Genomic DNA, 72,089 nt, shown 5'->3' on the forward strand with positions numbered 1-72,089 from the left:
ATGGTGTCAAATAACCTGATCTCACTTGCCTCACCTTGGGCTCGCAACTCGTCCTTGTTTTGTCTTAGCTGATGAGCCTGTGATTGCATCACGACACAATCTGAAAACCCCAGGATGGTCTGTTTGTAATTTCTCTGTGGCTGAATTTTTTACTAGCTGCACGACTATGGTAGACATTGGCCGGTATTTTACGACCTCACTTGGGTGAGGCTAGTAAAATCCCACCTGAGGCCAACGGAGAATTCTGTCCTGCGAGCCTCGCCCGCCCCGGAATCAGGGTGGACGTGCTGGTAAAATTTCAGCCATCATAACCATCATGATCCTGCTGTACCATTCCCTGGAATGAATTGAATGCCTGCAATGGGTTGGGTTTCAACCACACCGACCACTACGACCCCCACCTTCAAGCTACTCCCCATGCTTACTTTTACTAAAGGGCTTTCCTTCATTTTTCCGTGAACGCTGCAAATATCTTCTCCTGCAATATCCCTTCTGGGCAACAAATATTTCTATCCCACAACATTAGGGATTGACTCGCACCGGGATTGGGAGGCCAAGAAAGTAAAACAAATAATTAAAAGCACATTAGCTGCTGAAACACTGGCATTGGTAAGAGCACTGGTTAGATAGGAACATCTCGCCAAGGCCATCCCCACACCCCCACTTCTTGCCTTCAAACAACCACGCAACCTCAAACAGAGGCTATTTACACACTCTTTCCCAGACTCATCATCCACCAAGTCCTTCTCTTTGGTGAATACTGACGCAAAGTACTCATTTAATACCTCGCCCATTTCCTCTGGCTCTACGCATTGATTCCCTCCCTTGTCCTTGAGTGGTCCAACCCTCTCCCTGGCTACCTTCTTGCTCTTTATACATGTCTAAAAAGCCTTGGGATTTTCCTTAATCCTGCTGGCCAATGCTTTCTCATGACCCCTTTTAGCCCTCCTTACTCCTTGCTTAAGTTTCTTTCTACTTTCCTTGTATTTCACACTTGCTTCGTGTGTTCCCAGCCTCCTAGCTTTGACAAATGCTTCCTTTTTCTCTTTGACTAGGCTCACAATATCTCTCGTTATCCAAGGTTCCCAAAACTTGCCATACTTATGCTTTATCCTTTATCCTTACAGGAATGTGCCGGTCCTGAATCCCTATCAACTTACACTTGAAAGCCTCCTACATGCCAAATGTTGATTTGCCCTCAAACATCTGCCCTCAATCTACATTCTTCAGTTCCTGCCTAATATTGTTGTAATTAGCCTTCCCCCTCACCTTGACTTGAGGACTACACTTATCTTTATCCATCAGTACCTTAAAGCTTACTGAATTGTGGTCACTGTTCCCAAACTGCTCCCCTACTGAAACATCGACCATGCTCATTCCCCAATACCAGGTCCAGTATGGCCCCTTCCCTAGTTGGACTATCTACATACTGTTTCAAGAAGCCCTCCTCGATGCTCCTTACAAACTCTGCCCCATCCATGCCCCTGGCACTAAGTGAGTCCCAGTCAATATAGGAGAAGTTAAAATCTTCCACCACAATAACCCTGTTACTTTTACACCTTACCAAAATCTGCCTTCATATCTGTCCCTCTATTTCCTGCTGGCTGTTGGGTGGCCTATAGTAAATCCCAACATTGTGACTACACCCTTCCTATTCCTGAGCTCTACCCATATTGCCTCACTGTATGAGCCCGCCGAGGTATCCTCCCACAGTACAGCTGTGATATTCTCCTTAACCAGTAGTGCAACTCCCCCACCCCTTTTACATCCCCCTCTATCCTGCCTGAAACATCTGTATCCTGGAATGTTAAGTTGCCAATCTTGTCCTTCCCTTAACCAAGTCTCTGTATTGGCAACAACATCATAGTTCCTAGTACAAATCCAAGCTCTAAGTTCATCTGCCTTATCTGTTACACTTCTGGCATTGACACAAATGCACTTCAGTCCACCAGACCTTCTTTGATTAGCAATCTCGCCCTGCCTGCTCTTTCTCTGAGTCTTACTGGTCCTACTCTCTGGTTCCCCTTTCAGCTAATTCACCTTTGCTTTGGTTCCCACCCCCCTGCCACGTGCTAGTGAGTAATCCTGAGATTACAACCCTAGAGGTCCTGCTTTTTAACTTTATACCTAACTCCCTAAACTGCTGCTGCAGGACTTCATCACTCTTCCTATCTATGTCGTTAGTCCCAATATGTACCACGACCTCTGGCTGTTCACCCTCTCCCTTCTGAATGCTTTCTGCCCGTTCAGAGATATCCTGGACCCTGGCACCAGGGAGGCAACATACCATCCTGGAGTCTCTTTCACATCCACAGAAGCACCTATCTGCACCCCTAACTATCGAGTCCCCTATAACTATTGCTCTAGTCCTCTTTGTCCCTCCCTGCTTAACAACAGAGCCAGCCGTGGTGCCACTGCTCTGGCTGCTGCTGTTATCCCCTGATAGGCCATCTCCCCCAACAGTATCCTAAACAGTATACTTGTTAGAGAGGGGGATGACCACAGGGGATCCCTGCACTGACTGCCTGCCCCTTCTAGTGGTCACCCATCTATCTGCCTGCATCTTGGCTGTGACCACATCTCTAATGCTCCTATCTATGATGCTTTTCGCCATCTTTATGCTCTTAAGTGCATCCAGCTGCTGCTCCAACCTATCCATGCGGTCTGTAAGGAGCTGCAATTGGATGCACTTCCTGCAGACGTAGTCGTCCGAGACGCTGGAAGCGTCACGGATCTCCCACATCTCACAAGTGCAACATTTAAACCCACTGACCGACATTTCGAGCACCAATTAAATTATTTAAGAAAATTTATAAAACTCTTACCTTCACCTTTACCTTCTCACAGTGGCCTTTTTTTTTGGTCAACAGAGGAGGGAGGGAGGGAAACGCTAATGTAGTGTTTTGGGCTTACCGCTCCTTGACACCAGATCTTCCGCTTCCCACTTCTTGGTAGATGATGTAGGTCCGACTTCTCTCAGAATGCCTCAGTGAAGTCCCTCAGCCGCCTTTACCAGATGCTGTCACTCCTGTTTAACACTGGAGGTGTTCTTCCGCTTCCCACTTCTTGGTAGATGTTGCTGGTACGACTTCTCCCAGAATGCACCAGTGAAGTCCCTCAGCCGCCTCTACTGGATGCCACTACTGGATAGACTGGGACTTTTTTCTCTGGAGCATTGGGGTGAGGGGTGATCTTGTAGAGGTCGATAAAATAATGAGGAGCATAAATCAGCTAGATAGTCAATATCTTTTCCCAAAAGTAGGGAAGTCTAAATCTAGAGGGCATAGGTTTAAGATGAGAGGGGAGAGATATAAAAGGGTCCAGAGGGGCAATTTTGTTCACACAGAGGGTGGTGAGTGGTAGGTTGCCAGAGGTAGTAGTAGAGGCGGGTACAATTTTGTCTTTTAAAAAGCATTTAGACAATTACATGGGTAAGATGGTATAGAGGGATATGGGCCAAATGCGGGACTAGCTTAGGAGTTTAAAAAAAAAGGCGGCATGGACAAGTTGGGCCGAAGAGCCTGTTTCCATGCTGTAAACCTCTATAACTCTATGATCCTAAAAGGATGGCTGCTACAAGTCACATGACAACAGGGTTGGTCTGTTCTAGCAGCTACAGTAAGAAGTTTAACAACACCAGGTTAAAGTCCAACAGGTTTATTTGGTAGCAAAAGCCACAAGTTTTCGGAGCCTTAAGCTCCTTCTTCAGGTGAGTGGGAATTCTGTTCACAAACAGGGCATATAAAGACACAAACTCAATTTACAGAATAATAGTTGGAATGATTGGAATGGTTGGAGTCTGCCCACTGCCCAATATTCTGTAAATTGAGTTAGTGTCTTTATATGCCCTCTTTGTGATCAGAATTCCCACTCACCTGAAGAAGGAGCTTAAGGCTCCGAAAGCTTGTGGCTTTTGCTACCAAATAAACCTGTTGGACTTTAACCTGGTGTTGTTAAACCTCTTACTGTGTTTACCCCAGTCCAACGCTGGCATCTCCACATCATGACTAGCAGCTACCATCAGGAGTTATGGAAACAAAAGAATTCTTCACTCAGCCTTTGGAATCTCACATCTTATTGTACAGACCCTTTGTAATCAACAAAAGCAGGGGAAGTGCAGAAGAACAGGCACTCCCAAACAGAATCATCACCAAAGCGAGATCAAAACTCATACTGGAACAGATGCTATTACCACTTTGTTTCTGTCCTAAGGAGGAATAATGGACAGAAGAATAGAAACTGATTGTTACAACATGTCACATGACCCAAGCCTGGTCTTTTTGGACAGTTTTCACATTATGTCTTTTGCCTCACAAGCAGTCTGCTGTTTAACATTCAACTGATGAACCTCCACGCAGAACAAAAGCCTGTTCCTTAGCCTGCCTCTGCTGGAAGATTTCCTATCATTACTTACAGAACCAACCCAGTGTCTGCATGCCTATTTGTTCTTGTCATATCATCAACTGTATTGTGAATTCTACAACTCCAGTCAGTCTTCAGATCCATGGAAAATATAAGAAGAATTTTGAACCTATGGGGGTTGGATTTCTTTTCATGTCGCAGAAACCCAACAATTATAATTCTATTGAGGCATTGTCTGAGTGGAACATGCTGTGAGGACAAATATTGAATTTAATTGCAATTTTTGTAATATTTAATTTGTAATGTACTTTTACAAATTTTATGAATAAAGTATATTTCTGGGCAAAAGAAGAATGAAAGAGAAGAGTTTAATGGGAATTAAAATGTTATCCTAACTAAAATTGCATGAATGTGCAGTTCAATCTTTTTTCCATGATAATGGGATTGTTGGATACATGGGCTTCAGCCTAAATTGTATATCGAGGATAGAACATCAATATTTTACTGAATTTCACATCCTTTACCAGTGGACCACGTCATTTGACTGTTGAACCCTTCTGTTAGACTTATTGAGTGTAAGATTCTCTGAACAGCTGATTAGATGTCGGCAATGGGATCATTCGGTTATTCGGATAACTATAGTTTAGAAAGACTAAGACTGGAATTTTACTGCCCCGTCCGCCTAGAATGGGGGCGGATGAGGCTCGCAGAATAGAATTCTCTGTTGGCTTTGACGGGATTTTGCAAGCCTCGCCTGAGCGAGGTCACAGAATCTCACCCACAGTGCTCATTTTAAGTATTTACACCGGCTCTTACATGAGGCCAATCCAGGAAGTAGTGATAACATTCTTAAAAACTAATTATTGGGCATTTCTCTCTGCAAGCCGGGCCTTATCATCATCATGGATACCACCATCACACATGAGAACACCACCCACCAGGTACACGGTTCATACTGATGTGACTCGGCCAACGTTGTCGACCTTATATGCTACAGGAAAGGATGTCCCGAGTGTGGTACATCGGCGAGACCATGCAGACAACGGATGAACGGACACCGCGCGACAATTGCCAGGCAGGAGTGTTCCCTTCCAGCTGAGGAACACTTCAGCAATCAAGGGCATTCAACCTCCGATCTTTGGGTGAGCATTCTCCAAGGCAGTCTTCAAGACACACGACAACACAGAATTGCCGAGCAGAAACTGATAGCCAAGTTTCGCATGCGTGAAGACAGTTTCAACTCGGATCTTGGGTTCATATCACACTACATATAACCCCCACCATTGATTATTTCTCTCTCCACTCACACTATCTGTATCTGTAAAGACTTGATGAGCTGAAAAAACTCAAATTCTAACCATTATCTTGCCATTGTGTCTCTGTCCATTTATGCTGTGAAACCACCTCGCCACTCACCTGATGAAGGAACAGTGCTCCAAAAGCTCATGATTCCAAATAAACCAAATGTTGGACTTTAACCTGGTATTATGAGACTTCTTTGTGTACCCACCCCAGTCCAATGCCAGCATCTCCACATCTTGAATGTCAGTAGCAGGTTTGACAGCCAATTCACCAGCCTCCTGCCATTCACCTGGTCTCCCAGCAGGAATGGTACCTAATCAGAGGATGTGTAATGTAACCAGAAGAGGTGGCTGTTGCCGTGAATGCTCCAAGGCATTCACCAAGGAGTGTAGCTGGATTTCTGGACACAGATGAGTGGGCTGGGATGGCAGTCAAGGGGAGGAGATTTCTGGTGAGGGAAGAGAGGGGAGTCGGCAGCATGGGCAGATCATCCTAGATTATGAAGCTGTCTGGTGAATCTGTACCTCATATACTTCATGAATGCAAGTTGCTTTTGTTCTTATTTAAATAAGGCATCTTAATCACAGTTTAATTTTGCACACCATAATTTTAATGAAAATATGTAATGGTACCTTTCTGTGATACAATTATTCTAAAGCAATTGAATACAACCACTCCTCAAAAATTGAACACCCACAATGCAAAGTTCATTAATCAATTATATAATATAATATAATATAATCTAATCAATAAAATGTAATTTCTATCAAGTTACTGAACAGGTTACTTAGGAAAGGTGGTTGTAATTTACTCCGTTCATATGATCTCTTGCTTTTACTGATTTCAAGGATAAAATTGGCTTGGGGACAAAATCTTGCCAACCAGTTGAATTAGTGGATTCAAGTTTTTTAGACCTTAATGTGCTGCCATTGGCCTTTATAAATCTCTCAAATATGATAACTCTTTTTTCCCAATTCATGGAGTAAACCTGTGGCAACTACTCACAAACGAGTTGCCACTGGCCAACTTCTGATAATAAGTTCACCCTGGGCCACATGACATAATTGAAACTGTGGGCTGGATTTTCCCATCCTGACTGGGAGGGGTGGGTGATGGGGCGGAGGGGGCGGGGGCGGGGGGGGTTGCGCGGCAAAGTGCGTTAATCCCATTCTGAAGCGCTTTCAAATTGCTTTAAAAGTGAGTTCAAGATTCCTGGCGCCGGCCACATACAGCAGCATGGAATAAAATGCACATCGAGAGCCTATATGCAGGTATCCTGACTGCATTAGTGGTCATTTCAGACCTTCCACAATTCTGTTGGAGTTGGGCCCATGGTGAAAATCCAGCCCTGTGTTTCTCATTAAGCCAGTATATCTGTTCATCTTATAATCTCTCCATGAGGCCTTGGTGTTTGTTGTGAGAGTTGGCCTGGAGTTTTACAGACTTTGTATAGAAAGAGGGTAAAGCAAAATCCCAATACAACCCTTTGTATGAAATATTTATGTTTTAGCTGAAGAGGAGATATAAAACCTTATTTTTTCACTAGAACTGTTACCATTCTTTTGAGGAGGTCTGTACATTACCAAAATGTATTAAATCTGTATTGTTTGTCTCCATCATGATGGCAGCACTTCATCAGGAATTGGAAGCCCACGAACACCAGCCAATGCATTTTTAATCATTTTCTCCAGCATTTTATAATTGGTTTCAGCAGTAGCAGTTCCAGCATGGGGAGTCAGGATGACATTTGGTAAGTGCAGTAAAGGATGACTCCTTTAAAAAAGCACATGAAGTTTATCATCAAATATCTGCTGGGTTTCTATAATTCCATTAACTTTTCAGATGATCATTTCTGGTAATTTGAAGTAGTGAATATGACAACATACCTTGGAAGTGGTTCTGGATCAGTTACATCCAGAGCTGCTGCACGAATAACCCCATTCTGAAGCGCTTTCACCAAAGCATCCTGATCAATTACTCCACCTTGGGACATGAATAAAACGCATTCTCGATTAGTTTGGACTCTACGTTCTACTGAAGGTAAAACATAGACTGTAAATCTGTTAAACCTTGCCCGCAAACTGGCAGTTATATATCTTTGAACAAAAATTGTTCTGTAGTTGTGCTAACCCAATTACAATCATGAAGGTGTATCACGAAATAGATGTCTGTCGATTGGGAAAATGTCTTGCATCTCGTCCACATCCTTAACATCAAATTTCTTCAAGGATGCTACAACTCAAAAACCTTTTAATTCTGTAGGGCAAAAATAAATAATTGGTCCAGGTAACCACTATCTCCTGAGATCTTCTTGCATTCGTGTCCATGATATCTTTTTATACTTGACACAGCAGATTGGTTTAATATCTTACATGAAACATGGCACCTATACCCAAGTCTTGATGTCTGACTTGAGCTTGAAACCTTTCATATATTCCAATGATTTGATCTTGCCTTCCCACATAATGTATAATTATAATGTGTTTTATTCTTCCCTGCTCTCTTTGTTAACAATATGCTGCCCATTGGTGAAATCATTGGATCAGATATGCTGATATCATCCAATTATACCTTTCCAATTTATCTTTTGATTCCCAGATTATTACTTGTTTCTTCAAATTGTTGTTCTACATGAACTCTTGGATGAATCAACAGTACTTACAACTCAATTTAGCTGAAACTGAATTCATTTTCTTTGGTTCATGCTAACGTGTGTGTCTCTTCTCTTGAGTTCATTGAAGTTCCTGATTGCTGTTCAGGCTAATTCATGTTTGAACAGAGGGAAATATGATAGGATGAGGGATGAATTGGCTAAGGTAGACTGGGAGAGCAGGCTGGCAGGTAGGATAGCTGAGGAACAGTGGAGGATTTTTAAGGAGATCCTTTTCAGTTCTCAGCAAAAATATATTCCAGCAAAAAACAAGGATTGTAAGAAAAGGGAGAACCAGCCGTGGATAACGAAGGAAATAAAGGAGAGTATTAAAATAAAAACAGCTGCGTACAGAGTGGCCAAAAATAGTGGAGAAACAAGTGATTGGGAAAAATTTAAGAAACAACAAAGAGAGACTAAGAAAGCGATAAAGAAAGGAAGGATAGACTATGAAGCTAGGCTAGCAATTAATATAAAAAATGATAGTAAAAGTTTTTATAAATATATAAAAAGGAATAGAGTGGCTAGAGTGAATGTTGGACCCTTGGAGGACGAGAGGGGGGAGTTAATAGTGGGAAATGAGGATATGGCTGAGTCTTTAAATACGTTTTTTGTGTCGGTCTTCACGGTGGAGGACACAAATAGTTTGCCAAATATTAACGATAGAGGGTTGGCAGCAGGAGAAATACTTAATACAATTAATGTTACCAGAGAGGCAGTGCTGGGTAGACTAATGGGACTGAAGGTGGACATGTCCCCGGGTCCGGATGGAATGCATCCCAGGGTATTGAAAGAAATGTCAGAGGTAATAGTGGATGCGTTAGTGATTATTTATCAAAACTCGTTGCATTCTGGGGTAGTGCCGGTTGATTGGAAAACGGCTAATGTTACGCCGCTGTTTAAAAAAGGAAGGAGACAAAAGGCGGGTAACTATAGGCCGGTCAGCTTAACGTCTGTAGTAGGGAAAATGCTGGAATCCATTATTAAAGAGGAGATAGCAGGGCATCTGGATAGAAATGGTTCGATCAATCAGACGCAGCATGGATTCATGAGGGGAAAGTCGTGCTTGACGAACATGTTGGATTTTTATGAAGATGTGACTAGGGCGGTTGATGGAGGAGAACCGGTGGATGCGGTGTTTTTGGATTTCCAAAAGGCGTTTGATAAGGTGCCCCATAAAAGGCTGCTGAAGAAGATTAGGGCACACGGAGTTGGGGGTAGTGTGTTAAAGTGGATTGGGGACTGGCTATCCGACAGGAAGCAAAGAGTCGGAATAAATGGGTGTTTTTCCGGTTGGAGGAAGGTAACTAGTGGCGTGCCGCAGGGATCGGTACTCGGGCCGCAACTGTTTACCATTTATATAGATGATCTGGAGGAGGGGACGGAGTGTAGGGTAACGAAGTTTGCAGACGACACAAAGATAAGTGGAAAAGTGAATCGTGTGGAGGACGGAGAAGATCTGCAGAGAGATTTGGACAGGCTGAGTGAGTGGGCGAGGATATGGCAAATGGAGTATAACGTTGAGAAATGCGAGGTTATACACTTTGGAGGAAATAATAACAAATGGGATTACTATCTCAATGGAAACAAATTAAAACATGCTACCGTGCAAAGGGACCTGGGGGTCCTTGTGCATGAGACGCAAAAGCCCAGTCTGCAGGTACAACAGGTGATCAAGAAGGCAAATGGGATGTTGGCCTATATTGCGAGGGGGATAGAATATAAAAGCAGGGATGTCTTGATGCACCTGTACAGGGCATTGGTGAGGCCGCAGCTGGAATACTGTGTGCAGTATTGGTCCCCTTATATGAGGAAGGATATATTGGCATTGGAGGGAGTGCAGAGAAGGTTCACCAGGTTGATACCGGAGATGAGGGGTTTGGATTATGAGGAGAGGCTGAGGAGATTGGGTTTGTACTCGTTGGAGTTTAGAAGGATGAGGGGGGATCTTATGGAGACTTATAAGATAATGCGGGGGCTGGATAGGGTGGAGGCGGAGAGATTCTTTCCACTTAGTAAGGAAGTTAAAACGAGAGGACACAGCCTCAAAATAAAGGGGGGTCGGTTTAAGACAGAGTTGAGGAGGAACTTCTTCTCCCAGAGGGTGGTGAATCTCTGGAATTCTCTGCCCACTGAGGTGGTGGAGGCTACCTCGCTGAATATGTTTAAAACGCGGATGGATGGATTCCTGATCGGTAAGGGAATTAAGGGTTATGGGGATCAGGCGGGTAAGTGGTACTGATCCACGTCAGATCAGCCATGATCTTATTGAATGGCGGGGCAGGCTCGAGGGGCTAGATGGCCTACTCCTGCTCCTATTTCTTATGTTCTTATATAGTGTAGAATCGTAATCATGAGCTCAGATTCTTTGCATTTTTTCTGTCACCAAAATAATTTCTTCACTTTCTTCTCCACTGTTTTGCCTCTAGTCCATGCCTTTACCACCACACAATTTGAATTTTAATTGTCCTCCAAGCTAGCCTTCCATCTTCTTTAAATTATAACTCATGAAGAATGCTGAAACAGTCAGCATCCTTAACCAATCGGCTCGGTGGCACAGTGGTTAGCACTGCTGCTTCACAGCACCAAGGACCCGGGTTCGATTTCTGGCTTGGGTCACTGTCTGTGTGGAGTTTGCATGTTCTGTCCGTGTCTGCGTGGGTTTCCTCCGGGTGCTCCGGTTTCCTCCCACAGTCTGAAAGAAATGCTGGTTAGGTGCATTGGCCATGCTAAATTCTCCCTCTGTGTACTGAAACAGGCACCGGACTAGGGGATTTTCACAGTAGCTTCACTGCAGTGTTTTTGTAAGCCTACTTGTGACATAAATAAATAAATCTTTCATCAGCTCACTTCTTACAAAGCTCTGCTGTGCTTCTTTGAATCAATTTCAAAATCCTTACTCTTATTGTAAAAAACCATTACATCCTCATCACCAAAACCCTCTTCATCCCTGTCTCTACTTGAACTTTTTGTTCCTCCAGTACTTCTCTATTCCTTGTCCCCTTCATGGTCAAAATGCTCTTTCAGGCACCATGCCATGTCTCTGGAACACCCTCCAAAGTTCAGAGTCACAGAACTGTTACAGTGCAAAAGGAGGCTATTCGGCCCAGCATGTCTGCACTGGCTCTTCGAATGAGCAGCTCGCTTAGTTCCATTCCACTACCTTCTCCCATAACCTGCACATTTTTCTTTTTCAGATAAAAGTCTAATTCTCTTGAATGCTTCAATTGAGCCTGTCTCTACCACACCCACAGGCAAAGTATTCCTGATCTTCGCCACAGGCTGCATGAAAAGGTTTTTTAAAAACTATTTCTGGTTTTACTAATTACTTTAAATTGGTGCCCTCTCGTTCTCAATCCTTTCATGAGTGGGAGCATTTTATCCCTATCTACCCTGTCCAGATCCATCATAATTTTGTACATCTCTATCACGTTTGCCTTAGTTGCTTTCAAATATTTTCCACAAACTTTTCTATGCACTACTCCTTTGGTCTCACCACATAATCCAATTCTGATCTGTTCTCTTATCTTTGTGAAATACATGACTTTAGTACACACAACTGATTGAGTACATTTTATGCAAAACATTTATTATCACTCCATATCACTTTTGTGCAGCACTTCAGGCAATGCTCCTTGGTCATTCTAACTTAATCAAGTTGATGTTAGGGGCTGTTACGATGGTTTTCTTGTTGTATTTAAAACCCATTGTTCCCCTCAAGTAGCCAAAGTAACAGAGTGGTGTCAAGAGGATCTTTACTATAGCTAACTGCAAGACCCTGAATGTCTAGTCAGGGCATTCAGAGTGAAAAATTCAGAAATACAAAGGCAATTAAAGACTTAGCTTTGATTACAAGTAATTAGCATATACCCAATAACAGAATAGGAGTTATCGCTTTCCAATCATAGTGATGGTTACATCATGCATCCAATTAAAACTTGTGCATGTTATATCATCAAGAAATGATAGCTCTATCTCTGGCCAATGGTATCTCAACCTCCTTTTCCATTGTTTCTTGTTCTAATGGGCAGACACGAACTACAGTTACACATCATTTGAATAGATAGTCCTTGAGCCTTATCTGGGTTTACTTTAATCAAAATCTGTCATTTGCACATAGCTTTCCCTGTGTGACTGAGGTTCAGCTTGCAGCTTATATGATTTTTAAACGTGTGATTTTTAACCCTTTCACCTGACCTCACCAGCCTTCCATCTTTGCAATGGCTGCATTTGATCGTGGAGGAATACATTAAAAACAACTGAAAAGCTCCAGGTTAGAGCTCATGATACTTATCTTAAGGACATTGAACAACAAATGTCTGCACTTAAAACTGTAACTTCTATTGTGGCAAAAAAGTTTGAGGAAAAGCATGAACTAATCCAGTAAAATTTCAAAACTATAACAACTCAAGACTTTGTCTCATGAAAGGTCACAGATTTTATAGTTTAAAATTGATTTATTAGTGCCACAAGTAGGCTTACATTAACACTGCAATGAAGTTACTGTGAAAATCCCCTAGTCGCCACGCTCCGGCCGGCATCTGTTCGGGTACACTGGGGAAAATTCAACTGGGCCAATGCACCTAACCAGCACATCTTTTGGACTGTGGGAGGAAAGTTGAGCACCCGCCGGAAACCCACGCAAACACATGGAGAATGTGCAGACTCCGCACAGTGACCCAAGCCAGGAATCGAACCTGGGTCCCTGGTGCTGTGAGGCAGCAGTGTTAACTACCGTGCATGTGGGCATGGGGTCAGCTTCCACACACACGCTGACTATATCCAGTCATATCTCTCCATTATTTTTCTTAATTCCTCCAAATTGTCCACTGCCACTGGTTGTCCTGTATTTAGACTTGGATAAGTGACAATTTCCTCCTTTTCAACAATGGGAAGACTGAAACTATCGCCTTAAGCTCCAACTATCAATTCCATATTTTTGCCACGGTTTCTGGTTGAACTAGATTGTTCATAACATTTCCAGCCTATTTGATCCTATCCTGAACTCCTGATTCCATATCCTATCCATTTTCCACCTTGTATCTTCGCTTGCGGCACGGTAGCACAGTGGTTAGCACTGCTGCTTCACAGCTCCAGGGTCCTGAGTTCGATTCCCGGCTCGGGTCACTGTCTGTGTGGAGTTTGCACATTCTCCTCGTGTCTGCGTGGGTTTCCTCCGGGTGCTCCGGTTTCCTCCCACAATCCAAAGATGTGTGGGATAGGTTGATTGGCCAGGTTAAAAATTGCCCCTTAGAGTCCTGGGATGTGTAGGTTAGAGGGATTAGCGGGTAAAATATGTGGGGGTGGGGCCTGGGTGGGATTGTGGTCGGTGCAGACTCGATGGGCCGAATGGCCTCCTTCTGCACTGTAGGGTTTCTATGTTTCTATGTTTTGCCTCTACCTCAGCCCATCTTCTGCTGAAACATTTACGCAGATCTTTGTTACCTCCAGACTCAACTATCCCAGTGTTTTGTGGATGGCTTCCAATTCTCCACTCTCCTTAAACTTCATCTAAAATACTGCAGTCTCTTCTATCCTGAACCAAGTCCTACTCACCCATCGTCCCTATCCTTGCTATCTTACACTGGCTCCCAGTCCATTCTTATCCTCCATAAGAATCCATAAGAATCTCTACAGTACAGAAGGAGGCCATTTGGCCCATCGAGCCTGCACCAACCACAATCCCACCCAGGCCCTATTTCCGTAACCCACATATTTAACCTGCTAATCCCGCTGAATTTAGCACGGTGAATCCACCCAACCCACACATCTTTGGAGTGTGGGAGGAAACCGGAGCACCTGGAGGAAACCCACGCAGACACGGGGATAATGCGCAAACTCCACACAGACAGTGACCCGAGGCCAGAATCGAATCTGAATCTCTGGCGTTGTGAGACAGCAGTGCTAATCACTGTGCCAGCGTGCCGCCCTTTCACTGCTTTGCCTTGCAAGGTAAATTGTGTAAACAGTTTTGCAGACGACAGCTAATGTTATAAAGTAAGCATTAACATGATGTTTTCCTACCTCGGGAGATATTGATGAGTATGGCATTGGGTTTCATTAGACTAAGCTCTCTTTCCCCAATCAACTTGTAGGTTTGTGGCGTGAGATTTAAGACCACCATCACAAAGTCTGACTGCTGGAGGAGATCATCAATCTTCGCACAGTAACAGGCTCCGACCAGTCTCTCCTCTTCCTCAGCCCTAAAGACAGATCAGGCAAGTGTGGCAATTAATATAAAGGAACTGAATTTTGAATACCTCCTAGACATTTTGGTTACTTTTTAATGACAATAGACCTGGCCGGGGGGGGGGGGCGGGGGGGTTCAAATGGACATTAAGTTGAAGTTACCTCCAAATTCAGATCACCTGTTGCTTATTGACAATTTCCCTTGTCCCTTTGTCAACATATAAAATCATTGGAGTGCAGTAGTGTTAAATTGAATATATTTGGGGTAACTGTGTGCAGCTCTGGTCCCCATATTACAAAAACGATATTGAAACAATGAAGGAAATGTAGTAAAGATGTCCAAAATCCAGGTAGCAAGAAATGAGAGGATACAATTTTATGGCAGGATAGGAGGTTTTATAAAGTTTATTTATTTATTAGTCACAAGTAAGGCTTACATTAACACTGTAATGAAGTTACTCTGAAATTCCCCTAGTCGCCACACTCCAGCGGCCTGTTCGGGTCAATGCACCTAACCAGCACAACTTTCAGACTGTGGGAGGAAACCGGAGCACCCACGCGGACATAGGGAGAACATGCAGACTCCACACAGACATTGACCCTTGAGACTATTTTGAAAGGAGATATGATAAGGGTCTTTCGAATTAGGAATGCGATCGATGTGCAGAAAGTGTTCTCAATTGTGGGTGAGTCCAGAACAAGAATGTGTAGATGTAAAGCATTTATTAATAGATCAAATAAAGAATTTAGGATGAATTCTTCATGCAAAGGCTGAGTGTGTGGAACTCACTGTCATGTAGTGGTTGAGCACAAGAGATATGCCGGTGTGCAAGGAAATAATTAGATTGGGAAGAGGTTCAGATGAAATATAACCACTGGCATGGGCCATCTGGGAAGAATAGTTAGTTACTATATGTTGATTCTATCTAATTGTATGACGTGGTACAATTTTAAAGAGGATGCAAGAACAGAGAGACCTTTGGGGTGTATGTACTCAAACCATTGAAGGTGGCAGGAAAAATTGAGAAGGTTGTTCAAAATGCTTTAGATTCTCAGCTTTTTCAATAGAGGCACTAAATACAAAAACAAGATGTTGTGTTAAACATTTACGAAAACTTCAGACCTCAGCTGGGAAATTGTGTTCAATTCTGGGCACCACAGTTTAGGCCTTAAACAAGGTGCAGAAAGGATTTACTAGAATGCAATACCAACTTCAATTTTGTGGAGAGACTGGAGAAACTGAGTTTGTTCTGCTTCGAAGAGAAGGTTAAATTGACATTCGATAAATGTGCTCAAAATTGTGGAGGGTTTTGATACATTAGGAGAAACTGTTCAATGGCAGAAAGGTCAGTAATGAAGTGGACAATGATCAGAGGTGATTGGCAAACAAATTAGAGGTGAAAGGAAGAAGAAAATTACGCAGTGAGATGTTGTGATCTCGAATGCATTGCCTGAAAGGGTAGTAGAAACAGATTCAACAGTAACTTTCAAAAGGGAAACGGATAGATATTAGAAGGGAAAGAATTTAAAGGCTATGAGGAAAGAGCTGGGACTAATTTGGTAATTCCTTCGAAGAGCTGGATGTGCTTCATGTCTTCTTTTTGTGCAGTGTAATTCTATGAGTTGCGTCTAAAGATATCAGCCTCTTCAAAAAAAAGGAAACAAATAACCAGGAACTGCCACAGAGGAGTAAAATAAACACTTTCAGTTTTTTAATTTGAATAATAATGTACTGAGGAAAATGAAGTACCAATTTCTCTAATTTAAAATGGAATAATTTAAGGAATGTTTTAAGAAGTTCATGTTCCTTGTACGGTTAAATATAGTATTAGTGATGAAGTTTTATTATTGAATGATGAAGTATGAAGTTGGAACTGAATAATTTTTAGGTTGAACAGCTTTTGACATTTTTCAATAGATCTTTTAATTTGTACTTTATCCCTCTGGTACTGCAATCTCGTCTTCACTGAGGGCAAGCCTTATGCTGATGTTTCATATTTATCCACTAAAACTCTTTGCTGCTTAGCTTGTTGCACCACTTCAGCCAAGTGACAATCTATGTCATCCTGGTTCAGTGACTCTGATTCAGAAGGTTATGTGTTCCAGCCCCACTCTCACATCTGTGCAGTTGTGACCTTATGCTGCATTGGCAGGCGCTGTGTTTCATACTGACATACAAAACCATTAAATCTACCTGTTCAGGTGGTGTAAAAGATTCCCCATTTGAAGAACAGACTGTTGATGCCCTGGCCAGCATTGCTCCTTCAACCAACAACTAACCAAATACCAAATTCATTGGTCATTTATTTAATTTGTTGTCCATGGCAGTTTGCTGTATTCAATTCACATGACATAGTTGTTGAAATAAAAACGTTGACTATTTTTATCATAATACAGCAGCTATAATACAGTTAGAATGGCCTGAGGATGTAATGAGGTGTTATATAAATGCAAATCATCTTCATTTGCGTATTAATTATTTAACACATATCCCCAATGAATTCCCTGGCCCAGTGACCCAAAAATATCTCAGTTATTATTTTGTTGTGATCTGTTATAGTTATTTCTTGTTGGCAACTATTTCAGAAGTTGGATGTCGTGAAAAGCAACTTGAACAACTCATGGAAAATTGTCAAGAATTGCAGTGTATGGTTTCCATCCTTTGAAAATCATCTCCTTAATGCAAGGATCAAAGGTATCACTTTTACCCAATATAAAACAAACTGAACAAAGAGAGTCAGGCATTAAATTGAAATAGATAAATTAGCACAGCAGAAAGTACAACAATACAATAGTTATGGTAATGTAGATATTATGATGCTTCACTAGCAGTCCATAGATTATGGGTTAGTATTTCCACTTTTATGCAATTGTCAATCTGGCTGTAAATAGCAATCAAACTGTACTTGTTTTCTGAACTGATTTTATGAATGGGATTTTCTGCCCGTTCATGCGGGATATTATGGTCCCGTATACGTTGCACGCCTGATTTTGCAGGGTTTCGCAGCGGCAAGGGGTACATCCAACGGGAAACCCTGTTGACAACGATGGGACCAGAAGATCCTGCTGCCAGCCACTGGCATGCTGCCCTCCACCATTGCAGAACACAGGACAGAGAGGGAGGAAAATCCCACCCTATGTTTTGATTTTCCACTCAAACTTATTAACTTGGTAAAATTTATTAGTATTACTTAAGGTTTAAATGGTAACATTAGTGGTTGGTGAGTTGTGGCATTAATTAAAATAAATACTTTAATTAATTAAAACAGAATAAGGTTGTTTTGCAACTGTACTATGTGGGAGCTGATGGACACCAGTGTGATTCATGGCAACCAAATCTGCAGTCAGCGCCTGCAACTTGAGGAATTTTAGCTCGGAGCTGATGTGCTCGAGGCTGAGCTATGGTCACTGTGATGCATCGGGGAGGGAGAGAGTTATCTTTGCCCAAGGGGGCAATCATGCCCCTTAGACTAGGGTCATCTGATTTAGTTCATAGTCAGGTACAGGAGGGTTTGACTTCGATGAGGCAGGTAAGAAGTGGAGGAGCTTCCTTCTTTGCAATTATCCAACAGATTTATGGTCCTTGCAGCTTGTATGGATAAGAGGGGGTCAGTGAATGAGTAAGCTGACCATGGCACCATGGGATAATTCAAGTGGGATGAGTAAGTAGCAAAGTAGTGGTGTATTTTGACATTCAGAAAATTTTTGATAAAGTCCCGCGTAAGAGGTTAGTGTGCAATATTAAAGCACATGGGATTGGGAGTAATATCTTGGTATGGATTGAGAATTATTTCCAGACAGGAAACAGAGAGTAGGAATAAATTGGTCTTTTTGAAGTGGCAGAGGATGATAGTGGGGTCCCGGAGGAATCAATGCTTGGGCCCCAACTATTCACAATATACATCAATGAATTGAACGAGGGAATCAAATGTAATATTTCCAAGTTTGCTGAAGACACAAAACTTGATGGTGGAGCAGTAAGGGCTGAATAGAGGGCCAGTGATAGGTGGAGGCTAGGGAAAGATTGACAAGATGTCATAGAGAGAAATACAAAGTGAATGTAAATAGCGGTGATCATGGCTAAGAAGATAGTGGCACATTAAGAAATCAGAATGTGTTGATGGTAGAACAGAGGTAAACAGTGTGACAAAGGACAACATTGAACAGATAACAGATGGCCCCAGTGGGGTAGGGGGAGGGGAGGAGAGACAGTGGTAAGGGAAAAAAAGATTGAAACCTGGATTTAAAAAAGCGATGAAAAAATGGATCAATGGAAGAAATGAAAATAAATGGATAGAAATTTTAAAAATAGGGCGAATGTGGAGGAGAGAGTTCAGTCTGAAGTTGTTGAATTCAATGTTAAGTCCAGAAGGCTGTAATGCGCCTAATTGGAAGATGAGGTGCTGTTCCTCCAGTTTGCATCGGGCGTCACTGAAACATTGCAGCAGGCCAAGGATGGACATGTGGACATGAGAGCAGAATGGTGTGTTGGAATGACAAGTGACTGGAAGATCTGGGTCCTGCTTGTGGATGGACTGAAGGTGTTCTGCAAAGCAAGCATGCAGGTATAGCAAGCAGTTGGGAAGGCAACAAGGAGTAAGGATATCTTACTGCAGCTGTACAGGGCCTTGGTGAGACCACACTTGGAGTACTGTATGCAACTTTGGTCTCCTTCTGTAGAAAGGAAATACTTGCCATACAGGAAGTGCAGCAAAAGTTCACCAGACTGATTCCTGGGATGGCAGGATTGTATTATGAGGATAGATTGTGTCAACTGGGATTGTACTCAGGAAAAGTGGAATTTAGAAGAATGAGAGAGGATCTAATTGAAACGTATAAGATTCTGACAGCTGGACAGACTGAATGTAGGGATGTTGTTTCCTCTGGCTGGGGGGCTCTAGAACTATGGGTCACAATCACAGGATAGGGGGTAGACCATTAGGACTGGGATCCAGGATGTCGCTGGGCGAGTCCCAGAAATCCTGAGGTGGGAAGGAGAGGAGCCGGAGGTAGCGGTACATATTGGTACCGCTGATGTGGGTAAGAAGGGGGAAGGGAACATGAAAAAAGAGTATAGGGAATTAGGGAGACAGCTGAGAAGGAGGAAAGCAAAGGTAGTAATCTCGGGATTGCTGCCTGTGCCACGGGAAGGTGAGGAAAGGAATGGAGTGAGGTGAAGGATGAATGTGTGGCTGAGGGAATGGTGCAGGGGGCAGGGATTCAGGTTCCTGGACCATTGGGACCTCTTTAGGGGCAGGTGTGACCTGTATACTAAAAACGGGTGGCACTTGAATCACAGGGGGACCAATATCCTGGCAGGACGGTTGGCTAAAGCTACTGGAGAGAGTTTAAACTCGATAGGTTGGGGGGAGGGGATCAAAGTGACGTGACTGAGAGTGAGGAAGGTAGCTCGCAAACAGAGAAGGGTTATAGGCAGTACAAGAGGGCAGGTGGACTGGGAACAGAGGAGGGGAGAGGTCAGACCATGGGATTGAGATGTGTCTACTCTAATGCCAGGAGTATAGTGAATAAACAACTAGCTAAAGGAGGAGAGGGCTTGGGAGATGTTAGTAGCGCTTCAACAAACCGGGTCCAGATAAAGGCTGGCATAAAGACACTTTGCCTGAATGCACGAAGCATTCGAAACAAAGTAAATGAGTTGATGGCACAAATCCATACAAATGAATATGATCTAGTGTCCATCACAGAAACGTGGTTGCAGGGTGACCGGGACTGGGAACTGAATATACAGGGTTATCAGGCATTTAGGAAGGATAGACAGGTAGAAAAAGGAGGTGGGGTAGCTTTGTTAATAAAGGATAATATCAGCACAGTAGTGAGAGACGACATAGGCTCTAAGGAGCAAAACATGGAATCGTTGTGGGTGGAGATAAGGAATAGTAGGGGGAGAAAGACACTGGTAGGCGTGGTCTATAGGCCCCCAAATAATAACTTAGAGGTGGGGAGGGCTATAAACAAGCAAATAATGGATGCGTGCAAAAGTGGAACGGCAATAATCATGGGGGATTTTAACCTACATATTGATTGGTCGACTCAAATTGGATGTGGAGGGCTTGAGGAAGAGTTCTTGGAATGCTGTCGGGATTGTTTCATTGAACAGTATGTTACAGAACCTACGAGAGAGCGAGCTATCTTGGATCTGGTTCTGTGCAATGAGACAGGTAGGATTAAGGATCTTCTTGTGAAGGATCCTCTTGGGATGAGTGATCATAATATGGTGGAATTTCTGATACAGATGGAGGGTGAGAAAGTAGGGTCCCAAACCAGTGTCCTCTGCTTGAACAGAGGGGAGTACGATAGGATGAGGGTGGAATTGGCTAATGTAGACTGGGCGAGCAGACTGGTAGGTAGGACAGCTGAGGAACAGTGGAGGATTTTTAAGGAGATTTTTTAAAGTACTCAGCAAAAATATATTCCGGTGATAAAGAAGGACTGTAAGAAAAAGGATAACCGGACGTGGATAACGAAAGAAATAAAGGAGAGTATTAAAATAAAATCAGATGCGTACAGAGTGGCCAAAAATAGTGGAGAATTAGTGGATTGGGAAAATATTTTTAAAAAAACAAAGAACGACTAAGAAAGCGATTAAGAAAGGAAAGATAGATTATGAAACTAAACTAGCTCAAAATATAAAAAATGATAGTAAAAGTTTTTACAAGTATATAAAAAGGAATAGAGTGGCGAGAGTGAATGTTGGACCCTTGGAAGATGAGAGGGGGGATTTAATAGTTGAAAACGAGGAAATGGCTGAGACTTTAAATAAGTTCTTTGTGTCGGTCTTCACGGTGGAAGACACAAATAGTTTGCCGAATATTAGAGATCGAGAGTTGGTGGGAGGGGAAGTCCTTAATACAATTACTGTTACTAAGGAGGTGGTGCTTGGTAGACTAATAGGACTGAAGGTAGACAAGTCCCCGGGCCCGGATGGAATGCATCCCAGGGTACTGAAAGAAATGGCTGAGATAATAGCAGATGTGTTAGTAGTAATTTATCAAAATTCGCTGGACTCTGGGGTAGTGCCGACTGACTGGAAAACAGCTACTGTTACGCCGCTGTTTAAAAAAGGAAGTAGACAAAAGGCGGGTAACTACAGGCCGGTTAGCTTAACGTCCGTAGTTGGGAAGATGCTAGAGTCCATTATTAAAGAGGAAATAACAGAGCACCTGAATAAGAATGGTTCGATCAAGCAGACGCAGCATGGATTCATGAAGGGAAAGTCGTGTTTGACGAATCTACTGGACTTTTATGAAGATGTCACTAGTGCGGTTGACAGAGGGGAACCGGTGGATGTGGTGTTTTTAGATTTCCAGAAGGCGTTCGATAAGGTGCCTCACAAAAGGTTGCTGCAGAAGATTGGGGTACACGGAGTTAGGGGTAAGGTGTTGGCGTGGATTGGGGATTGGCTATCTAACAGGAAGCAGAGAGTTGGGATAAATGGGTGCTTTTCTGGTTGGCAGTTGGTGACCAGTGGCGTGCCGCAGGGATCGGTGCTGGGGCCTCAATTGTTTACCATTTACATAGATGATCTGGAGGAGGGGACTGAATGTAGGGTATTCAAGTTTGCTGATGACACGAAGGTGAGTGGGAAAGCGAATTGCGTGGAGGACGCGGAAAGTCTGCAAAGAGATTTGGATAGGCTGAGCGAGTGGGCGAGGATCTGGCAGATGGAATATAACGTTAGCAACTGTGAGGTTATCCACTTTGGAAGAAATAATAGTAAATTGGAATATTATTTAAATGGAGAAAAATTACATCGTGCGACTGTGCAGAGGGACCTGGGGGTCCTTGTGCACGAATCGCAAAAACTCAGTCTGCAGGTGCAGCAGGTGATCAAGAAGGCGAATGGAATGTTGGCCTTTATCGCGAGGGGGATAGAATATAAAAGCAGGGAGGTCTTGCTGCAACTGTACAAGGCACTGGTGAGGCCGCAACTGGAGTACTGTGTGCAGTTTTGGTCCCCTTATTTGCGAAAGGATATATTGGCCTTGGAGGGAGTGCAGAGAAGGTTCACCAGGTTGATACCGGAGATGAGGGGTGTAGCTTATGAGGAGAGATTAAACAGATTGGGTCTGTACTCGTTGGAGTTTAGAAGGGTGAGGGGTGATCTTATAGAGACATATAAGATAATGAAGGGGCTGGATAGGGTAGAGGTGGAGAGATTCTTTCCACTTAGAAGGGAAACCAGAACTAGAAGGCACAGCCTCAAAATAAGGCGGGGCCGGTTCAGAACAGAGTTGAGGGGGAACTTCTTCTCTCAGAGGGTAGTGAATCTCTGGAATTCTCTGCCCATTGAAGTGGTGGAGGCTTCCTCGTTGACTATGTTTAAATCACGGGTAGATAGTTTTCTGATCGATATGGGAATTAGGGGTTATGGGGAGCAGGCGGGTAAGTGGAACTGATTCGCTTCAGATCAGCCATGATCTTGTTGAATGGCGGGGCAGGCTCGAAGGGCCAGATGGCCTACTCCTGCTCCTATTTCTTATGTTCTTATGTTCTTATGACTGAAATGAGGAGAAACTGCTCCAATCAGCGTGGCGAATCTGTGGAATTCTCGAACACAGAAGGCTATGGAGGCCAAGTTACTGAATATATTTAAGAAGGAAATAGATAGATTTCTTGGCTCTAGAGGTGTCAAAGGGTATGGGGAGAGCATGGGAGTATGTTATTGAGATGGAGGATCAGCCATGATCATATTGCAGGCGCAAGGAGTTAAATGGCCTACTCCTATTTTATGACAATCGGCAATGTTTTCATGGTCACTTTTAATTCCAGATTTTTATTGAATTCAAATTTCACCATCTGCCATGGTGGGATTTGAACCCGGGTGACCAGGGCATTACCATCAGTCTCTGGATTACTAGTCCAATGACAATACCACTATCTCATCACCTCTTCTCTATGTATGTTTATTATTATAGAAATAAAGACTTGGTGGCAGAGGGGGGCGGGGGGGGGGGGGGGGGGAGTGTAGATAAAAAGTAAAGGGTTAACTCTATTGATAACTATTGAGCATGTGCATAAGCAACTATACCACTGTGATGTTACTCACTGAGAGGAGATGCATATGAAACAGTCAGAGAGTAGTCCAGCTATGTCTTGGTCTTATTTAACCTTTGTAAATAATTAGCAGGCAACTAAATGTTTTTGAACAAAAGACCATTGCCTCCAACAAGATGTCTTCGCGAGGAAGAAGCCAATAAATCCTGAGATAAACCCACAGTGACAAACATTCAACCCTCTCCTGTCCAGGGTGCAGATGAAGAGCTGAGTGCAGGGACTAAAATTGTGCCGTTATGCCAATGTGTGTCTCAATACACTCTGTTACCACATTTTGTCTGTGTTCCTCAATACATTGTGAGAAAATACTCCTTTCATGGGATCTCCCACAAACCTTACCTCCTGTTCCTGTTATGGTACAGAATTTTCATATCAAATCCTTTGGCTCTTTGAGCAACTTTGTATCCAATCCGTCCCATTCCAACGATTCCAAGAGTGGCCCCAGTCACTTCTACTCCAAACCAGTTCAAAGGATAACTTTTAGTAGCCGAGGAAGTTGCAATCTCATGACCTAAAATTTAAAAAGCAAACTGTTTCAACCTTTTAGCAAAATTATTTACTGAAGTTGAAAAAAGGTAAAAACCTTCATGCCCAATCAATTGGCCTGCCTGCCTCAGAACCTGCCCCCTAGAGAGGGCATTAAATTCCACCCATAGTGTTCATGAAGCAGAATCTATCAATTATTTTCAAAAAGAGCTAGAAAGAGCTCGAGAAAAGCCAGAGAATGTGATTAGTCTGTGAATAACCTATTTATGTGCTGTAAGATTCTATGATTCCAACCTGCACATTTTATATTTATTAAATCATGCCCTAACCTTGGTACTAAACCACAAAAGTATTCTGAAAGTCAGCTGTTATCCGTTTTGCACATTTTCATTTTCCATCCTGTTATAAAACAGAGGTTGACCCCCCCCCACCCTCCGAGAACTAACACCTAACCACTCAATAAGGAGTACCTCGCCCTATAATCCATAAAAGTGAGTGTGAAATGGTATGATCTGCTCTTCAGCAACTTCTGGCGGTTAAATCAAAATAACTCCCTGACACGCTCTCAAAAATCAACAAGTAACAATTTATTTATCTAAGAGTGAACAAGTTAACTAAAACTATTAACAAACTGAATAAAACACGATTCTAATGGAATGCTGTTCCAATAAATACATTTCCCACTCATTAACAAGAAAAATAGAATTTTAGTCACTCTCTAAATTACAACCAGGTTTTGTGTCTTCTTGAATATTCTGAGCCTTCTCTGTTGATTCTTCTTTGGTACCTTTGCTATCTAGATGATGCTTTGAGCTAAGAGCTGTGGCAGGTGGCAGTCGCTCTCTGCCTTTTGTCCCACTGCCCTCTTCTTTTTATACCTGTGATGACATATCAATATCCCCCACAATAGGATTGGTCCTAGGTTGGCAAAACCATCAGATTTAAATTTAATAGGTTCCTGGTATTTAAGTGTCTAATTCAAATTGATTGGCTGAATTCAAAAAATTCAAAAGCCTGAAAGCCTGTTGCCTTGGTAACACTGCTGCTTGGACTTTCTATACAAATGTTTCAGTCTGGGGCTCTATACGTACTTGCATTTTTTGTAACCCTAAGCACAAAAAAAGGACCACCTTTTAAAGGGACCATGCAGTGCTTTCTCTCTAGCATTTTACAAACACCAATCTACAATTACTCTACTCAACTTCGCAACAATCCCCATCTTACCTTCCAGTATATTCCTGGCAGATGCCAGCATTAAAGCCATGCCCATTTCAGCCGTAGCATTGTCCACCACATGGGGAGTGTTGGCCACCTTCACTCCAAAACTATAGATCAAAGGTAGATTGAAATGGTCCACACCAACTCCATGGTTTACAAGAATCTTCAACTGAGGTAGCGATTTTAGAAGCTTTTCATCTATTGTGGGAGAACATTCCCATTCAATAATAGCCTGGATTTTATTAGCAAGCTCCTTTTCGTTTTTGAGGAATTCTTCATAGCAGATGACGTTGAAATGTTTCTTGATGATTTCTGCAAAGCTTTCTGGGATACCTTCTGTTTCACTAATTGCAGAGACTAAAACATGAGCCCGTTCACTCATTGTCTGTGGGGGAGGGGAAAAGAAAGACAACAATATTCTGTAAATGGTTTGTATATTATGTTGCTAGATATTCTTCTCTCCTTTTTCCTATCACTTCTGATGCATCATGCATACACCACCAGGCTTGACTCACCCATCATGCAGAAACTCCCTAGCCTCAGAACAAGGAGCAAAATTTGAAACTTGAACATTTGGTTAGCTCCCCAACACATTCCCACACCTCCAAGGACTCTTGTCGGAGGCAGTGTCGATATCACAGATGATATCCACCTGGCAATATTAGGTAGTCAATTAGGCCAATTAAGGGACCAATGCGGGCAGGTTGCTAAACACTATAACTGTCAGAAGCCCCATTCCCACACCCTCCACTCCCACCCCTCACCCACCGAGGTGGCAGGCTGGAGGACCATCAGGGTCTCCCCTCACTGGCCCCATGAATGCATCACTAAGAACACAGCCTCGGCCATAACTCTTCCTGTTTTTTGGGGGGGGAGGGGTGGTCTGTCCTTTTTATGGCCCTCAGAGCTGCAGATTTTGTAATTTTTCAACTATTATTCAGGTTTGTGAGATCGCCTCCACTTCGAGGCACCCTCCTACTCTTTACCTGCCTCAGCCGCACCCACCTCTGCTGGTGGGGCTTGAGTTTGTAGTGTGCTGTAGGTGCTCCTATTGGGTTTCCCACCTGAGGAACCTGTTCTTAATTGGATGGTGTATGTGAAGATGGCTCTGATTTGGCTGCCTCATGGAAGATTCCAATTTTCAGTCGAGCTCTGACCCATGCAGGACTGGGACAAAGAAATGGTCTCCACACGTTGAAAGGTTCTGCCCAAAATGTGTCACTTTGTGACCAATCTGTTGAATATGTGACCTGTGGAACGTGTGTCAATTAAGGGGCAATCTTTCCTTGTGCTCAAACAAATCTTTCTTGTTCTAGACACTTTGGAAGGATAGTTGTTATGTTAATTGATGAGTAATCCAGTGGCATAGAATAAGAACAAAGAAAAGTCCAGTGCAGGAACAGGCACATCGGCTCTCCAAGCCTGCACCAATCATGATGCCTGCCTAAACTAAAAGCTTATGCACTTACAGAGTCTGTATCCTTCCATTCCCATGTTCTTTGCTGTACTGTTCTATGTTCTATGATCTTTCCCATGATGTGCTGCTTGGCTAGCATCAGATTTAACTAACTAAACCTGCAAAGTAAAACTACCTTTACTCTCATCTTTATCTTACCCTTTATTTCACTGCTTTGTTACTTCATTTGTATTTCTGTTTGGTGTATTTATGTTTTCTCCTTTATAACTTTGTACAAGGTGGGGGAAGAAAGAAGAAAATGATTCACAAAACCAGGAGGAGGTGTTAATACAGATTGCAACTAGATTATGTAAGAGGTGATTGTAGGTGCAGAATCTAGAACGAAATGTAGATTTGTACAAATTGAATCATGATTGTGTTGATGTAAGTCTCAGTGACATCCCCATTCAGACAAGGGAGTGTTCTAGACACTTTGGAAGGAGAGTTGTTATGTTAATGGATGAGTAATCCAGTGGCATAGAATAAGAATAAAGAACAAAGAAAAGTCCAGCGCAGGAACAGGCACATCGGCTCTCCAAGCCTGCACCAATCATGATGCCTGCCTAAACTAAAAGCTTATGCACTTACAGAGTCTGTACCCTTCCATTCCCATCCTATTCATGTATTTGTCTAGTTGCCTCTTAAATGACGCTACTGGTTGTATGAGGAACAGTTGAGGACTCTGGGTCTGTACTCGTTGGTGTTTAGAAGGATGAGGGGGGGACCTTATTGAAACTTACAGGATACTGCAAGGCCTGGATAGAGTGGACGTGGAGAGGATGCTTCCACTAGTAGGAAAAACTAGAGCTAGAGGGCACAACCTCAGGCTAAAGGGACGATCCTTTAAAACAGAGATGAGGAGGAATTTCTTCAGCCAGAGAGTGCTGAATCTGTGGAACTCTTTGCCGCAGAAGGCTGTGGAGGCCAGGTCATTGAGTGTCTTTAAGACTGAGATAGATAGGTTCTTGATTAATATGGGGATCAGGGATTGTGGGGAAAAGGCAGGAGAATGGGGATGAGAAAAATATCAGTCAAGATTGAATGGTGGAGCAGACTCGATGGGCCAAATGGTCTAATTATGCTCCTATGTCTTACGGTCCTATAGTACCGACTCCCACCACCTCGCCAGGCAGTGCGTTCCAGACATTCACCACCTTCTGCGTAAAAAATGTGCCTCGCACATCTCCTCTAAACTTTTCCCCACGTACCTTAGACCTATGTCCCCTAGTACTTGACTTTTCTATCTTAGGACAGAGAATCTGACTATCCACCCTCATTTACATGCCACCCTATCTTGTAGACCTCTATCAGGTCACCCCTCAACCAGTGAGAACAAACCGAGTTTATCCAACCTCTCCTCATAGCTAATACCCTCCAGACCAGGCAAGATCCTGGTAAACCTCTTCTGTACCCTCTCCAAAGCATCCACATCCTTCTGGTAGTGTGGCGACAAGAATTGTATACAATATTCTACATTAGGCCTAACTAAGGTTCTGTCCAGCTGCAGCATTACCTGCCAATTTTTATACTCAATGCCCCAACCGATGAAGGCAAGCATGCCGTCTGCTTTCGACTACTTTATCCACCTGCGTTGCCACTTTCAGTGACCGGTGGACATGTACACCCAGATCTCTCCACCTGTCAATACTCCTAAGGATTCTACCATTTACTGTATAATTCCTAAATGCATTAGACCTTCCAAAATGCATTATCTCACACTTGTCCAGATTAAACTCCATTTGCCATTTCTCTGCCCAAGTCTCCAACTGGTCTATATCTTGCTGTATCCTCTGACAATCCTCTTCACTATCCACAACTCCACCAATTTTTGTGTCATCTGTGAACTTACTCATCAGACCAGCTACATTTTCCTCCAAATCATTTATATATACTACGAACAACAGAACTGATCCCTGTGGAACACCGCTAGTCACAACCTTCCATTCAAAAAAGCACCCCTCTACTGCTACCCTCTGTCTTCTATGGCCAAGCCAGTTCTATATGCCAGCTCTCCTCTGATCCCGTGTGACTTCACCCATCGTACCAGTCTACCATGAGGTACCTTATCAAAGGCTTTACTGAAGTCCATGTATACAACATCCACTGCCTTTCCCTCATCTATGATCTTTGTCACTTCCTCGAAAAACCCGATCAAGTTAGTGAAGCACAACCTCCCCTTCACAAAACCATGCTGTCTATCACTAATAAGTCCATTTGTTTCCAAATGTGAGTAAATCCTGTCCTTAAGAATATTTTCCAATAATTTCCCTACCACTGACATAAGGCTCACCGGTCTATAATTTCCTGGATTATCCTTGGAACAAAATTGGCTATCCTCCAGTCCTCTGGAACTTCACCTGTAAACAATGAGGATACAAAGATTTCTGTCAAGGCTCCAGCAATTTCCACCCTTGCCTCCCTCAGTATTCTGGGTAGATCCCATCAGGCCCTGGGGACTTATCTACTTTAATGCTTTTTAAGACGCCCAATACCTCCTCCTTTTTGATATCGATGTGACCCAGAATATATACACGCCCTGAACTAGGCTCCTCATCCATCCTCTCTTTGGTGAATAATGAGGCAAAGTACTCATTTAGTGTCTCGCCCATTTCCTCGCCCAATAATAATCTAAAGGAGGTGAGTTCAAATTCCACAATTATTCTAAAAGTAAGAGCCATAAATATAAGAGAGACTCTAATAATTGCAATAAGAAAAAGATGAATGGAGACTTGCCATAAACTAGGTTTATGGTGGAAGATTGAGAAGAAACATAGAAACCCTACAGTGCAGAAGGAGGCCATTCGGCCCATCGAGTCTGCACCGACCACAATCCCACCCAGGCCCTACCCCCACATATTTTTACCCGCTAATCCCTCTAACCTACGCATCCCAGGACTCTAAGGGACAATTTTTACCTGGCCAATCAACCTAACCCGCACATCTTTGGACTGTGGGAGGAAACCGGAGCGCCCGGAGGAAACCCACGCAGACACGAGGAGAATGTGCAAACTCCACACAGACAGTGACCCGAGCCGGGAATCGAACCCGGGACCCTGGAGCTGTGAAGCAGCAGTGCTAACCACTGTGCTACCGTGCCGCCCAGCATCAGCAGAATTTCATGGTCATCATTTGTCATGACCTCAGAAGGTCATTGATGAAAATGAGAAACGGTGCAAGTACTCTGCTGCCTTGGGGGACTTCTATGTAGGCTGCCTTTTTATTATTCATTTGTGGGTCATCGGCGTCACTGACTGACCAGCATTTATTGCCCATCCTTAGTTGCCCTTGAGAAGGTGTTGCTAGGCCATTTCAGAGGGCAGTTAGTTGAGAGTCAACCACATTGCTGTGGCTCTGAAATCAAATGTAGGCCAGATCAGAGAGAGACAGCAGATTTCCTTCCCTTAAGGACATTAGTGAACCAGATGGGGTTTTCCAACAATCAACAATGGTTTCATGGTTATCAGTAGATTCTTAATTCCAGATATTTTTTATTGTATTCAAATTCCACCATCTGCTGTGGCGGGATTCGAAGATGGATCCCCAGAACATTAGCTGAGTTTCTGGATTACTAGTCTAGCAATATTACTAATAGGCCATCACCTCATACTAATCATTTATTATTTTCTAAAGAGATAATGTATCAGATGAGTGATTCACTAGAAATGGCCCAAGAGGCAAAATCATCCACTACTTTTCCAACTACGTTTTGCGATATTGTAAATTCTCCCACTGGGAATGTCATATTATAAACCATGTTTTTTCCTGAGCAACTGACACAATTGTAACTCACCTGCTGACTCGCAAAGCCTCTCCACCATCTACAAGGCACAAGTCAGGAGTGTAATGGAATATTCTCCACTTGCCTGGATAAGTGCAGCTCCAACAACACTCCCAGAAGCTTAACATCATCCAGGACAAACAGTGGGAGCTGTGTGTACCATCTACAAGATGCACAGCAGGAACTCAGACAGCACCTGCCAAACCCACAATCACCACCATCTAGAAGGACAAGAGCAGCAGATACCTGGAAACGCCACGTCCAAGTCACACACCATCCTGCCTTGGATATATATCGCCGTTCCTTCACTGTCGCTGGATCAAAATCCTGGAATTCCCTCCCTAACAACACTGTGGGTGTACCTGTACCCCAGGGACTACAGCGATTCAAGAAAGCAGCTCACCACTATCTTTTCAGGGGCAACTAGGGCAATAAGTGCGAGTCTAGCCAGCAACGTCCACATTCCATAAAAGTAATTTTAAAAGTATGCATTTCTAGTGCAACAGAACCCTATTTTAATTAATATTGTGGGAACATGTTTACTAACTCACTGCTGTGCTGTTTGTTTACCTCAGTGCAATATTGGCGGTGCCAGAATGTGCGTCTACTCCAGTTAGTCTCTTTAGAGTGAGAGTGTGTCCATATTGATGTCTTCCTCAGATCTGATGATGTGATTGAGGGAGATATCCTGTTATAAAGGCTCCCTCTACAGGTTTGTCTGGTTACTTTCAGGAGCAATTTATTGGAATCACAAAGCAGTCGTCCACTTCTGATGAGCAGTGTCATCATTACCCTTTCTTCATCTTCAAAACAAGGTTTGCAAAACAGACCGGCAAGATAATAATGTCAGTCAAACACAAACTAACAAATATAACAACGACTACCTGCATTTATATATCACCTTTAATGTGGTAAAATGTCCTAAACCACTTTGGATGAGCATTATCAAACAAAATTCGAACACATAAGCGATTTTAGGACAGGTGACCAAATACTTGGTGAGGTTTAATGAGTGTTTTCAAGAAGGAAAGAGAGGTAAAAAAAGAAAAAATCTTGTACGTACCTTGCTTGACCACAGGACACCCCAAACCATTTACCAATGGAGCACTTTTGAAGTGTTGCTTCTGGTGTAATTGAGGAAAGGTGGCAGCAAATTTGTGCATATTAAACAATGTGATAATGACCAATTAATCTGTTTTTGTGATGTTGACTCAAGGATAAATACTGGCCAGGACACACGGGATAAATCTCCTGCTTTTCTCCAAAGTAGTGCCATGGGATCTTTTACGCCCACTTGAGAGGACTAATGTGGTTTTGTTATAACATCATAACTAAAGGACAGCATCTTGGACACTGCAGTGCTCAATGTACACGACACTGGAATATCAACCTTGATCATTTGTGCTCAAGTCCTAGAATAGGACTGAAATCTGTGAGACAAGGGTGCTCCCAGCCTGGCCACAGCTAACAGGCAGAGATGCAAGGAGGCATAGAGAGGGATTTCCAGTGAATAAAATCAGGACAATTCTGCAAGAGAGCAGAATTGGAGGAGCACAGAGATCTCAAAGAATTTTAGGGCCGGAGGAGGTTACAGAGAAAGGCCATGGTTTGAAATCAAGATTGGTGGGGCCAAGAATAGATCTTTCAAAGTTAACAGTGCAGGAAGAGAAACCATTGTAGGCAATTCTCTGGTTTTGACTGGTTAGATAGGAACATCTCGCCAAGGCCATCCCCACACCCCCACTTCTTGCCTTCAAACAACCACGCAACCTCAAACAGACCATTGTCCGCAGCAAACTACCCAGCCTTCAGGAGAACAGTGACCACGACACCACACAACCCTGCCACAGCAACCTCTGCAAGACGTGCCGGATCATCGACACGGATGCCATCATCTCACGTGAGAACACCATCTACCAGGTACACGGTACCTACTCTTGCAACTCAGCCAACATTGTCTACCTGATACGCTGCAGGAAAGGATGTCCCGAGGCATGGTACATTGGGGAAACCATGCAGACACTACGACAACGGATGAATGAACACCGCTCGACAATCACCGGGCAAGACTGTTCTCTTCCTGTGGGGGAGCACTTCAGCAGTCACGGGCATTCAGCCTTGGATCTTCAGGTAAGCGTTCTCCAAGGCGGCCTTCACGACACACGACAGCGCAGAGTCGCTGAGCAGAAACTGATAGCCAAGTTCCGCACACATGAGGACGGCCTAAACCGGGATGTTGGATTTATGTCACATTATCAGTAACCCCCACAGCTTGCCTCCTGGGCTTGTAGAATCTCACTAGCTGTTCTGTCTGGAGACAATACACATTTCTTTAACCTGTGTTTAATGTTCCCTCCACCCACATTGTCTGTACCTTTAAGACCTGGCTGGCTTTAGGATTTGCATTCTAATCAGTATTCTGAAACTTGATTTTGTCTGTTTGCACTGTTTGAGAGCACATTTCCACTCCATCTGACGAAGGAGCAGTGCTCCGTAAGCTTATGGTATTTGCTACCAAATAAACCTGTTGGACTTTAACCTGGTGTTGTGAGACTTCTTACCGTGTTCACCCCAGTCCAACGCTGGCATCTCCACATCATAGATAGGAACCAGCCAAGGGCAGTCCAACCCAGATAGGAAAGAAAGGAGAGGATTTGGAAATGATAGACCCATAGAGTTGTTGCTGGTGGTGGTGTGTTATGGCTCATGGGGTCCAAGTTGCTGTGCCAATGTGCATTTTTACACACATATTGTAGCCTGGTAGAAATTCCAACTTTCTTTCCATCACTCAGAATCTCTCTTCTCTCCCATCTGCCCCTGACATTGACACTTGTTGGAGGGATTTGCAGGTTCATAGTTAATCTGTTTGATCGCGCTATGACCACACCTTCGTTTGTCATCAAATTCTGGGGCAGGACTTTAACCCAGTTCTTCTGGTTCAGAGGCAGGGAACCACCCTACTCATTGCACCACACGGTCTCCCATTGAATGGTTACAGGCTTCAAAAACTCTGACCCCTCTGCCATTTACATTATTTTTATCCAAGTTATTATTAGTTATTATTATTCATAGGATAATTGAAGTCCATGTTATTACAATGCACCCCTCTGCAAATGTGGCCTTCTCAATCCTTCCCAATCATTGGTGGCCAATGGAATATATCCAGTGGCACCTCCACTGTTTCTTAACTCTAACCAAATAGATTGATTATGTTTTTGATTGCTCCCGGACATCCTCCTTCTCCAGCACTGTAATATTCTCCTTAACCAATATTGGAACCACAACCTACATCAACCCCCTCCCACTTTCCTTCATCTCAAGCTTTCCAAAACATCTTATATCCAGGAATATTTAATAACCTGGTGATATATTTCCATGAGTTCATTAGCTCATGCCACCAGGAGCATTGCTACCTTTGATGTCCTGCTTATTAACTGCTTTCTTAGCTGCCTACAATTTGCTTGCAGAACCTCATCCCTCTTTCTATCTATGCCATTGGAGGCAAAATGAACCATGACCTCTGGCTGTTCATCCACGCCCCCCCCCCCCCCCCCTCCCCGCCCCAGAGTATTCTGTAGTCGCTTAATGATATCCTGTACCCTGGCACCAGGGAGGCAACATGACATTCTGGCATCACTTCTGCATTTGCAGAAATGTCTGTTTATTCTTCTACCAATCTTCCTCCTCCAACCTCTGTACAATTGAGCTACCATCATACTGCAGGCGTTGCTCTGGCTGTCCCACCCTAGAGGAATCATCACTCTCACCAGTATTCAGAACCCAGTATCATTAGAGAGTGAGATACACTAACGGCATTCCTGCACTACCTGCCTGGTCCTTGTCTGTCTGGCAGTCACCCATTCCCTCTCTGCTTCCACACTCTTAAGCTGTAGGGTGGGTACTTGCCTCCTAACACATGTTCGCCAAATAGCTCTCAGCCTTGCGAACGCACCACAGTAAAGTCAGCTGCTGTCCAAGCTCTTCCAACTGATGATACTTCCTGCACGTGATTGTCTGGGACACAAGAACCATCCTGGAGTTTAACATGGTTTAGAATGTGCATTCAATGAGACAGGGGCCTTGCTATGCCTCTGTCCATTAGACAACTAACTTATCAGGCAATAAATTGAGACGTGAAAAACTTAAGATTTAAAACTTAAAACCTTACACTCTGTAAATTTAATTATTGTGGTTTTTTAGATCCTTACCTCAAGCAGACTTAAATCTTGTTCCTGATCTGAAGAAAAAAAACACACCAACCACTTACCAATCACCTCATGCTCCCTCCCCTCTGGGCTCTCTGATTGAAGACTGTTTTTGTTAAAAATAAAATCTTTACTGTTGACTCACCTGATTTACCCACCCTCAGGACTCTTTCACCGTATTCCAGTGTTGTCGCAGTTCCTTTTTGCTTGGAACTTCTTCACAAACTTAAAATCCTTGTCTTCTCTAATCCTCCCTCTGCCTTCACCTCTTGATTTCTTCTGTTTCGGACCAATCTCAGTCCCTTCCCTTTTATCCCCATCGCTTAGTCACGGTTCTCTCTCTTTCTCACTTTCTGCTTTTGCTCATTTATCCCCACTGCTTTCAGTCACTGCTCTCTCTTTCTCTCCACTTTTGTTTGCTCTTTTGCTTTCTTTCTTCCCACTTCTCTCAGTCACTTGGCCCGTTCACACTGTGGATGGTGTGATCAACTGTGTCAAAGGCTGCAGGCAGGTTGAGAAATATGAGCAAGGACAATTTATAGTGGACACTGAAGCATTAGATGGCTATTGCAGTGTTCTGGCAAGGGTGGAAAGTGGTGGGAAGGATACACAAGGATATGGGAGATGACAACGTGTTCAAGGACTTTGGAGAGCAAAGGAATATTATGGATGCGGCAGCAGTTTACATGAACAGAGGAGGCAAGGCTGTTTTTGTGTCGGGTAAGAAGTTTAACAACACCAGGTTAAAGTCCAATTTGTGTTGGGTAGCAGTGATGATGGTAGATTTGTAAGGAAGAGATTTTGGTTCCCACACTGACCTCTACCTAGTGACCCCCCTGCTGGAAAGCAGATATCGGGTGAGGGCAGAATGTAACTTTGGCTGTAATGGCTCCATCCTCTCAATGCTCACCATTTCACACATGAAGATAAACTACCCAAATAAAGTGTTGATGAAATGTCAAAAACTTGTCAAAATCATGGTGCTAATGTTTAAGAACAAAGAACAAAGAACAGTACAGCACAGGAAACAGGCCCTTCGGCCCTCCAAGCCTGTGCCGCTCATTGGTCCAACTAGACCATTCGTTTGTATCCCTCCATTCCCAGACTGCCCATGTGACTATCCAGGTAAGTCTTAAACGATGCCAGCGTGTCTGCCTCCACCACCCTAATTAGCAGCGCATTCCAGGCCCCCACCACTCTCTGTGTAAAAAAGTCCCTCTGATATCCGAGTTATACCTCGCCCCTCTCACCTTGAGCCCATGACCCCTCGTGATCGTCACCTCCGACCTGGGAAAAAGCTTCCCACTGTTCACCCTATCTATACCCTTCATAATTTTGTACACCTCTATCAGGTCTCCCCTCATTCTCCGTCTTTCCAGGGAGAACAAGCCCAGTTTACCCAATCTCTCCTCATAGCTAAGACCCTCCATACCAGGCAACATCCTGGTAAACCTTCTCTGCACTCTCTCTAAAGCCTCCACGTCCTTCTGGTAGTGCGGCGACCAGAACTGGACGCAGTACTCCAAATGTGGCCTAACCAGCGTTCTATACAGCTGCAACATCAGACTCCAGCTTTTATACTCTATACCCCGTCCTATAAAGGCAAGCATACCATATGCCTTCTTCACCACCTTCTCCACCTGTGCTGCCACCTTCAAGGATTTGTGGACTTGCACACCTAGGTCCCTCTGTGTTTCTATACTCTTGGTGGCTCTGCCATTTATTATATAACTCCCCCCCTACATTAGTTCTTCCAAAATGCATCACTTTGCATTTATCTGGATTAAATTCTATCTGCCATTTCTCCGCCCAATTTTCCAGCCTATCTATATCCTGCTGTATTGTCCGACAATGTTCATCGCTATCGGCAAGTCCAGCCATCTTCGTGTCATCTGCAAACTTGCTGATAACACCAGTTACACCTTCTTCCAAATCATTTATATATATCACAAATAGCAGAGGTCCCAGTACAGAGCCCTGCGGAACACCACTGGTCACAGACCTCCAGCCGGAAAAAGACCCTTCGACTGCTACCCTCTGTCTCCTGTGGCCAAGCCAGTTCTCTACCCATCTAGCCACCTCTCCTTGTATCCCATGAGCCTTAACCTTCTTAACCAACCTGCCATGAGGGACTTTGTCAAATGCCTCACTGAAATCCACGGCCCTTCCTTCGTCAACCGTTTATGTGGAGTTGGCTTTGCAAAAATCTAAACGAACTATCAAGGCAGGAAGTGAGTGTCCTGGAGATTCACCTTTTGGTTTGTGTGTTTAGGGTGGAGATGGAGGGAAAGAGTGATGAGATTTGTTTGTGACAACAGAATGGATGATTATAAGCTTGTCTGAACATACCATAAGACCATAAGACCATAAGACATAGGAGCGGAAGTAAGGCCATTCGGCCCATCGAGTCCACTCCACCATTCAATCATGGTTGATTTCAACTCCATTTACCCGCTCTCTCCCCATAGCCCTTAATTCCTCGAGAAATCAAGAATTTATCAATTTCTGTCTTGAAGACGCTCAACGTCTCGGCCTCCACAGCCCTCTGTGGCAATGAATTCCACAGACCCACCACTCTCTGGCTGAAGAAATTTCTCCTCATCTCTGTTCTAAAGTGACTCCCTTTTATTCTAAGGCTGTGCCCCCGCGTCCTAGTCTCCCCTGTTAATGGAAACAACTTCCCTACGTCCATCCTATCTAAGCCGTTCATTATCTTGTAAGTTTCTATCAGATCTCCCCTCAACCTCCTAAACTCCAATGAATATAATCCCACGATACAAAGGGATTTTAGGAGGGTCATTGTGGCAACAAATAACCTTGCAGTCGAGTTCAGCACAAAGGAGCACGGACAACGTGAACTTGTAATTGGGGCAATTGTGATGGCGTAGGCTGACTGACAGCTCGTGCCTGTTGGCATAGAGACCACAGGCAGGATTTATTGGTAGACACCAGATCACCACCATAGATACGTTGCAACCCGGAACTCATGCACTGAATAAATACCTGAAGCACGACTATGTTACCGAGATGTTAAATGTAATAAAAGGCTATGGATTGTTCGTTGATAATATCGATGGATTACCACATCCACATTCTGCATGGGGAAGGTATGTTAAACTATCACATGTAAAGACAATGGGGGCGATTCTCCCAGCCCGCTGCACTGTCAAGTGGAGGCTGTTGTGTGGACTTCCCGCTGGGCGCCACAAGATAGCAAGTCTCCGGTAGCCGGATTTCCGGCGGCGTCAGCTCCGTGACAGAAATCAGCGCGGAGCTGCATAAATTATTTAAATAATCATTACCATACATATTATATGTAATTAGCGGGCCCGGGACTGAAGTCTCTGGGCCCACTATCCTCTCCTAACCGCCAGGAGTGTTTCACTCCAGCAGGGTTTACCACAGCTCCCCACTTGTGGGGAGCTAGCGGCCCGACCCGCTGGAGTGTAGTGGGGCCACATATGCCCCCAGAGGTAAGGGGGGATGCCCCTGGGCATTGTCAGCTTGGCTTGGCAGTGCCAGCCTGGTCCCCTGGCACCACCCAATGGGAAAGTGGCAATACCTGGGGCACCTTGGCACTGCCCACTGGGCATCAGGCAGTGCTGGGGGTGGGGCTTAATGGGCGGGGGGGTCCCACTGCCACTCTGCACCCCAGCTTGGTGACAGAGGGAGGGAGGCCAGTGATTGGGGGAATGGCCTGCCAGGGAGCTGGGGGGAGTCGAGCTGCTGGGGGGCAGGAAAATCGGGGCTGCCGTGTGGGGCGGGGTGGGGTTAAGGTTGGCCGGATATGTTCGGGGGCCAACGATTGGGCCGATTGGGTCGTGGGGGAGTTGGAGGGCCAGCAATGAGGGGTCGCAGGGCTGGCTAGAGATCGAGTTGGCCAATAAATCGGGAGGTCAGCAGTGCGGGACTACTGCACATGTGCTAATCTCCTCTATGCACAGTGGCCCCCCTCAGCGCTATGCTGCCGGCCTCTCCAGCAGGAATAGGCTCTGCCCCCTGAATTATCGAGTTTTATGTTTGTGCACTCTGTGATGCACAGTGTGGGAGATTCATTTTGAAACTCCTGCTGAAGAATCTAATGGGATTTACTCCAGTTTTTTGGGAGAATCGCCCCCAATATGTTCTACTTATAAACCTGAGGGTTTTATGTTACTAATGCATGGAGATGAAATAGTGTGTGAAATTCAAAAACATACCAGAGGGTTTACTCATCCCAATTAGCAGGAGTGGAGTACAAAACAGTACTCCCTCTCCAACTCTGAAAGCGATATCCTTTACTGAAGGAGAATAGGCCTCGATGAAGGCCACCACAGAGGTTCCTTTGCATTAAGAAATAATTCAGGAGAAAGTTCATGACAAATCCCCCAGTGTGATCAATAACGAAACCTTTCAGATCGTGAAGACTGTAATCATAGATTACAGAAAACTTCCTTTCAGCCAACAACAGAAACAATATAACAACTGAAAATGAGGGTAATGCAAGCTCCACAGACAGACATGGTTCCACTTGGAAGTGTCTGTGCTGACCAAAGCCTTGCTGCAGTGTCAGGCCAAGGTCCACTGCTGGAATCAACATGTTGCCAATGCATCACGTGTCCTCATTGGTGTTGAAAGACTTGCAACTCCCGTGAGCAACAGATACTAGTCTCTTTTGAGCAATCAAGCATTTGACCGACATTGCAGGATTGCAGCTACCCTTAACTCACCTCACAGCTCTTCACTTTGGGCAAATGCTTCGACATGACCTCTAACCATACCACCCGGCTTCCAGACCATTTAACATATTTTGGAGAACCTCATTGATGTTGACTCCCACCCTTGATTTAGCAATAACTTTGTACATTCTAATGAGAAAGTGGGCGGGGGGGGTTGCTATGGGGACCCATATAGATGGTCGACCATGCCATGATCAATGTTGCATGTTTACTGTGCGCCCACCTGATCAATTTAACTCTGACACACTTGTTAATATGCTTCAGCAAATCAAGTTAGAAGTATTATACACAATGGTGGTTTTAACCAGTAACTAAGCATATAATATTTAATCTGACAGAGAGTACATGTTACCTTTATGTGATAAGAACCACTGGTGTTCCATAAATGCTAAACCTTAGTTCCCTCCACCTTCCTGGGAGCATTGTGGGCTGCATTACAGAATAAGGGTTCTTGCTATATCAGGAAAGCCAAAACTTGTTCTAAAAATACTCTCCATTCAATTTCCATTTCCGCAGTGAACAGGGAAGCTAAGAAGGCTGCATGAGATAGTTCTGCCTGGGATCCTTCATTTCCAGCTGTCTCTACAGTCGGCACTATGTTTAATCACTTAACTGTTAACCAACCACAAGCCCAACTGCCAAATGAAGTCGTCATTAGTGGCACCTATTGGACCACCCTTTATTAAGTCCTACTGCAAAAATACACATTACTGATTCAACTCCAATCCTCATTGTCTAGAATGAGGAACAATTTTACAGTCCTAATATCACCACTTGGTGGTTCCTTACACTTGTTCCACTCACACTCAGTCATCAGCCATTACTCACTCTCTTCTATCTATGACAAAATTAAACAGGTGCTTGATGGTGCAAAGTGAAACACAATGGGCACGATTTTCCCAAAAGCATTTGTGCCCAATGGGAGATGCACTACAGAGGCCATCAGACGATTCACATTAGTGGGGATGGGGACGGGGGGGGGGGGGGGGGGGGGAGGGAGGTGGGGGAGCGGAATGGGACCTAATCCTGTTCAAGAGGCCAGGAGCAGAGTGCTCAGGGAGCCATCGGGCATATGCTGATCTCCAATCGGTTGACATGATCCCCCGGATTACCGGCTGCAAAAACTGCACATTGCAAATCATCCACAATCACACATTGTTGAAAGGACCAGCAGAACTCTGCAAACCACAATAAAAAGGTTTTGTGCAGAAAATCTTACTGAGTTAGTACGTTACAGATGTGCTGAATTGCTATTCAACCTACACCTCATTTCATCACCAAGGTTTTTCCAAACACCAGATTATAAAATGATTAATAATTACCTCAGGTTATCAGCTAAGCCCACAGTTTCTAAACCACCTATCTTTCAGGGAACGGTAAGAAAGATATAGCTAGCAGAGACGATCAATCACATACAAGGAAACTTACTTTAAGTCAACATAAATCAACCAACTTTCCAAATTCTGGCTCAAAACCTGGGAAACTCAAGAAAAGATTATGAAGAAATACTTTAACAACAAAGTCAAATCTTTTGATTACAATATAAGGGACACTGTATTGGTGCTAGATTATGGAACTAAATTGGATGCTTTTGTGTCCAAATGGAAAGGATATTTTCACATTAGTGAGTAAAACAAGACTTGCTGTTTAGTAAAAAGACCAAAAGGATTACAAATGGCTCCATATTTATCAGCTAAAAACAGTCACCGCTATTGGTGACTTAACTGATAACTGTACTCTCTTGATTTTAGCATGTGTAGGATGTCATTGACTGCATACATGAGGCCATTCAAACACCCACACATCAACCAGGAGCACTTGTTAATGATAAGAAGGTGTCATTCCATCAATGTTCACCTCGTGTGCAACCACTGTAAAAGATTTGTGCAGGTCTGTTCACTGTTCTTTTGGAACTCTCACTGTACTTACATATTATAGTACTCCCACATTCTCAAAATATTTAGACCTGGAACCAGCCTTAAAGGATGGCTGCTAGGCTGCAAAGGATATCTCCTTCTATGTGCATCTGTAAAAGTTGGTGAGAGTCATAGCGGACATGCCAAATTTCCTTAGTCTTGTGAGCAAGTAGAGGCGTTGGTGGGCTTTCTCAACTATAGCGTTGGCATGGAGGGACCAGTTCAGGTTGTTGGTGATCTGGAAACCTAAAACCCTGAAGCTCTCAACCATTTCTACTTCATTCCCATTGATTTAAACAGGGGCATATCCTCCACTACTCTTCCTGAAATCGATGACTATCTCCTTCATTTTGTTGACATTGAGGGAGAGATTATTGTTGTCGTACTAGTTCACCAGATTCTCTATCTCTTTGCTGTATTTCGTCTTGTCATTGTTTGAGATCGGACCCACTACGGTGGTGTCATCAGCAAACTTGCAAATCGAGTTGGATGGGAATTTGGCCACACACAGTCCAAAGATGTGCGTGTTAGGTTGATTGGCCATGCTAAAATTGCCCCTTAGTGTCCTGAGATGTGTAGGTTAGAGGGATTAGCCAGGGGAAATATGTAGGGATATGGGGGTAGGGCCTGGGTGGGATTGTGGTCGGTGCAGACTCGATGGGCCGAATGGCCTCCTTCTGCACTGTAGGGTTTCTATGATTTCTATGATGATTTCATAGTCATAGGTATATAAAGAGTATAGTAGGGGGCTGAGGACACAGCCTTGTGGGGCACCGGTGTTGAGGATGATTGTGGAGGAGGTGCTGTTGCGTATCCTTACTGATTGCAGACTGTGGGTTAGAAAGTTCAGGATCCAGTCACAGCGTGAGGAGCCGAGCCCCAGGCCAAGGAGTTTGGAGATGAGTTTCGTAGGAATAATGGTGTTGAAGGCTGAGCTGTGGTCGATAAATAGCAGTCTGACATAGGTGTCTTTGTTATCTAGGTGTTCCAGGGTTGAGTGCAGGGCCAGTGAAATGGCGCCTGCTGTGGATCTGTTGCAGCGATAGGCAAACTGTAGTTGATCCAGACAGTCTGGGAGGCCGGAATTGATTTGTGCCATGACTACCTTCGAAGCACTTCATAATGAAGTGCTTCGAAAGATTAGTCACTCACAGTGCAACAAAGTACTATACCACTCCTTGCTCTATCCCTACTAACAAAATTAATTGCATGAGACATGGTTTCTGAGTCTCGCTAATGATCTCAAATCTTTTAATTTTGTATGTGATCAGCTTACTTGTGCAGCAGTTTGCAAACTGGGGTCTGAGGATGGAAGGTCATTGAGTTGAATATCCAGGAGGTGGAGGTCTACCTGCCAGCTAGTTAATGGACTTTACTGTCAGAGGCCAACTGGAGAATTTCAGTCAGTTTCCAGACCCCTGAGGCATTAGGGAACAGTGTCGCCCCCCTGTGGAGCAGCCTCCTGGTGGCAGGCCAACGCCCACTCCAGACAGGCTTAGAGGTAGCCTGGACTCGATGGGCTTTTCTGATTTTAAGAAGTTAGAGTGAGGGTGCCTCCATTTTGCAGCACTCTCTCTCTAACATGAAAAAGCAGCCCACACTCTAGCTGTTAATTGGCCAATTTGGGGAAAATCACAGCCAGATAACAGTTCCCCACTTAGTGAGAACTCCTGATCCCAATTTGAGCCTAATGGTGGGGTCCTGAAGCCGATAGAGAAAATCCTATCTGTCCTGTCATTACAGCACAGGAGGCCATTCGACTCTGGCTCTGTGTAGAGTTATACAGTCAGTTTCATTCCCCTGATCCATCCCTGCAGCCTGCAGGTTTATTTTCTTTAAATGCCCAATCAATTTCATTTTCAAATCATTGATTGTCTTCACTTCCATCACGCTTGCAGGCAGTAAGTTCCAGGTCATTACCACTCACTGTGCAAAAAGGTCCTTCCTCACATGCCCCTGCATCTCCTCCGCAAAATTTTAAATCCATATCTCCTAGTCCTTGCACATTCAGCTAAGGGAAACAGCTTTTCCTAGTCCATCTTACCTAAACCTATCATAATCTTGTACAACTTTATTAAATCTCCCCTCAAAGTCCTTTGCTCCAAGGACAACAATCCCAGCTTCTCCAACCTAACCTTGTGGCCAAAGTTCCCCAATCCTAAATCTCCTCTGCACTCTCTCAAGGAGCCCCACATCATTCCTAAAGTGTGATGACCAGAAAGGAATGCAATACTCCAGTTGGGGCTTACCCAGAGCTTTCCCTGCTTCAGTATTCAATAACTCTATTTATAAAGTCTAAAATCCCTTATGCTTTCCAAATTACTCTCAATATGTCCTGCCACTTTGAATAATTTGTTCACATGAACCCTCAGGTCCTTCTGTCTCTGCAGACTCTTTAGGTTTGTGCCATTAAGTCTACATTGTTTCACCAAAATACATTACCTCACATATTTCTGTGTTAAATTCCATCTGCCACATATCTTCTCATGCACCTACCCTATCTATATGTCCTGTTGGAGTTGATTGGTATCATCCTCACTATCTGTCAAACATCCAAGTTTAGTATCATTAGCAAATTTTGAAATTTTATTCCATGATCCAAGTCTTTTATACATATCGAAAGAAGTTGTTGTCCCAGCACTGAACCTTGAAAAACATCACTATCTCCCGTCCTCCAGTCTGAAAAACAACCATTTACTAAGATTCAATTTTCTGTCCTGAAGCTATTTTTATCCAAGCTGACACTGACACTCCTGTTCCATGAGCCTCAATTTTGTTAAAAGTATTTTATGTGGAACTTTGACAAATGTTTTCTTAAAATCCATATATTTATTTTTTTAATTTTTTATTTATTTTTTATACTTTTCCAATTCAATCAAATCAAGTCCAATTCAGAGTCTCAACAAGTTGAGACATTTCCAATCCAAGCTGACAAGACAGGGTATGCGACCCTTTACCCTGTCTTGGGCCTGATCTACATGAGCCAAGCTGATTGGAGTAGGCAGACATCTCCGCACCCAAAGCTTGATCTCATTTGCATCTTAGCCAAAAGGCCGAGATGCCGCTTTTAAAAACTGCTTCATATGAAAATGAAGCTTAATTGCAACCCAATGACCTCAACCAAGTGCAGCACCCGATCCATACTACACTTGATCTAAATCCATATATACTACATCCACTGCATTCCCATCATCAACCTTCTCTGTCACTCATCAAAAAATCCAATTAGCATAGTCAAGCACAATCGGCCTTTCAAATCCATGCTGGGTCTCCTTAATGAACATAAACTTTTCCAAATGTCTGTTGATATTTTTCTGATTATTGTTTTTAAAACCTAGCCCACCATTGATGTTAAACTGACTGGCATCTTGAATAATGTTGTCACATTTACCACTCTCCAATTCTCTGGCATCTCTGCTGTTGGCTTGTTTCTTATAATCTTGAAAAAGCTGCCAGTTTGACTTGCTTAAATTTTCCATTGTGTTGAAATTATGTAAATTCATTGATCAACTTTGGTTTGTGTTTGAAGAGGGCTAAAAATTCCTGGGAATCTCTCTTTCAAGTGAGTGCTCTGATAAAACTGGAGGGAAGGAAACTTGTATATTTATGGAAAGTTATTTTAAAATTAAAATAGTAACCTGCTTTGAGTCTATTAAACATTTAAGTAAGGTGAGACTCCTGTTAATACTGATTTTGCTAATAGTTGTTTGTGTTGGATCTGATCTGCAAACTGTTTATGTAAGCATGCAATTAACAGTTAATCAATGACCATATTAAATGTGGCTCAGTTGGAATGCAACAGTGAATTACTGTCGAATTTGAACTGTTAAGCAATGTTTTTATAAAAAATATATATTTTTGGGAAAAAATATCCTTTATCTCTGGTTTATTTGGTGCACATCCTGTCTATAATCTGAAATAGTTCTCAAATTGCAGCTCTTCATAAGTGCCTATGGTCTTAAAAGCATTACTAAAGCACTGTTCAAATGCAGTACTTCTGCATTGTATTATGTAGCATTGTAATTTAAATGAAGGGGGAATCCATGATAATTAATTCCAGCAACCAAAAATGTTTGTGCGATCAATGTGCCAATGATCAGGTGTGCAAGGGTTTTAAACATTGTAAAACTTCAGTCAGGTTTTATTCACTTTGTCTGAATTGTTGACATTTTACATTAGCGAAAGGTTTGTAAGGCTGTGCTGTGCACATTTTCAAGGTGCTAACATCAAATATTTTATTGGATTGAGAACTAGCCCTTACAGGAGAAGCTACTTGTGCAAATAACTGCGTTCAGTCGGCTCTCCAGCTCCATTTACTTCTGTTTTTTCAGTTCAATGTAATGTCTTTTGGATCACTAAACCCAGTGATTTATTAATAGCTCCCTGTCAAGCATGTTAATTTAAGCTTTGCCTCAATTTACATATTATTATGGTAGTGTTTCCTAGAGGACAAATGAGGACATTAGTTCCAACTACATTAATATTTAACAGGAGATGACATGGAGAAATACGTTGCCTTTTAACAATCCTGTATTTGACTTTTGAGAATTTTTTCTATAATGATTGAGCTTCATTCCGACAGAATAGAAGCTGAAGGCAGAGAGATCAGAACTAAAGTGACCTGCTTGACAATGAAGCTCCACAAAAGCTGGAGGAACAGTACTTAAGAACTTCAAGCCTGCCCCGCCATTCAATACGATCATGGCTGATTTATACCGGCCTCAGCTCCTTTTCTGTGCCATTTTCCCATAGCCCTCTGTTCCTTGATCTGTCAAATATTTATCCACCTACATTTTAAATACTTCTAATTATCCAGCCTCCACTACCCTTTGAGGCAGAGAATTCCAGAGATTCACCAACCTCTGTGAGGCGATTTCTATGCACCTCAGTTTTAAATGACCAGCCTTTTATCTTGTAGCCATGTCCCCTTGTTCGAGACTCTCCCACTAGTGAAAACATCTCACCACCCACCCTGTCAAGCCCCCTCAGGATCTCATATGTTGACTAAGGTCACCCCTCACTCTTCTTAACGCCAAGGGATACAGCCCCGGACTATTTAGTCTCTTTTGATTGGCCAACTCTCTCATCCCAGGAATTAGCCTGGTGAATCTCCTTTGGACTGCCTCCAATGTTACTATATCCTTTCTAAGGTAAGGGGACCAAAAGTGTGCACAGTATTTCAGGTGAGGCCTCACCAACACCCTGTACAATTGCAACAAAACCTCCCTACTTTTAAACTCCAATCCTTTTACAATAAGGGTCAAAATGCTGTTTGCCTTCTTAACTACTTGTTAGACCTGCCTTCTAGCTTTTTGTGATTCATGCACTAGAACAGCTAGGTCCTTCTGTACTTCACTCACCTGCGGTCTCTCTCCATTTAGATAATAATCTGCCTTTTGATTCCTCCTACCAAAGTGCATGACCTCACACATCCCTACGTTAAACTTTTATTTGCTGGGTTTTCACCCAGTCACCCAATCTGTCTATATCTTGTTGCAGAATCTCAATATCCTCATCATAACTGCCCTTCCACCTATCTTCGTATCATTGGCAAATTTGAAAACCTTATCTTCTGTTCCTTCCTTCAGGTCATTAATGTAAATAGTGAACAATTGCAGGCCAAGAACTGATCCCTGCAGTACTCCACTAGTAACATCTTTCCACTCTAAAAACTCTGTTTTCTATTGACAGCCAGTTTTCAATCCATGCTAACACACTTCCTGCCATTAGGGGAGGTGATGGCCTAGTGGTATTATTGCTAGACTATTAATCCAGAAACTCAGCTAATGTTCTGAGGAGACCTGGGTTCAAATCCTGCCACGGCAGATGGTGGAATTTAAATTCAATAAAAAAAATCTGGAATTGATAGTCATAAAAACCTATTTGGTTCACTAATGTTCTTACCTGGTCTGCCCTATATGTGACTCCAGAACCACAACAACATGGTTGACTCTCACCTGTCCTCAGGCAACTTGAGATGGGTAGTAAATGCTGATAAGCCAGCGACGCCCACGAATGAATTTTTAAAAATTCCATGGGCTTTTACTTTATGCAGCAGCCTCTTATGTGGTACCTTGTCAAATGCTTTTTGGTAATCTAAATACACTATATCTATAGGTTCCCCCCTATCTATTCTCTCATCTTTCAATTATACACTTTAATAGCCTTTTGGTCTCAACATTGAGTTCAACAATTTCAGATCATCACCACAACTCTCATTTTTTTGGACACCAGACAAGGGTAATTTTGCTATCCTCTCACTGTGGCACAGTGGTTAGTACTGCTGCCTCACAACATCAGGGACCCAGGTTTAATTCCAGCCTTGGGTGGCTATCTGTGTGGAGTTTGCATATTCTCCCTGTACCTGAGTGGGTTTCCTCCGGATGCTCTGGTTTCCTCCCACAGTCCAAAGACGTGAGATTAGGTTGATTGGCCATGCTAAATTGCCCCTTAGTGTCCCAAGAGATATAGGTTAGAGGGATTAGCAGGGTAAATATGTGGGGTTATGGGGTAAGCCTGGGGTGGCACGGTGGCACAGTGGTTCGCACTGCTGCCTCATAGTGCCAGGGATCGATTCCCAGCTTTGTTCACTGTGTGAAGTTTGCACGTTCTCCCCGTGTATGCGTGGGTTTCCTTCAGGTGCTCTGGTTTCCTCCCACAGTCCAAAGATGTGTGGGTTAGGTTGATTGGCCATGCTAAATTGTCCGTTAGTGTCAGGGAGATTAGCAGGATAAATGCGTGGGGTAACAGGGATAGGGCCTGGGTGGGATTGTTGTCGGCGCAGGCTCGATGGGCCAAATGGCTTCTTGCTGCACTGTAGGGATTCTATGATTCTAAGCCTGGGTAAGAGTTGATGCAGACTCGACGGACGAATGGCCTCCTTCTGTTTTAAAGGGATTCTATGATTTGCACCTCCTCTAGACCCACATTTTATTTATTTTCTTGTTACATTGCCAATCTCTTTTGTCTTTCTCGTTCCTTTCATTCTGTGGTCACTCCTGCCTCTCACCCTATCACAGACTTTCCCTTTTCATTTTGCCCTCCCCTCCCCCATTTCCTGTTTAAAATCATTTCCAATTTTTTCTAGTTCTGATGTTTGATTGACCTGAAAAGTAAACCCTGGCTCCAACAATTCCGAGCGGTTTCGGCCATTTTCTGTTATTTCAGATTTCAGACTGCAGCAGTTCTGATTTTGTTCCATTTCTACATAAGCTCTTCTGTTCTCTGATGGTTTACAAAACCAGAAAATGCTGGAAAATCTCCATTTCCACCATTTTCTGTTTTTGTTTCAGATTCCAGTGTTTGCAGTATTTTGCTTTTTACCTAGCCTGCTGTTGGTGTATGCCTTTTGGAACCTCCCTTGGAGCCACCTACCGTAACTAACTTAGTATTAGCCAACTAAAAAAAACTTTCAAAGCACAACGTATTAGTAGAATTGTGGTTACATTCTGTATTATAATTCTAGAGTTTGAGACCGAGCTTTAAGCCAGTCAATTATGCAAATACTTAGTATTCTACTTTTCAAAAATCATCGTTCAATGAGGGTTATCCAAAAATCGGAAGTATTCAAGTTGGGGATGGGATTCTCAGGAGATTTCTCCGACCCTTTCAGGGACCCACAGGATCAGCAGATCACTGTCCAAGTGACGGATTTCTGGATTTGTTGAGAAACTGGGCAGGCTGTTCCTGCTCCAGTTGTACACGGATGTACTGCAAAAACGCCACTGTTCTCTGCTGGGCAGTTCCCAGTTTTTAACAGTGTGTCAATATTCGCTAGAAAACCCCTTGTCAAACCGATCAGTCTGAAACTGACCCAGATCCACAACCATGCTCCCCATGTGCTGGGATGTATCTTACATTCCACCCGAACAGACCCTCAAGACAGCAGAGAAGGGACAGTGATCCTTACCGGCGACACCCACACGCACCCCAAATAACTTAACTCTCTGTTCTTGGATTGCATTTGACGTGTTAATGTGTGGAGCCCGCGGTTAGTAGTTGGCAGGGGGGCTCTGCAGCCTGAACTCACCGTGTTAGGGGTCCTTCAGTCAGTGGAGTGTCGACGGGGAGCCTTCGGGACACAAGCCGTACATCAACTGGGAATAAATGTGCTTAATGTGAAAAACGTCTAAGAACAGATGTACAAGATTCTGTCTTCAGTGTCTAGCACAGTAAGAAGTCTCACAACACCAGGTTCAGTGCCTAGGCCCTGGGAGGGGTTATTTAGGGGGGTTTTCACTCTACGGTGGCGATGGATCCAGTTTTATTTTTCTTGAAGGTCTGTCTCCTGATTATTTCCACATACCAACCTTTGCTCTTCTCTAATATTTAACGTCTATCTCTTATTCCAAACAGGCCACCAGATTATTAAAGCATCACGCCATGATTTGAGCATCGTAATGAGGTCAGAAGCTACGTTTTCTCTGTCGAGGAACTCACTTCATGATTCCCCAAGGCAAGGGTTCAGAAGAGATTTCATGCTGTATATTTATTAAACGAGATGCACTAGTATTTTAAGTCAATATATTCATTGTAAATATATTTGATGAACTCCAACTCTTTTGTATCACAGATTTCAATGCAATGAAAATTGAAAAAAAAAATGATTGTGATCAACTTCTATTGGAATTTAAATCTTTTACAGACACATTCGAGTACATCAAAGTAAAGGTATTAGCATCTCAGCCTGGTCAATTAGAGGGGGTGGGCAGGAGATGGATCCAAAAGAGGAAAATTTTCTAGTTAAAGAGACCATGGAGTTGAGGAGTGTGGAATATTGGATGGTATTAACATAATGAGGAAGGAACAATTAAGAGGGCTAGTTAGCATCCTTGAAAGTGGATAAATCTCTAGACTCAGAAGAAATGTAGGACAGAGTGCTGAAATAAAGAAGGGAAGAAATAGTGGAGACTCTGAGCACACAATTTCCAAAACTCTCAGGCTACAGACATGGTGACAGAGGACTGGAGGAGAGCATTTTACCATTGTTCAAAAAGGGAGCTGGTCTAGGTAATTAAAGGTCAGTTTACCTAAACTTGGTGGTGGACAAATTGTTGGAGAAATTCTGAGGGACGGTATAAATCATCATTTAGAAACAGATTAATTAAGGACAAACAGCAATGATTTATTAAGTGAAGTCTTGTGTAAAGAACTACACTGATTTAGCAGGGTAAACACGTGAGGTTACGGCAATAAGGCCTGGATGGGATTGTCGGTGCAGGCTCAATGGGCCGAATGGCCTCCTTCTGCTCTGTAGAGATTCTAAAGATCTATTTTGGGAAGGTAACAAGGAGCGTTGATGAAGGTAGTGCATTTGATGTAGTCTACATGGATTTTAACAAGGCCTTTGAAATGGTTCCATGGGACAGACTGTTCAGAAAAGTAAAAGTTGGGATCCAAGGGAAAGTGGCTAGTTGGTTTCAAAATTGGCTCAAACGCAGGAATATGGATTGTAGTTGATGATTTTATTGTGACTGGCAGAGGTTTACAGTCAGGCTCTGCAGAGCTCAATTCTGGATTCCTTGCTTTTTGTGGTATATATCAATGATTTAGGTTGTAATGTAGGGCCCATAACCAAGAACTTTGCAGATGATATGAAAATAGGCTGTGTGGTTGACAGTGGGGAAGAAAGCTGTAGATTGCAGGTAGATCTTGATGGGCCCGTCAGGTGGGCAGAAAAGTGGCAACTTGAATTTAGTCTGGAGAAGTGTGAGGTAATTATTTTGGGAAATAAGAGAATATGGGAGGATGCTGAGAAGGATGGAAGAGCAGAGAGATTTAGGAGTGTATAACCACAGATCCCTGAAGATACTAGATAAGTTAAGAAGGCACACAGAATATTTCCTTATAGGCCGAAGCATTGAATACAAGAGCAGGGAGGTTATACTGTGTAAAACACTAGCTTAACCCAGCTAGAGGACTGCACATATATCTGTTCACTACATTATAGGAAGGATGTAATCGCATTAGAAAAGGTATATATGAGATTTACAAAGATATTGCCAGGAATGGAGAATTTTAGCTACAAAGAAATATTGCATAAGCCGGGATTGTTTACTTTGGAACAGAGGAGGCTGAAGGGAGATTTTATTGATGTATATAAAATTATGAAGGGCTAGGATATGGTGGATTAGAAGGACCCATTTCCCTTTGCAGAGATGTCAATAACCAGCAGAAAGATTTAAACTAATTGGTAGAATGATACCAATTGGAAAGAATGTTTTCATTCAGAGAATGGTGGGGTTATGTAACTCACTGTCTGAAAGGGTGATAGAGGCAGAAACCCTCATTGCATTAAAAAGAATCCTTTGATATGCTCTTGGAGTGCTGTAATCTGCAGGGCTGCAGGCGAGGAGCTGAAAAGTGAGATTAGACTGGGTAGCTCCTTTTCGGCTGGCAAAACGGAATAGATCAAATGACCTTCAAATGCTCTAACTTTCCATTTAGAAAAGCAACAATTGGTGTTACAAACTTCTACCGTTTTTTGCGTGTATGTGTTTCCTGATTTCATTCCTGAACAATCTGATTCTAATTTTTAGATTGCCGCCTAGTCCTAGATTCTGAACCAGCTGTCTAACCTATCTGCTCTCCTTCAATTCTTGAAAATTTGCTGAAATCACCCCTTAACTTTTTAAGCTCCACAGAGTACAACCCAAATAGCCCTGCAGATTTCGTCATCCTCATAACTGAATCCTTGGTGTCCAGGTATAATTCTGGTAAATCTTCATTGCATTTTCCCCAAGGCATAATATCTTTCCAAAGTGTGATGCCCAGATCAGTTCGCAATACTTTAGGTGTGGTCTAACCAAGACTTTGTATAGATGTGGTGTGACTTCTATCCCCTTGAATTCCAGTCTTCTAGAGATAAAGGCCAACAATCCATTAGCTTTTATGATGATTTTTATACCAGAAATTTTAATTATCTATGTACCTGGACAACCAAATCTATTTGGACTTTACCGTTTCTAGGTTTTCACCACTTGTGAAAAATCCTGTTCTACCTTTATTTAAAGTCCAGAGTGGATCACTTCACATTTGCTGACATTGAAATCCATTTGCCACAGCTTTTCCCATGTATTTACTATATCAATATCTCTTTGTAATGTTATATTTCCATTTATGTTGATAACAATACTGCTTTATCTTTGTGTCATTGACAACTTGGATATGTGGCTTCCTGTGGTGTCATCTAAGTCATTAATCAATACATTGAATAGTTAAGAACCCGGTACAGATCCTTGAAGTGCATCAGTTGTCACATTCTGCCAATCAGAATGTCTCTGTCTCCTGCTGCTCAGCTAATGTACTGAGCAGGTCAATAATTTACCTTCAAGTCAATTATTTCTAACTTTAGCTAACAGTCTGCTAAGAGGGGCTTTATGAAATGCCTTCTGAATATCCATATAAATAACAACCATGGACATTCCCCAATCCACTACCTTTGTCATCACTTCAAAGAATTCAAAGTCTTCAGGCATGTCCTACCCTTTACAAATCCACATTGACTCACCAGCTAAAAAAGTTGCACAGCTGCAGTGAACAGGACTGGGACTGCAAACAACCCAAGGTTGTGGGTGACCCTGAGTCCGCACTCTCCGTCTGCGGGAATGGCAGCAGGGGACCAAGATCCAATGAAACTTGGAGTCTTGAATCTCGCTGGCGTGATCGCGATATTCGAATTTCGCTGCCCCTTGCCCACAATGAGTGTGAACCTGACTTTAATATATTTACATATTATTAACCACTCCCCTCGCCATAGGTTTACAACAGGTTCACCCAGGCGTTCCCACCATTGGAGCTCGATTACCTGTTGGAATGTCGAACAACCCATGTCAGCCTCCCTGGTGGAGCTACCTATGAATCTGCATTGTCTACCACCTAAAGAGCAAGGGGAATGGAGCTTTTCACACCCATTTGTTAGTTAACTATGGAGAAGTTCATGTTGGCTTCAGTCCACCTCAAATTTACATTATCAGACACCGTCTGTAATTGGCATGTGTCGCAGTGTAAATGCCATGCCAAGACATTCCCACCAAGAACTTTTACCAGTGTTCCCAGTGGATCGGTTTAATGGACGATATTTACAAATTTATCAAGAACTTCTCCATCCGCATCAATGAGGTTAAGGAGATGTTCACCAACAGAATCTGGAAGAAGCGGACAGTGGATATCGGTGTGATTGGTGCTGAGGAAACTTTGAACTATGGATTCAGTGGGGTAATGCTCCGCGGATCCGGAATCAAGTGGTTGGATCAGGATTCAGTGAGAGGTTCCCTAATTTGCATTCCTTTAACAGCATCTGCACTATCTAGGACACTTACTGCACCTTTAAGAAACAACTTTAAGGTGTCCCCAGAGGAGGGAACTCTGTTAAAAAGTAAAAGTAAATTCAGCTCTTCTGTTACATTTTTGCCCTTTTGGCAACGCACACATCCAACACGCATAGGCCAGGTCCTACCAAAAGCCTGAGGCCTTCCATTTGACAATGGCCACATTTGAGTAAGGTGGAGTCTCTCAGCAGAAGAAAGGGGAAATTATGCAGATTTTTGAGGTCTCCGTTATCTATAACTAAGAAACAGTTGCATTGTTATTTTTTAAAATCTTTCTGAATTCAATCCACGAATTTACGACAACATGGTTTCTTACCTGAGCAGTCAGCATTCATCAAATCTTGCCATAGACAACGCTTCTGCATACAGGGTTCAGGGTAAGCACATTCCTCTTAGAGTGAAGGGCAAGGCTGGCAGAAGTAGGGAACCTTGGATGACTCGGGATATTGAGACCGTGGTCAAGAAGAAGAAGGAGGCACATGACATGCATAGGCAGCTGGGATCAAGTGAATCCCTTGAAGAGTATAGTGGGTGTAGGAGTAGAGTTAAGAGAGAAATCAGGAGGGCAAAAAGGGGACACGAGATTGTTTTGGCAGATAAGGCAAAGGAGAATCCAAAGAGCTTCTACAAATACATAAAGGGCAAAAGAGTAACAAGGGAGAGAGTAGGGCCTCTTAAGGATCAACAAGGTCATCTATGTGCAGATCCACAAAAGATGGGTGAGATTCTAAATGAATAGTTCTCATCAGTATTTACTGTTGAGTAAAGCATGAATGTTAGGGAACTTGGGGAAATAAATAATGATGTCCTGAGGAGTATACATATTACAGAGAAGAAGGTGCTGGAAGTCTTAAAGCGCATCAAGGTAAATAAATCTCCGGGACCTGATGAAATGTATCCCAGCACATTGTGGGAGGCTAGGGAGGAAATTGCGTGTTCCCTAGCAGAGATATTTGAATCATCGATAGTCACAGGTGAGGTGCCTGAAGATTGGAGGATAGCAAATGTTGTGCCATTGTTTAAAAAGGGCTGCAGGGAACTACAGGCCAGTGAGCCTCACATCTATGGTGGGTAAGTTGTTGGAAGGTATTTTGAGAGACAGGATCTACAGGCATTTAGAGACACAAGGACTGATTAGGGACAGTCAGCATGGCATTGTGAGTGGAAAATCATATCTCACAAATTTGAGTTTTTTTGAAAGGGTAACCAAGAAGGTAGATGAGGGCAGTGCAGTTGATGTTGTCTACATGGATTTTAGCAAGGCCTTTGTATAATGTTGTTGCATAAGGTTAAATCTCACAGGATCCAGGGTGAGGTAACTAAATGGATACAAAATTGGCTTGATGACAGAAGCCAGAGGGTGGTTATAGAGGGTTGTTTTTCAAACTGGAGGCCTGTGACCAGCGGTGTGCCTCAGGGATCAGTGCTGGGCCCACTGTTATTTGTCATTTATATTAATGATTTGGATGAGAATATAGGAGGCATGCTTCGTAAGTTTGCAGATAGCACCAAGATTGGTGGCATAGTGGACAGTGAAGAAGGTTACCTCCAATTGCAATGGGATCTTGATCAATTGGGCCAGTGGGCTGATGAATGGCAGATAGAGTTTAATTTAAATAAATGCGAGCTGATGCATTTTGATAGATTGAACCAGGGCAGGACTTCTCAGTTAATGGTAGGGCGTTGGGAGAGTTACAGAACAAAGAAATCTAGGGGTACATGTTCATAGCTCCTTGAAAGTGGAATCACAGGTGGACAGAGTGGTGAAGAAGGCATTCAGCATGCTTGATTTCATTGGTCAGAACATTGAATACAGGAGTTGGGACGTCTTGTTGAAGTTATATAAGACATTGGTAAGGCCACACTTGGAATACTGTGTAAAATTCTGGTCACCCTATTATAGAAAGGATATTATTAAACTAGAAAGAGTGCAGAAAAGATTTACTAGAATGCTACCGGGAATTGATGGTTTGAGTTATAAGGAGAGGCTGGATAGACTGGGACTTTTTTCTCTGGAGCGTAGAAGGCTGAGGGGTGATCTTATAGAGGTCTATAAAATAATGAGGGGCACAGATCAGCTAGATAGTCAATATCTTTTCCCAAAGGTAGGGGAGGGCATAGGTTTAAGGTGAGAGGGGAGAGATACAAAAATGTCTAGAGGGCAATTTTTTCACACAGAGGGTGGTGAGTGTCTGGAACAAGCTGCCAGAGGTAGTAGTAGAGGCGGGTACAATTTTGTCTTTTAAAAAGCATTACATGGGTAAAGTTACATGGGTAAGATGGGTATAGAGAGATATGGGCCAAATGCGGGCAATTGGGACTAGCTTAGGGGTTTTAAAAAAAAGGTGGTATGGACAAGTTGGGCCGAATGGCCTGTTTCCATGCTGTAAATCTTTATGACTCTGTGACTATGACTTGATTAGGATCCAGGATTCAATTCCTGTCGAATATAAGGGATAAAAGACTCCCAGCACATCTCAATCAGCGAGAGAAACGTTCACCCCAGTTACAGTCACGTGATTTATTAAAGCTCCTGGTGTTACCATGGTTCTGAGGAATACTGTGTAAACATGAATTGGGTCCTAGCCAAAACAGCCTTCAGTAGCTTATGCTGCAAAATGCAGCTGGATGGTTACACAGCTAGTAAGATCTAATTCTGGTCTGAGATACCAAATATCAATATTCTCTGTACGTTTAAGGTACAGTTTCAGCCTCCGCTTGTTCCCCCGCCCTGGCTCTTCCGGCACCCTCCTCCATTTTCCCCCACCCCCCTGGCCCCAGCTCTTCCCCGGCCCCAGCTGGAATGACTGTGTGAACCCAGTTTGGGAACACCTGCTATACTGGACGGCAGTCTATTCTGCAAATGTGTAAAAAGTGGTTCCTGTTCATTCATCCTGAACCTCGTCGGTGAAGTAGGAAATCAAATGCCAATTGTTTACTTAATACCATATTTATTTACAGAATGCAATATTTTGCATGTCTGCTTCCTTCCTAACCAACACACACTATCCCAGATGCTTCTCTTCATATCATTCCATTCCATTTGTGCTCTGCTTTAAGACAGGTTCTTGGCTCATTGTCTGTTGATGCTTCATCCTGGGCTGTTTTTTTTGGCAGTGTTCTTTGTCAGTGATGGTTTGCCATTGTATACCACTCTCAGGGACAGGGTGAGGACATAGGTCCCAAGTCTACCTCAGCTGGTACAAGAATTGAACCCTGTTGACACTAATCAGAACTGCATGCTGGCCATCTAGCCAACTGAGTTAACCAACCCCCATAAACAGCAATAGCTGGACTCGAACCCTCACAACCTTCTCGGCCTTTTGGCTAAGATCAAGTGTGGTCTGCTGATGCTGCACTTGGTTGAGGTCATTGGGTTGGATTTAAGCTTCATTTTCATATGAAGCAATTTTGAAAAGCAGCATCTCGGCCTTTTGGCTAAGATGCAAATGAGATCAAGCCTTGGAGAAGGAAACCTCCGCCTACTCCAATCAGCTTGGCTCATGTAGATCAGGCCCAAGACAGGGTAGGGGTTGCATACCCTGTCTTGTCAGCTTGGATCGGAAATGTCTCAACTTGTTGAGACTCTGAATTGGACTTGATTTGATTGAATTGGAAAAGTATTTTTAAAAACTGAGTTAACCAACCCCCATAAACAGCAATAGCTGGACTCAAACCCTCAAAACCTGCGATAACATCATGATTCACTCTGAAGTCAGATTCCATATTCAGTAGGCCATGCAGCCACCAAAGTCTCTCTTTATATTCTTTGAAGAAACTAAAATTAACTAATAAACAAACTAACAAAACAACACCTTAACAGAAGTCAAAACTTTAAAGGGAACTTGATATATCACATTATATTCATAGAATCCCTACAGTGTAGAAAGAGGCCATTCGGCCCATCGAGTCTACACCGACCACAATCCCACCCAGGCCCTACTCCCATATCCATACATATTTACCCGCTAATCCCTCTAACCTACCCATCTCAAGACAATAAGGGGCAATTTTAGCATGGCCAGTCAACCTAACCTGCACATCTTTGGACTGTGGGAGGAAACCGGAGCACCCGGAGGAAACCCACACAGACACGAGGAGAATGTGCAAACTCCACACAGACAGTGACCCAAGCCGGGAATCGAACCCAGGTCCCTGGAGCTGTGAAGCAGCAGTGCTAACCACTGTGCTACCGTGCCGCTTGTTGTTTCCGGAGCTGATGATGCACTTGAGAACCTGTGGCACTCACTGGTCGCGGAATGCCTCAAACTCACGAGTGGACACCACATGCCCCTTCTCTACAGACACCTCTAGAGTGTGAATGTAGCCATGGAAGAGGAGCAGTTGGATTATCCTGTTACAGAATAAAGCCTGGGAGGAGGAGTAGATACCTGTACCTCAATAATCAAACAATGTAGATTACGTAGTATGTGTTTCAATGATCAATGAGTTCTTCTGTGAAGCCAGGAAGGGTTTAGAAAATATAAATTGCATCAGTTGGTGGAATATGAACTCAGATCCCCAGTGAATTAGCCTGGTTTTCTGAACTATTAGTCAAGTGACATTACCTTTTTGTCACCACCTCCCAAGTCTCTCTTTATCTGCTCTTTTGAAGAACAATAATCAGAAAACAAATGACCAATAAAACAAAACAATGGAGGTGCGACAGCTCCTGATGGGGCACTGTAACTGAAACAAAATGTCAAAGAAAACTTACAAAATCAAATTAAAATATAATTTTATTGGCATTGAGATAGAGGATCTGCCATGATTATACTGAATAGTGGAGTAAACTCGAAAGGCCGAATAACCTGCTCCTGCTCCTAGTTTCTGTGGTTCTATGGAAGTCTTGCAGCATACCAGTGGTCACCACGTACCACATCTCCAAATCCAACCAGCTGTGAATGTAACTGCCATAGAGGAGCAGACAGTCGGCTTAGACGACTCCCCTCAACCACCCACTGCCTGGACCTGTTGATGGCCATCTTGACCAGACCCAGGAGCAGGCTTATGAAGGGGTCCTTCTCCATCCATGCCCCTCCCTCTCTTTATACTCTTTCAACTTAACCCAAGGATCAATGAATTAATCTAATAAGAGTGGGTGACAGCCCCTGGTGGGACTCTGAATTACCGATAGCACAGGAACCGTGTTTTTGAAATAATCCATGAGACAGGTTTATCTGAGACTGAAGATGAAAATGATGACTGCTATGATGGAATTGTATTGATCACTGAGAATTTGAATCCAGCGATGGTCGATTCCTTCAACCGTGCAGTTTTGGACAGTGGTTGCATTTCTACAGTGTGTGGTGCGGACTGGCTTAACTACTATCTGGGGTCTCTCGATGAGACAAACCGGTGGAAGGTCCGGGAGTATGAAAACTCCATCTGCTTCAGGTTGGGAGATGACAATACTTGTGAGATCGCAGGGATCAATCTGTTGATCTGATGTGGTGTCTAGTGAGATACCACTATTGGTCAGTCGATCTGAAATGAAAAGGCTCAGACCACGCTCAATATGAAGAATAATCAAGCTGTCGTGTTTGGGAAATATGTGGATCTGCATTTTACTCAATCAGGCAATTGCTGCTTCCACTAAGGAAGCCAGAGATTTCTCATCAAAAAAATGCATGAAGTTTTGTTAACCACTGAGAATAAGAATTTGGTGAACAAAAAGAAGATGATTTGGAAATTATACAGACCGCTTGCAGATCCTGCACCACGGAAACTGAAGACTCTACTTCGAGATGCAGGAGTGCTTGATAAAGGATACAATGACCTTATTGAAAAAAAATCACTGCTCAATGTGAAATCTGCATTAAATATCGCAAGACTGCACTGCATCCTGTTGTGAACTTGCCACTTGCCAGGAGTTTAATGACACAGTCGGAATGGATTTGGAAGTTTGAAACAAGGATGGGAGTATTTATATCGTACAATTCATAGATATGGCAACCAAACTTAGCCTATCCATAGTAAAGACAAAAGGACTATTGTTGATGAGGTCACGGAGAAATGGGTAGGAACACCAGCGAAGTTCTTGACAGATAATGGTGGAGAATTTACTAATGAGGAAATTCAAGACATGTGTGAAAATCTAAACATTGTAGCTAAACACTGCAGCAGAGAGCCCGTTTAGTAATGGCCTTTGTGAAAGAAACCATGCAGTAATAGATGACATGTTACATAAAATATTGGCTGATAACTAGATTGTAAATTGCAAAAGGCATTGGCATGGGCAATGCATGTAAATAACTCTTTGTAAGAGGTCGGGAGTACAGTCCTTACCAGTTGTGTACGGAAGAAATCCAAAATTGCCTTCCATGCTATCAGATGCTCCCCCTGCTCTACAAGGAACTAGCATTTGTTCTGCTTTTTCTGCTCATCTGAATGCCTTGCATGCTGGCAGGAAAGCTCGCATTACAGCTGAGGTTTCGAAGAGAATTTGGCAAGCCTTGCAGCACTGCAAAAGACCTTTGGGGATACAATGTCAGCAAGGAGATATGGTATATTGTGAAAGAGAAGGCCAAAAAGAGTGGAAAGGGCCTGGCAAGGTAATAGCGTGTAATGGGAAAGTAGTAATTGTACAACATGGCAATCAAAGTGGGCTCAAAGGTAACATACATGCCAAAAGGGGCTAGTGTGTGGAAGGATGGCATAGGGAGAGCAGGAAAAACCTCTGGTAAATACAAATATTGCTTGAATGTGCAGGAGGAAGGATAAAAGACAAGTTCTATAGATTTGAAAAACAACAAAGGGTGGTGGGCGAGTGGAATCGGCTGCCGTCAGTGGTGGTGGAGGCAAACTCAATAAGGTCTTTTAAGAAACTCCTGGATGAGTGCATGGGACTTAATAGGATGGAGGGTTATAGATAGGCCTAAAAGGTAGGGATATGTTCGGCACAACTTGTGGGGCCGAAGGGCCTGTTTTGTGCCGTAGTTTTCTATGTTTCTATGTAACATGAAGATGTGGAAACCCAAAAAGTATAGTATCAGTTCTGACACTGAACCAGTAGGTGGCCATAACACCAGAAGATAATCACAAGCTTACGAACAAGGTTCTGCTCATATGGGAGAACGATCACATAGTAGTAATCCAGAAAAGGACAGGAATGTAAGTAGAGATCGTAGTTGAACAAGAATGAGACCTGGAGAGTAAGCTAGAACTCTCAATAGAAGTATAAGTCCTCATGACCAAGAGATTTTAGTAGCTGCTAATACACTGGAAAATAAGCCAATAAAGGAAGCCAAACAGAAAGAGTTAGAAAGTTGGAAGGAATTTGGAGTATATACTGAAGTACCTGATAAGTGACAGCCAGCTTTACCTCACCAGTGGATCTGTACAGAAAAGGTGCTCCAGGATGGCACATGCAAGGCTCACACAAGATTAGTAGCCCGAGATTGGGGATCAGTATATCAGGGATTCACCTACTGCATGGAAAGTAAGTTTAAAGATTGTTTTGACTATTTAGGCATCATATTCCTGGGAATGCAAATCTACTAACATAAAGGCTGCATTTTTACGAGGGGAGAGTTTCAAAGAGAAGCTTTTTTGAAACCGCCCAAAAAAGCTAGTGAGGTAGAAGGAAAACTATAGAAATTGAACAATTGCGTTTTTGGATTGAGTGATGTATCACGAGTATGATATTTTTCCGTGTGGTCTGTCCTGTTGAAAACAGATTGCGTTCGTTGAAGGCAGACCCTGCAATGTTCTACTGGTAGCATAAGGAGGAACAAGCTGGAATTTTCTTCATGCATGTTGATGATTTCCTGTGGGGAGGCTCTATTGAATTTGAGCAAGGGGTAATCGAGATGATAAAGAAGGAATTCAAAATAGGAAGTCAGGCTTCAAGGGCATTTAATATGTAAGTTTGGACATTGAGCAAAACAAGTTAGGAGTGACACTAAATCAACAGTCTTATCTAGAAAATGTTAATCATACCCCGATAACTCGGGCTAGATCCTCACAAAAAGAGGATCCAGCTACCAAGGAACAAATAGAACAACTGAGAAGTTTGATTGGGGAGTTGAACTGTTTGAGTACTCAGACTAGACCTGACATCAGCTATGATGTATTAGAGCTAAGTACCATGATGAAACATGCTTCAGTTGAGGAAATTATGGGGCATATAAAACAGTAAAAAAGTTACATTCTGAAAAATGCATACTCAAGATGTCAGCCGTGGGTGAGCCAGAAGATATTGTCACAAACCCGGCTAATGTTATCTGCGAGAGTGCCCCAACCTGGGCCACTAGTTCATGGTGGCGTATAGCTTTGTTTACAGGAATGGTGAGGAGTCCCAGTGAGAACAGCAACCAGTCCAGTTGTAGTATAACACTTATTATAGACTATTTATTACATTAAAGAAAGACACATATACACAAGTGTGAGACCCAGTGAGAACAGCAACCAGCCCAGTTGTATTATAACACTTATTATTGACTATTTATTACATTAAAGAAAGACACATATACACAAACGGGACTATAATGATCTAAAACAGTTGTGTATTAGAACTACTGAACACACCCACACAGGTTATATAGTAATTACCCTTTTTGATTCAAAGTATATTTATGAGATCTGAACTCTTTCAGGATTTCCCACTTCCCAAACAACATCCAATTCAATAGAATTATAAGAAAAGGCCAGTATATAGTTAACACACTGTATACGATTGAGCCTCCACAAAGGTTTCTGCACTCTTGCTTCTGATTTTCTAGCCAGAACCGGCTTACAGGCTGCTAAATGGAATCTGCCCCTTTGGCTGCTGGATAGGAACTGCCTCCTTGCTTCTATGAAAAGCTGCCAATTTTTTCACTTTGATGATTCTCTCGGTGTATTTGCTGACTGTCCGCCCAGCTTCTGTTAGTTCTAAGAGGTTAACATATGTATGCCTTCCCTGGATGGTGAAAATGTCTATCCAAGGAGTTTCCTTTTTGCACGATGATGTATTCTTCTGGTCTGTCTATACTGCTAACCTCATTATTGTAATTCACATCCTGTGATATAGCTTTTGAAATGCTGGTGCCTTTTAACCTGCTGGCACATTCATGACAAGTCCCCCCCTTTTTAAAAATGAAATGTCTTAATTTGAAAGATGTTTCATTTCTCAACCATTTTCCTATTTGTGCTACCTTACTAAACATTACAACATTCAAAAGCATTAACATTAAGGATACCCCATAAATTTACACCCTTTTCCCAAGAGTTTCTTTTCCACTCGGGATAATGTGTCCTCAATTACATTTTCTCTCCTAGCCACATGAAAGATTTTTAAGTTGAATGGTGGCAATAGCAAATTCCATTGGAATAATCTGGTGTTATGGTCTCAGAATTTTTCCAGAAACTTTAAAGGATTGTAGTCTGCATATAAAATGGTTTCTGCTGGGTTGCTGGCAACATAAAGCTTGAAATGTTGTATTGCCAATACCAAGCTTACAAGTCACTTTCTCAATAGTTGAATACTTCTCTTGGTGCAAATTTAATTTTCTTGAGCAGTATCCCACCGGTTTCTCAAATCCATGCTTGTCTTCTTGCAACAACACAGCTCCGACCCCAATATTGCTTACATCTATGTTTGTCATAGCTGGGTGCTGCTAATACTGAGTTTGCCGTCAGCACAGTTTTTAAATGGTTGAATGCCATTTGGCAGTCCTCCGTCTTCTTCAAGAGCTCTGAGTGGTGATACCACATTGCTAAAATTTGGAACGAAATTGTGACAATATCTGCTCATGCCTAGAAATCATTAGAATTTCTTTTCGATTTGTGGGTTCCAGAAAACTCAAAGGCCTGTTTCCTTTGCATCTCATGGGGCCATTTGGTCGTGTCCCACTTTGTGTCCCAGGTATGAAATTTGGGTCTGAGCAAATTCGCTTTTTGCGAGGTTCACCATGAGATTGGCTTCTTTGAAGTTGTCAAACAAGTCCTTTAGGTGGCGCAAATGCACTTCCCAACTCCTGCTGAACACCAGCAAGTCATTGATGTATGCTGCATAGCGTCTCAATCCTCAAATCACCTTTAGTTTTAGTTTATTTATTAGTGTCACAAGTAGGCTTACATTAACACTGCAATGAAGTTACTGTGAAAATCCCCTCATCGCCACACTCCACTGCCTGTTCGGGTACACTGAGGGAGAATTTAGCAGGGCCAATGCACCTAACCAGCACATATTTCGGACTGTGGGAGGAAACCGAAGCACCCGGAGGAAACCCATGGAGACACATGGAGAACGTGCAGACTCCACACAGACAGTGGGACCCAAGCCAGGAATTGAACCTGAGTCCCTGGTGCTGTGAGGCAGCAGTGCTAACCACTGTGCCACCGCGCCTTGTTCATGAGCCACTGAAAAATCGCAAGGGTGTTCCTCATCCTCTATGGCATCAACTTGATAAAATTCCCTGTGCTGTCACAAACGTGGCAATCTCCTTTTCCCTTTCAGTCAAAGGTAGTTGCCAATAGCCCTTTAGCAAGTATATTTATGTGATGAATTTTGATCATCCAACGCTTTCGATGCAGTGTTCCAAACATGGAATAGGATACGAGTTCCTCTTGGCTATGGCATTCACACACCTTTTTTTTGATTTGATTTGATTTATTATTGTCACATGTATTAGTATACAGTGAAAAGTATTGTTTCTTGCATGCTCTACAAGGCATAGACAAAGCATACTGTGCATACAAAAGGAAGGAGAAGGTGCAGAATGTAGTGTTTCAGTCATAGCTAAGTTTCTGGGTTTAATCTGACTTGGGCACTAAAATGGTAGGAGAGCTCCAGTCATAGAGTCATAGAATCTCTAGAGTGCAGAAGGAGGCCATTTGGCCCATCGAGTCCGCATTGACCACAATCCCACCCAGGCCCTATCCCCATAACCCCACTTATTTACCCTAACCCCTGACACCAAGGGGCAATTTAGCGTGGCCAATCAACCTAACCCACACATCTTTGAATTGTGGGAAGAAACAGGAGCACCCGGAGGAAATCCATGCAGGCACATGGAAAACGTGCAAACTCCACACAGACAGTGACCCAAGGCCGGAACTGAACCCAGGTCCAAGGCGCTGTGAGGCAGCAGTGCTAACCACTGTGCAACCGTGCTGCCCCTCAAGTCACTAGACCTTAATTCAATGAGATCATTCTGGAGCATATACTTAATTTTCTTTTGTACCTGTGATAACTTAGTTGGACCTAACCTCTAGGGATGTTGTTTGATTGGAGCAGTGTCGCCCACCTCTATGTCATGCAATGCTAACCCTAATTTACCTAGTTTATCCCTACAAATACATTTATAGACCTGAAGTAACTGTCAGTTCACTCCGGCTATTACTGAGAGATGACTTAACCACTGGTTTAAATTTCCCTGTACTTCCTTATTTCCCAAGTGAATTTTGGGAAAGTCACTGTCATAATTTCTCCTCATCTTCCCCCTGCTTCGTGTCTAACAAGACCTCAAGCTTGCTCTCCTCCACATAGTCACACTTGGGAATGTATTGAGTTTTGAGTGCTGCGTCTGTGGTCTAATAGAACATAGAACAGTACAGCACAGTACAGGCCCTTCGGCCCTGAGTCACTCTGCTGTAATTCAATTAGCCTCTTTGTAGTGAACACATCAGTCTCGCTCTCTACGTCTGTCTCATCCTCAGTTAACCTGCTAAAGATGGTATCAGATAATCTGATCTCACTTGCCTCACCCTGGGCACACAACTCGTCCTTGTTTTGTCTCAGCTGATGAGCCTGTGATTGCATCACAACACAATCTGAAAGCCCCAGGATGGTCTGTTTGTAATTTCTCTCTGTGGCTGGATTTTTTACTAGCTGAACAACTACAGTAAACATCATAACCATCATGATCCTGCTATACCATTCCCTAGAATGAATTGAATGCCTGCAATGGGTTGAGTTTCAACCACACCGACCACTACGACCCCCATCTTCAAGCTACTCCCCATGCTTACTTTTACTAAAGGGATTTCCTTCGTTTTTCCGTGAACGCTGCAAATACCTTCTCCTGCAATATCCCTTCTGGGCAACAAATATTTCTATCCCACAACATTAGGGATTGACTCGCACTGGGATTGGGAGGCCAAGAAAGTAAAACGAATAATTAAAAGCACATTAGCTGCTGAAACACTGGCATTGGTAAGAGCACTGGAAATGGGTGTTTACTGTCTCTCGGCATCTTTGATGGTTCTCCTTAGAAAGTTGATGCACTGTCAATCACGATACAAGGACTCCAGCGAGTGAGTGAAATAACAGGCTTTTATTCGCAAAGAACTGGAGCATACCTTTGTAGCTAACCTGGCCCAGACTGAGGCGAGGAGGAGGAACCATCACCTTTATACCTCGCTCAGGTGGAAAGGGAGGAGTCTCAGATGGAAAGGGAGGTGTCTCGGGCCAGGTGCAGCATGGGTGTGTCCAGGCATACACATGTAATTACAGTGGGTCACCACATTCACCCCCTCTTTAAAAAAAGAGTCCGGCGGGGGTGGGTGGAACAATATGTACAGAGGCATGAAGATATATATATACACAAGAGTCACGAACTGAAGTAAGGCGTCGTCCCCTCACAGGTTCAGGCTGTCGGGTGGCTTGATCAGTCCCTGTGACCGCCACAGTACCAGTTGAGGTGTTGTTTCCGATGGCAGGCAGGGTGGAACCGCTCGAGTCCGCCGTCGTCCCTTCTGGTCGGGTCCTGCGTGGTGACTCCGGGGGCTCAGGCGAGCTGCGTACAAGGGGCAAAGATGTAAGTGGACTTGGTGCTACCTGAACAGAGGGTCTAGGGATGTGGGGTGGGGGGTCATAGTGGGCTCCGGGGCACCCACAGGCGCCAGGTCCCAGATAGAGATCGTGTCCTCCCGCCCATCGTGGTATGCCACATAGGCATATTGGGGGTTGGCGTGGAGGAGCTGGACCCTTTCGACCAGGGGGTCCGACTTATGGGGTCGTACATGCCTCCGGAGCAGAAAGGGGCCTGGGTACGCCAGCCACGACGGTAGTGCGATTCCCGGGGAGGACGTCTTAGGGAAAGCAAACATCCGTTCATGGGGGGTGGCATTGGTGGCCGTGCACAGGAGGGACCTAATTGAATGCAGTGCATCGGGGAGGACTTCTTGCCAGCGGGTGACTGGAAGGCCTTTAGACCGTAGCGCTAGTAAAACGGCCTTCCAGACTGTCGCGTTCTCCCTCTCTACCTGCCCGTTACCCCTGGGGTTATAGCTGGTAGTCCTACTCGAGGCTATGCCCTTGGAGAGCAGGTACTGACGCAGCTCATCACTCATGAATGAGGATCCCCGGTCGCTGTGGATGTAGTTAGGGTAACCGAACAGGGTGAAGAGGTCGTGTAGGGCCTTGACGACTGTGGTTGAGGTCATGTCCGAGCAGGGGATGGCAAAGGGGAATCGGGAGTACTCAACTATAACGTTGAGGAAATAGATGTTGCGGTCAGAAGAAGGAAGGGGCCCTTTGAAATCGATGCTGAGGCATTCAAAGGGGCGGGTGACTTTTATGAGGTGTGCCCTGTCCGGCCGATAGAAGTGCAGCTTACACTCTGCGCAGACCGGGCAGTGTCTGGTTATAGACCGGACGTCCTCAACAGAATAGGGCAGGTTACGGGCCTTAATAAAGTGGTAGAGCCTGGTGGCTCCCGGGTGACAGAGGTCATTGTGGAGAGTCTGTAGTTGGTTCACCTGTGCGCTGGCACATGTTCCGCAAGACAGAGCGTCCAGAGGCTCGTTGAGCTTCCCGGGCCGGTATAAGATATCATAATTGTAGGTGGAGAGCTCAATCCTCCACCTCAGTATCTTATCATTCTTAACTTGCCTCTCTGCGCGTTGTTGAACATAAAAGCCACCGAATGTTAGTCCGTGAGCAAGGTGAACCGTCGGCCAGCTAGGTAGTGGCGCCAGTGTCGCACTTCTTCGACGATGGCCTGAGCCTCCTTCTCGACAGAGGAGTGTCGAATTTCCGAGCCTTGGAGGGTTCGTGAGAAGAAGGCTACGGTCTGCCCGCCTGGTTAAGGGTGGTAGCCAGGGCGAAGTCAGACGCATCACTCTCCACCTGAAAGGGGATTGACTCACCCACTTTGATGCGGTCGAAGGCTGAGCGGGCCTCTCCCGACAGGGGAAAAAGGGTGGATTTGATAAGCGGACGGGCCTTATCCGCGTAATTAGGGACCCACTGGGCGTCGTATGAGAAGAAGCCCAGGCATCTCCTCAGTGCTTTAAGATTGGTGAGAAGGGGAAATTCCATGAGGGGTGCATACGGTCGGGATAGGGGCCGATGGCCCCGTTCCCCACTACATACCCTTGGATGGCGAGGCGGTGAGTGCGGAAGACACACTTCTCCTTATTGTAGGTCAGATTTAGGAGAGCAGCCGTGCGAAGGAAGTTATTAAGGTTTGCGTTGTGGTCCTGCTGATCACAGCCACAGATGGTGACGTTATCCAGGTACGGGAAGGTTGCCCGCAGCCCGTTCTGGTCCACCATTCGGTCCATTTCACTCTGCACCGTCGTGTGCGTTATTTGGCTGCGACAACGGATGAATGAACACCGCTCGACAATCACCAGGCAAGACTGTTCTCTTCCTGTTGGGGAGCACTTCAGCGGTCACGGGCATTCGGCCTCTGATATTCGGGTAAGCGTTCTCCAAGGCGGCCTTCGCGACACACGACAGCGCAGAGTCGCTGAACAGAAACTGATAGCCAAGTTCCGCACACACGAGGACGGCCTCAACCGGGATATTGGGTTCATGTCACACTATTTGTAACCCCCACAGAGTTTCACTGGCTGTCTTGTCTGGAGACAATACACATCTTTTTAGCCTGTCTTGATGCTCTCTCCACTCACGTTGTTTTGTTTCTTAAAGACTTGATGAGTTGTAAGTATTCGCATTCCAACCATTATTCATGTAAATTGAGTCTGTGTCTTTATAAGCTCTGTTTGTGAACAGAATTCCCACTCACCTGAAGAAGGGGCTTGCAGCTCCGAAAGCTTGTGTGGCTTTTGCTACCAAATAAACCTGTTGGACTTTAACCTGGTGTTGTTAAACTTCTTACTGTATTCAAACAAGCACATTTTGACCAGCAGTTGCATGACCTCAGAAATAGATTTGAATTATTTCTAACTGCCTAGCTAGTTCTTGCCCTCTTTTTAGGGATATGGGGCACTGAAGGATGAGCCAATTCCTGATTACATAGTCATGGGTGTCCAGGTGTAAAACTTTGATATGTTGATCCACCAGAAGGAATTCTTCAGGTGTAGGCAACAAAATAAAACAGACTCATTCCAATTTATAAATCAAAGAAAAAGGTTTAATAAAGAAACTTCATTACTCCAACATTTACCCTGGGTCATTCTACACTCCCAAAACCCCAGCAGCTTCTTATTTATACAGAGTCATCTGGTCAGCTGACCACCACATCATTTTGTCATTGGTTACATAGTTTACCGGGTCAGCTGACCCTTAAAGCATGTTACCATTGGTCACATTACAACAAATCCAATGTTATTATTGGTTACATTTTAACATGATACTCTGCAGACCAAAGATGAAGTTACTTTAGATTAAAGCAGGCTGAGCTTAGAGAATTTAACCGGGCTATAATTTAGAATAATTCTGAACCTTCATGACCCCATTGACTGGGTAGGCCCATGAGCAGTGGAGCCACCCACAAGAAAACCCACCAAACCAGGTGAAACGGTGGAAAACTCCACACCAGCAGCCATTTTGAGATTCTTTCGTTGTAGCGTGAAAACCCAACACAGATGCCAAGACTGCCCAGCAGGGGGCGCAGATTGCTCCCAGTGTGGCAAAACTGTGTAGAGTTTGCATGTTCTCTCCCTGTCTGCGTGGGTTTCCTCTGAGGGCTCCGTTTTTCTCTCACAATCCAAAGATGTGTAGGTTTGGGGGATTATCCATGCTAAATGTGTGGGGTTACAGGGATAGGGCGGGGCAGAGGGTCTGGATAAAATACTCTGTCAGAGAGTCGGTGCAGACTTGATGGGCCAAATGGCCTTTTCTGCACAGTAGGGATCTATAATTTCTGAAAATCTAACAATTTTAATTGAGATAGAAGACAAGAATGTATTTATGAAACACATTCCATCCAGGAAATGTAATAACATTTTCTCTCCCAGCGGTAGGGGCGGGGCGGGGGGGGGGGGGGTGTCATATTAAAATAAGTGACTAGCATAAGATTAGTATATGTGAATCCTGGGTACATTTCAAATTTGATGAGCCAAATGGTCTGTTAAATTTTATGATATGAAGAGGCGGAGGATGTTGAATTATTGCTTGTTTGTCCTTTATGCATCCTTGATTACTTTGTTCTGCACTGTCGGATTGCTGGCATGGGTTATTCTGGAACCAGAGGCTGTTAAGCCAAATGGGCCTTGCAGTGAATCAACAGCTGAATTTTTGCCAATCCCGAAAACCCTTCCACGGAAGTTCACAAAATGATCAAAGTTCGATCTCTTCTTGGAGACTCATTTCCTCCTCTCACTGGGGTAAATTTTCTGGCAATTTGATGGACCATTGAAAGGTCCATTGACCTCGGGAGGGAATTGCTGGTCTTGGGGTAGGTGGCACCATAAAAACCCACCCACTGTGTGTCATAAGGCTGCATTCTCAGCCCCCTCCTAACTATCCTCTCATTAGCTGCTACTTTTTGGAGGCGTCAAGTTTGTTTTTCTTCCATTGCATGTCCTGTGGTCAGCAGCCGCGAAGAACCCAGCATCATCTGCAGCGAAATGTGTTGTGGTTTCTGTTCTGCCTTCTTGAACAAGTTAATTTTAATTGCCTTTAATTAATAAAAAAAACCATGCAAGAGTTGTAAGCTCAGGCATTTTCCACAAAGAAATTGCATTTTGTTAATCCGCTCTGTACAGGGTGATTTCTTCAAGGACTCAGCCCACTGGTGAGTGCAAGCTTCTGGATTCCTGGTCATTAATTAATATTCCGAGAAGGATCATGCATTTTATTTTCCTAAATTAGCTGAAACAAAAGCACTGTGTAAATAGAATAATAGGCTTGTGATTGCAGGCCTGGTCTTGTGATTTCTGAAGGGCTTAGTACTCTGCATACTGCTGCTGCTGATCCTTTCCATATTTTGTTAAAGATGTGTTCACTTCATCAGAACCCACTGTTAGATGTGATCCGCGGAGCATTAGGGAGGTGTTATACAGCTAAAATTAAAGACTGTCGCAAGACAAAATGAACTATTCTTTTTTGCTGAGGGATACTTTTGCCAGAAACTTTCTTTTGTCATGCAAAGTCTTGAGTTTGAAGGTCCTGGCTGAACCTTCAGTTTACAACTTCAGGTCCCAAACCAAGGCCTTGGAGAGTCAAGGGTGGTAAGTGGGTACAGTAGAACTTTATCTCGACCAGTATGGGAGAACTTCCAGAGGTATGGCTCACTCCTGATTCCACTCGATTTTTTTTTTATTGCTTAAGGAAAGACTTTTGTTGCCATGATGAAAAATGGTTATTTGCCTTTCCATTCACTTTCCTCCCTGTAATTGAAAGATGCCAGTGCTCAGATCCACTGTCGGTGCACAGACTGAAGGGCGCCTGCAGCCATTTCAAATGGGCCTCGGGAACTTGGGTAAACTGTCGCAAGGGCAAACCAATCTCTTGACCCTTTCACCATCAGGTCAGTCTATCTGAAGACATTTGAGATATGTTTTGGATGATTGGGCCATGCGCTAAAAACTGGAAGGGCTGAGTAGCTATGATGAAACAAAAACTGCACATGTGGAAGAAGCACTCTCTCCATTGTGGTTAAAAATCTGGCCATCAGGTATAAGGCTCTCTTGGAGTTACTGTACATGATGCAGTTCTGGTCCATCCCTAACTCCTGTGCCATAGCGATCACCCAAGTTATTTTTCATTCTATCTGGAGGTTGAAAATGGGCTGTGTTCACAGGGACTCCGTATACAAACCTTTCGATAAAGGAAGGAAAAGCCTATCCAACATCTTCTTTGCATGGGCACATTTCAGCAGGAGGTGGACAACAGTTTCTTCCCCACTGCAGCCTCAGAAGGCAGTGTGTGGAGAAGGCATGTGGGAAGAGCCTCTCTCACTACCAGCCAAGCTAAGTCTTGGTGCTTGTTTGAAAATTCTGGTGATGAGGCATTCTGAAAAATGACTGCCGGTCTGCTCAAGGAATCATCCACACAGGATCTACCAACTCCTTTTCCCACAGGTCCTCTAAGATGTTATGTGCAGACAACTGCCTGATAGAAAAACATTTTTGACCATAAGTCTGCGTAAACATTTCAGTGAGGGAGAGGTGGTAAGGCACTTTCCAACTGCTTGGAGTATTCCATAACAAGATGGCCAGACCCATCTTTCGCAATACCAGAGGCAGATAGAATTTCAGCATGTAGTGGCACTTGGGCCAGAA

General features: G+C 43.6%; 1 protein-coding gene across 2 annotated transcripts; it reads right to left on the minus strand.

Annotated features, from left to right (window-relative positions):
- Positions 1-6,251: 6,251 nt before the first annotated feature.
- On the minus strand, positions 6,252-49,541 carry LOC144511394 (putative 2-ketogluconate reductase). Of its 2 annotated transcripts, XM_078241711.1 has the most exons (7): positions 49,388-49,537; positions 31,090-31,322; positions 25,292-25,670; positions 23,921-24,092; positions 14,339-14,517; positions 7,551-7,647; positions 6,252-7,437 (listed from the first exon to the last, which is right to left on the minus strand). In XM_078241711.1, the coding sequence occupies exons 2-7, from the start codon at positions 31,306-31,308 to the stop codon at positions 7,281-7,283; spliced, it is 1,203 nt and encodes a 400-aa protein (XP_078097837.1). In that variant the 5' UTR covers positions 31,309-31,322; positions 49,388-49,537; the 3' UTR covers positions 6,252-7,280. The 2 variants fall into 2 exon arrangements, with proteins under 2 accessions (XP_078097837.1, XP_078097846.1); XM_078241720.1 differs by lacking the exon at positions 31,090-31,322 and having other exon boundaries at positions 49,388-49,541.
- Positions 49,542-72,089: the final 22,548 nt, after the last annotated feature.

The sequence above is a fragment of the Mustelus asterias genome, chromosome 2 (assembly GCF_964213995.1).
Source record: "Mustelus asterias chromosome 2, sMusAst1.hap1.1, whole genome shotgun sequence".
In the NCBI taxonomy this organism is placed as follows: Eukaryota; Metazoa; Chordata; class Chondrichthyes; order Carcharhiniformes; family Triakidae; genus Mustelus; species Mustelus asterias.

What these genes read in the sequence shown, in the direction of transcription:
- LOC144511394 (XM_078241711.1), bottom strand. Translation starts at nt 31,308, where the DNA reads ATGATGACACTGCTCATCAGAAGTGGACGACTGCTTTGTGATTCCAAT. An exon ending in ACCGCCAATATTGCACTGAG is followed by an intron (nt 25,671 to 31,089) that starts GTAAACAAACAG and finishes CCTCCCCCACAG; the next exon opens with ACAATGAGTGAACGGGCTCA. An exon ending in TACCATAACAGGAACAGGAG is followed by an intron (nt 14,518 to 23,920) that starts GTAAGGTTTGTG and finishes ATCTGTCTTTAG; the next exon opens with GGCTGAGGAAGAGGAGAGAC.